The following is a 72,089-nucleotide window of genomic DNA, read 5'->3' on the forward strand; positions in this document are numbered from 1 at the left end:
TAGTCAGGTATGTCTAAACTTTTTCTTGTGCATTTCTTCAGTTGCTTTAAACATCCCATGAGTCTTCATGGGCATTTTTTTACTTTCATTTAGAGTAGTGGAGGAGAGGCTTTGCCAGCTAAACACACCCTCCTTCTTAGGTTAACATGGTTGTAATCCTTACATATACCTAGTGAAGGGACTATCCTCAAGTGATACACAAAGGTGAAACATATCCTACTACATAAGATGTATCTGTCTGTCTCTTCTCTACATCCATTCAAAGTCAATATTAGCTTGTTTGAGAGTTCAGAAAAAAGGGGGCGGAGAGCTGAAGTTACACTCTGCCCATCTCAGTGAGGAGGGTTCTGAAAGTTAATTGGAGGGAAGAGACACACCCGCTTCGCAAAGCACACAGGAACAGAACTGAGGCTGTCAATCTGCTGGAGATCTCTCCTCTGTCACCTTTTTTCTCTTGGTGTCAGGAAAACTTCTCATAAGTGACTCATTCTGATAGCACAGGAACAAAGCAGCAGACAGAAATTACACCTAGGCCCCTTTCACACTGGGTCAGGAGGTGTGGTGGCAGTAAAGCGGCACTTTACCGCAAATTTAGTTGCGCTATTCGGTCCCTAGCGCCCGAGAAAGGGTTAAAACCACCCACAATGTGCCTCTGCAGAGGCGCATTAACCGCGGTATAGCCGCGCTGTCCCATTGATTTCAATGGGCGGGAGCGGTGGAGGAGCGGTATACACACCGCTCCTTCACCGCTCCAAAGATGCGGCTAGCAGGACTTTTTTTCCCGTCCTGCTAGCGCACCGCACCAGTGTGAAAGCCCTGGGGCTTTCACACCGGAGAAACAGCAGCAGCTGTTTAGGGTCGGTTTGCAGGCGCTATTTTTAGCTTAATAGCGCCTGCAAACCGTTCCAGTGTGAAAGGGGTCTTAGTTCTTTTAATTGACACAAGTACACACTATAGAGCAGGGGTCTCAAACCGGTGGCCCTTCAGCTATTGCAAAACTATAAGTCCCATGGGGCATAGCAAAAGGCTGACAGTTACAAGCATGATTCCCACAGGCAGAGGCATGATGGGACTTGTAGTTTCCCAACAGCTGGAGGGCCGCCAGTTTGAGACCCTTGCTATAGAGGGATATGCTTTGTTCATGTTTCATGTCTAATGTTTACAACCACTTTAAGGGCAGATGGATTCCAGGAACTAAATACTATATGAATCATCTGCCCTTACTCAAGATGGCCGTGGCTAGAAATGCTAGGGGTGTTTTCAAAATAATTTCTCAACAAAATAAAGCAAAGAGACATGGATGGGTGAGTTTGCTTTTGAATACATAGAATTTTTAGTTGGTGCTCAGATACAATTCCGCTCCACTTTAAGGACTCTGTATAGTGCTAAGGGACCCACAAAACAGGAGCTTGGTGTGAGTGATCCAGATAATAATTGGTGTTTATTGGTGACAACATTGTCATTTTAATTGGCAGAGGGCTGAGGTACTTTGGGTAATTAATTAAACAATCATTTATACCAATCTATAGTTTGTATATTAACCCCTTGGCCATGACCACTGTATGTGGTCTGGTCATGTTAGTTTGCTTTTCATAAAGTCCAGAAACACTTACAACTGATGTGTTTAGTGCCGCCAGCCTACAGCTTGCTCTGTGCCGCTTTCCTGAACTTCCATTTGCTTGTACACTTCACATCTTCACCATTCAGTACTGTCCCTGCAGGCACTTGAGGAGGAGCTGGGGCGTGGCTTTTAATGCAGGGATTAGGAGCTGCTGGCGTATTAGAATGTAATGTGGCCAGAAGTGTGCATGTAAGGGTGGCTCCAGGGGACCCTACAGGGGCAGAGAACCACCCTATACACAGTAATGAAGGAGACAGATATTATAAAGGTGAATATAAAGAATTGACAGGCTGCAAAAGAAAAGCACACAGCAGGCAACAGAGAAACTGGGGTATGTTGCAATATATGTTTTTTCGTATGGCAGGTTTAATAAGTAATGAATCATCATTGTATGGATTGCGCTAACTCCTAAATAATAATGCTCATAGTATAAAATGAATGAATGAAAATGATGTCCCTTGTCTGTGATCAAGTGCTTCTACTTCCATCACTATAGTGTCTGTACCACTACCTAGTGAAATGGCCACTCACCAGATAAAAAAAGAGTATGCGCCTTTGGTTCAATAAAGTGGAGTTCCACCCATAAATATAACATTACATCAGTAGTTTTAAAAAAATGTCATTAGTCCTTTACAAATTTTTTTTTTTTTTTTAGATGCCTTCAAAGTGTTGTTGCTAGGCAGAATAGTTAATCTTCCCACTTCCTGCACCTAGGTGCTTAATGCTTCCTAACCTACACCGCACAGACTCCTGGGAATGTAGTGGGTGTAACTTTCCAGGAGTCTGTGCACTCCCAAGTCTCAAAGAATCATGTGACTTGGACAGCACAGGTGCTGAAACCTGATCTGACACTGCTTGTGCAGCACTGAGCATGTGCGAGATTTGCAAGGCTGAAATCCAGGAAGTCATACAGTCTGGCTTCATGATGCCCACACTTAAGATGGCCCCAGTCAGTTTCTATTTTATAAAGTGTCTAAATGCTGTAACAACCTAACAAAACGGACCTTAGTTTACAGACTAACTTTACTAGAATACATTAAGCTTGTGTATTACAGGGGTATTTATATTTAAAAAGTGAAATTGTGGCCGGAACTCTGCTTTAATTAAGAATAACCACTCCGTTTCAATGGATCTGTCAATAGTCCTTCCCAGTATCCCAGTAATAGGTTATTATCTCTTGCTCTATAGATTCTCATAGAACACATAAACGGCCATCATGGGGTAGTATATAACTGATGTTTTATTAAAAAGTTAAAAAGTATATCATTAAACTCACATATTATGGTGCCTCTGAGCCGGCACCAAGCTGATCCAGCTGTGTATGTGAAGTATAGGATGTCGGCGTGTCTGCCCCTGTATTTCCCCAAAGAGCGGCGTGCGTTCCAAGCCTCGCTTGCATGTGACAGGAAGTGGCGAAAAGATTTTTCACAGCAGCCACTTTTTTACATTTTATATATATTTATTTATTCGTTTTATACTATGAGTATTATTATTTAGAAGTTAGCGCAATCCATACATCAACCCACAATTTTGCATTCTACCTTAGGGTGGCATGTTTTTTCTGATTGCAGCAAACTAAAACTTACACAATTTGATTGGTTTTCTTGCGCCGGTAGCACATTTTTCACAGTGAATCATCATTAAATTGATTTTCAAATATAACCAGCATAGGGACCTAAACCTGTCTTGGTTCCAGCTTTCTGTCATACTGCTGAATCCGCCGAGATTTGAACCGTCTATGTCCATGAGGTCGGACACGACTAAACAGCAACAATGGCCGGCTCAAAGCGGAGTTCCACCCAAAAGTGCCATGACTAAGCACTAATTGTGTGCGAAACGCGTCGGCTGTCCCCTTATGTGACTGTATCTTTGGATGTACATGTCTTACTTTTACAAATAAAGACAACTTCCTCAAGTTTATCCGGAGTGCGGCTGTCCATCGATTTCCATGTTTTCCATGTTTGCCTAGTGCATTGCCAGCACCTTGGACTCCTGGGAGGTTCCTCCAAGTGTCTGCTAAAAATCCACCTGGAGCGGTGACTCCCTTCCCTTGTCTATTTTGGATTTTGCAAAAGTGGAATTTCCACTCATCAGATTCCTCCCCCCCCCTCTGGTGCCACAATTGGCACCTTTCAGGGGGGAGGGAGGACAGGATACCTGTCTTTGACAGATATCCTTTCCCACTTCCGGGAGTCCATGCCGCGGCCTGTGAGGTCAGCGCGGGGCTCCCTCCTCCTCCCTCCTCCCTCCCAAGGCCGCCAGGCCATTAAGAGAGAGGAGCGAGCCTCGCGCATGGGCAGTAGGGTTACCGAAAGGCTACACTGATGGGTACCCTTACCGCCAATGGTTGGCGGCAGCACCCGACAGCTGACATTGCTGGACTCCAGGACAGGTAAGTGTCCATTTATTAAAAGCCAGCAACTGCAGTATGTGTAGCTGCTGTTTTTTTTGGGGGAGGGGGGGGGGTGGAAGACCGCTTTAAGGTCAGTGTTGTATGTCAGCACAGAGTGGCCCTATGGATATAATTAGGTACACCGTGCCTCGTCCTATTAAGTCATGTATAGGGGGAGAATGGACTTTAATGGCACGACACTATGCAAACAATGATTAAACTACAAAAAGTTTTATTCGATATACAAAAACATGATTAAAAGTTATGATTTAATTTCAACAATACGTACAAAATCTCATTGCTGGTAACCATCATAATCCCTCAGCACTAAAATATGTTTTTTAAGATATTGCATACTGTAAACTAGGGATCAAGGAGAAGGTGTCCCCACTCTCTTAGTAGCAAAGAGTAAATGCTAAGTGGGGCGACGATATCCAGTTTGTTATCCAGCTCGACATGTTTTGTGCCCCTGCACTTCTTCAGGTAGCATCAAAGTTAAAAATGTGTTTTCTAGGCAAAATGAAAATAATACAATGAATGTCACATACCAATATTTTAACAAAATGTTATACACAAATGCCAGTGGAGATGGCTATACTCACAATATAGTATGTAGTACACTGATAAGGCAGGTAGAGGGGAGGAGGCCAGATGAACAGCCCTTCAATTCCCAAGAGTGGATGTGGGGGCATATCTAAGATTGATAGGATAAGTGGGTACTAAAGGTACTGTTAGATAAATATCCCACTCATAGACATATTCTTCTGGTAATCTGACCCACTTACATGGATTTGGAAAATATCTCAAACACAGACAAAAAGGCCAAACTATGCCTCCAATAATTCTATATGCTGCACGAAATCCTAGAGGGAATGGATGGGATACAATGTATTACTAATAACTTGTATATGTATAACTAATAAAATATGGTGAACTAAAAAGCCAACTACTGGGCAATAAAGAGTGAGTTTACGCCTTCCAAGACAACATATTGGACCCATTACTCTATTACCTTAAAAATATAAATAGAAGCATGTGTTCACTTGATGAAAAGGTAAGTTTGTATAAAGGGTATTCAGACGTACTGGAACCGCCTCAATTAATATTTAAACAGGGACACCAATCACAGTAAAAACATCTGTACTGCATCTCTTTCACCTGGAGGGGAGCCTTTCCCCTATAAGGCCCGATTCACACCTATGCAAGTTGCCGTTTGCATATTCCAGATGCATTTTGCATTTTTCAATACACGTTTTTGATCCATTAAAGCCTACGGAACCAAAAACCAGAAGAAAAGTCCCTGGTCCTTTCCATAAAATGCATAGCTGTGAACATGACCCATAGGAAACCATGATAAATGGACTGTAGTGTGTTTCTGCAAAACTGAAAACGCACTAAAAAATGCATAGGTGTGAACCAGTCCTTATGTCAAGCAGAGCATACAGGTAATTAGCAGCATGGCCAAACCAGCATATCAAAAAAGCTAGACACAATAACCATTTAGCAGATCAAATATATGTGTGCTTACCAAAATAAAAGAAAACGGGTGCTTCCACCTGCCACAAGCATTGGAGCCCCCTGGCAGGATGACCCAGTGACCCAGCTTAAGTAGATCTACACCTAACAATAAATTTAGTTGGCAAGTGTTAAATATACGATTTCACCTTTTGTTTATTTATTTGTTGCATCTCCACCTGCCTCTGCTCCATTGTTCTCAGAAACAACAAACCAAACTACACTTATCCTTTTTGCCTTGAGCTAACTAATTCCAACCTCCCCTCTCCCTCCATAGATCCATACTTACCAACATCTGCCAAAAGCGCCCATTTTGAAGGCTTAAATGCAAGTAATTGGGCATACAATGGTTATAGGGGTCCGGGTCCTGCCCTGGGGGACATGTATAATTTTTTTTGTGAAAAAAAATATTTTTAAATGAGCAGTGATTTTATGATTTTTAAAGTGAAAGCCTAACAATTAAAAATTATTTTTTAATATAGTGCATGGGGGTCTCCTTAGTCTAACTGTAAAGTGGCAGACCTGTACCATGTCTAGAATCTGCTGCAGCCAGAGGCGTTGCTAGGGGGGTGCGGGGGGTGCGGTCCGCACCCGGGTGACACCCGCTAGAGGGGTGACACCATCCCGATGATGAGAATTTTTTTTTTTTTTTCGTTTTTTTTTTTTTTTCAGCTGACCCGTTCGTTGGTTCACCGCTGGGCTGGAACAACATTCCACTCAGACACCTCCTTTTTCCTCCCCTACTGAGCCTCAGACACCTCCTTCTTCCTCCCCTACTGAGCCAGCGAGCGGCGAGCGGCGAGCCCCAGCTCAGCCTGCGCCTGTCACACTGCACTGTGTGATGATGTGACGTCAGGCACGTCACTACACAGTGCTTTCCGTTTCTCCGCCCGGGCGGCGCGGCTCAACGGCTGCACCATCCCCGGCTCTAATGTAATAGGCGGCTGCGGGAGTGCGGGCGGGTGCAGAGAACCTGGCCGGACAGGAGGGGAGGAAGGAGCGTGTCTTGAAGGTCATGAGGAGCCTGACAGGAGGGGCAGGTCTCGCAATGGATTAAGCCGCGCTGTATCTGAGGTCTGTGTGAGGGGTGATTTTTAAAGTGGGCTAATTATACAGGAAGGGGGATGGGTGTCTGTGCTGGGAGAGGGAAGACAGTCCTGCACCCATCTGCACTCTGTACTCACTTGCATCCTGAACCCACCACCCACCTGCACCCTGAACCCACCACCCACCTGCACCCTGAACCCACCACCCACCTGCACTCTGTACCCACCCACCACCCACCTGCATCTACCACCCATCTGCACTGTGCACCCATTGCTCTGTACCCACCTGCACCCTCCTGCACCCACCTGCATTCTTCACTCTGTACCCTGCACTCTGAACCTACCTGCACCCACCTACATTCTTCACCCTGCACTCTGTACCCTGCACCCACCTGCACTCTGTACCCACCTGCACCCTGAACCCACCTGCACCCTGAACCCACCTGCACTCACCACCTACCTGCACTCTGTACCCACCTGCACCCTGCACTCTGTACCCACCTGCACCCACCACCTACCTGCACCCTGCACTCTGTACCCACCTGCACCCTGCACTCTGTACCCACCTGCACCCTGAACCCACTTGCACCCTGCACCTACCACCTACCTGCACCCTGCACTCTGTACCCATCTGCACCCTGAACCCACCTGCACCCTGTATCCACCTGCACCCACTTGCACCCTACACCCACCACCTACCTGCACTCTGTACCCACCTGCACCATGCACCCACCTGCACCCTGAACCCACCTGCACCCTGAACCCACCTGCACCCTGTACCCACCTGCACTCTGCACCCTGCACTCACCCGAACCCTGCCCTCTGTACCACACCTGCACCAACCTGCACCCTGCCCTCTGTACCCCCCTGCACCTACCTGCACCCGGCACTCTGTACCCCCCTGCACCCACCTGCATCTACCACCCACCTGCACTGTGCACCCATTCCTCTGTACCCTCCTGCACCCCCCTGCATTCTTCACCCTGCACTCTGTACCCTGCACCCACCTGCACTCTGTACCCACCTGCACCCTGAACCCACCACCCACCTGCACCCTGAACCCACCACCCACCTGCATCTACCACCCACCTGCACTGTGCACCCATCCCTCTGAATCCCCCTGCACCTAACTGCATTCTTAACCCTGCACTCTGTACCCTGCACTCTGAACCCACCTGCACCCACCCGCATTCTTCACCCTGCATTCTGTACCCTGCACCCACCTGCACTCTGTACCCACCTGCACCCTGAACCCACCTGCACCCTGAACCCACCACCTACCTGCACCCTGCACTCTGTACCCACCTGCACCCTGCACTCTGTACCCACCTGCACCCTGAACCCACCTGCACTCTGTACCCACCTGCACACTGCACTCACCTGAACCCTGCACTCACCTGAACCCTGCACTCACCTGAACCCTGCACTCTTTACCACTCCTGAACCAACCTGCACCCTGCCCTCTGCACCTACCTGCACCCGGCACTCTACCCCCTGCACCTACCTGCACCCGGCACTCTGTACCCCCCTGCACCCACCTGCATCTACCACCCACCTGCATCTACCACCACCTGCATCTACCACCCCCTGCACTGTGCACCCATCCCTCTGTACCCTCCTGCACCCCCCTGCATTCTTTACCCTGCACTCTGTACCCACCTGCACCCTGAACCCACCTGCACCCACCACCTACCTGCACCCACCTGCACCAACCTGCACCCTGCCCTCTGCAACCCCCTGCACCTACCTGCACCCGGCACTCTGTACCCAGCACCTACCTGCACTCTGTAGCCTGCACCCACCTGAACTCTGCACTCTGTATGTAGCACCCTTATGGTATTTAATGACCCTTTTGGACCCTCCCACACCCAGTTGCTGTAGCACGCTCACCCCCCTACTTTGGGGGAAGGTGGGGTGCGAGGTTGAGTTCCTGCACCTTTTCCCCTGAGAAGAATGCCCTGGGTGACACTATCAATTAGCACTGCGGCAGGCTGGGGGACGACGACGTGAGAGGCGCGTGATGCCCCTATCCTGCTGGGGGGGGGGGGGGGGTGATGCCATGTTTCACCGCACCGGGTGACACCAACCCTAGTGACGCCACTGGCTGCAGCAATTATTGAATTGATAAAGCCAAAAAATATATATATATTTTCTGCAAGCTGCCTTTATTTGGCTCAGCAACAGCTGGGGAGCCAGTGTGTATGATGAGGCCACAATGTAGTACACTGGGAACAAGATTAGATATTTTGTGGATACATTCTGGAGTTACTATGACTTTGGATAGAAGTAACGGATGCGTTAAAATTGGTCTTTGGGTGTCGGTGGCATCTTCCCACCATAACCCTATAGTGCTTATAAGCAGGGCTGGACTGGGACAAAAATTCGGCCCTGGACTTCATCCAGACCGGCCCACTTTAATTCAATAAAATGCTGCCCCCACCCCCCCGAAAAATCACGCCCACCAAAAGGCCCCTACATCCATTATTGTATATCATGAGAGGGTGAGAGAGAGGGGAATGAGAGAGAGAGAGAGAGAGAGAGAGAGAGGGAGGGTTGAGGGAAAGGAGGTGAGTGTAAGAAAAAGAGAGTGAGTGTAAAAGAGAGGGGGTGAGTGTAGGACCCCTTTTTACACTGAGGCGTTTTTTAGGCGCTTTTGGGCGCCTGTAAAGCGACTGAAAAACGCTTCCGCTGCAGTCCCAGTGTGAAAGCCTGAGTGCTTTCACACTGGGGCACTGCCAGGGCGTTAAAAAAAATCTCCAAGCAGCATCTCTGTTTTAAAAAACGGCCCACTGAGCCATCGGCCCACCGGGAAACTCCCTGTAGTCCCTATGGCCAGTCCATCCCTGCTTATAAGCAAATGTAAAGAAGAAGTTGAAATATGTACGTAGATGCACTTTAATCAATGTAAATAGATGTTTGGTGCCCTTTAATTTGAGTACTCACACTACACAGACACACTCGATAGATGCACTATAATATATTTGAATATAATGTGCCAAACATACAGTGAGGCACAGAACTATATGGCGTTAAACTGGCAGTAATGCACACCAAATGATATGGCATTAAACTGGCAGTAACGCACGCAAAGCTAAATGGCGTTAAACTGGCAGTAACGCACACAGAAGTAAATGGCGTTTAACTGACAGTAACGCACAAAACTATATAGCGTTAAACTGTCAGTAATGCACACAGAACTATATGGCATTAAACTGCAAGTAACGCACACAAAATCATATAGCATTAAACTGGCAGTAACGCACACAGAAGTAGATGGCGTTAAGCTGGCAGTACGCACACAGAGGTTAAACTGGCAGTAATGCAATCAAATATACAGTGTTCAACCGTCACTACACTGACGCTATCTAAACTGTCCATACTCTAGCTATACACTAATGTCAAAATTACTGACACAGTCTCACTACACTACACTGAAACTATCTGAGCTGCCCCTACTCTACACTAATGTATGTAGGAATGACACGGTCTTACTACACTACACTACACTGAAACTGAATCTGAGCTGTCCCTACTCTAGCTGCACACTATGCAAAGCTGAATGATGGTCCTCCTCACCACATTCACACTATCCCTAGACTGACACTAAACTAATATTCTACACTGACAATTGACAATTGAAGCAAAATAGCACAGTATAGCACACTAACTAAGTAATAGCACTGAACAGAGCCCTGTTCTATCTCTCTCCACGCCAAAATCACACTGAAATGGCTGCCATTGAAAGAATACTTTTATACTGTGGGGCGGTAAATGATCAAACAACCTGTTTGTTCAGCAATAAAAAAGATTCTTTCCCTAGGGAAAAAAACACTGCGCTAACACGTGAATAAATATATATTAACCTAATTAAAGAAGCCGCCAGTACCTATTACTCAAGATACCCAAAGTAAAAAAGACATAAAATACAAAAAAGGTACAGCGCTAGAAATATTGAGTGATAATAACCAAATAAGTGAAAAATGGTGACAAATAAAAAAAAAAATGTGAATAAGATGATATAAAATAAATGTTTGAAACCAATATAATATCAATGTAAAAGTCCCAAGTAGTGTAGTGGTTAATAATTTGAAAAAAAGAAAGGAGGTGCAGTGAAAAAATCTTTTTCCACCAAAAAGGGACACCCAGGTAGTGAGATGTAGTCTCCTTACCGAATCCACTGACCGCTATATCAGCGGTCAGTAAGGCACAGGGATGATTATAGTCTTCCCAATCAGACTTTCTCCGGCAGGTGAATGGAAAGGGCAGATCCTCAGCAACAGTCCCCAACACATGGAATAATATGGCTCATATATGTTGGAAAAATGAACAAAAACACTCCATAGTGAAGTACTGCAAAGATCGCGGGTTTAATAAAGGTTGGGTTGCACTTACAGTTAAGATGAATTAAAACAGCATGAGATAGACAGAAAGTGGCGTTTTGATCCGATCCAGTCCTGTCAGCTGGTCTCTGTGTGTGTGTGTATCTCCTCGTGAGCATGATGACGTTCCACGCAAAATCCGGCCGTTCCTACGCATGTTTCATCGTAAATGACATCGTCACGGATAGGCCAAGTATGCGTCGAAGTGATTCCAGGGCCGCGCACGTCGCGTCATCGTCGCGGCGACGGCGCGGCCACGTCACCGTGTATCGTGTACGCGCGGATTTGTGTCTGATGGTGTGTACAACCATCAGACAGAAATCTCCGGGCGGACATGTCTGCTGAAAACGGTCCGGCGAACCGTTTTCAGCGGACAGTTCATCCGTCTGTACGAGGCCTAAGGCCACGTACACACGGTCGGTCCATCTGATGAGAACAGTCCGAAGGACTGTTCTCATCGGTTAACCGATGAAGCTGACTGATGGTCTGATGTGCCTACACACCATCAGTTAAAAAAACGATCGTGTCAGAACGCGGTGACGTAAAACACAACAACGTGCTGAAAAAAACTAAGTTCAATGCTTCCTAGCATGCGTCGACTTGATTCTGAGCATGCGTGGATTTGTAACCGATTCTTTTGCATACTAACCATCAGTTTTGACCGATCGGTTAGGCGTCCATTGGTTCAATTTTAAAGAAAGTTCTACATTTTTTGCCCGAAGGATAACTGACCGATGGGGCCCACACACGATCGGTTTGGCCCGATGAAAAGGTCCTTCAGTCCGTTTTCATCGGTTTTGACCGACCGTGTGTACACGGCCTCAGGGTCAGTTCACACCGCTGCGATGCGGGAACCCTGCAAATCCACTGCAGGTTCTTGCATCGCATGTCTCCCAGCGGCAGTTCACCCTGCCCTATGAAAACTGCTGGGAGTGTTAGTTAAAAGTTAATGACACCACCAAATCAGTTCAATTATCGCAGTGCAATCTGCAAACTCTGACAGCAATCGGATCGCATGAGTGTGAACACCCATGCGATCTGATTCTGCTGCAGACCAAAAAAAGGGTCCTGTGCGAGTTTCATGCAAATTCAGCCATACTATCTATATGGTTGAAATCAGATCACACAGAGATCGCATGTGATTTGCACAGCAGTGCGGGGTGAATCACATCCAATCTCAGACATCGCACCAGTGGGAACCGTCGCCCAAAAGCATAGGCTTCATGCACACAGGGCGTTATAAAAACTAGCTGCAAAGCCACTACCAACGCCAGAAGAGCGTCTGTAAAAATTTACTTTTAGTAGCTATTTGCATTGGTGTTAATGCACATTTAGCTGCATTCGATTTTAGCAGCATTTCTCTGCCTCTATTCAAAATGAATGGATCCCTATGAGAGTCGGCTTAACTGATCCAACTTTCAGCCCATTGATTTGAATAGAAGTCACATCCAAGTTGAATCATCATTTGTCCTCTGAAGGGAAACCCCACGACAAACTGTAAAAAAAAAAAAAAAAGGTTTGGGCCCCCCCAAGATCCATACCAAGCCCTTTGAGTGTGGTAGGGATCTTGAAAGCGAGTGCCCCCCCGAACCATATCAGGTCACATGCCCTCAACATGATGGGTGTGCGTGCTTTGGGCAGAGGGGAAGAGGAAGATTTTTTAATAGAGGACTTGTCAAAACCGTCTCTTGTTTTTATTTACACTACACTACCCCATACTTATTCACATAAGGGAGGGCTCCTTGTTAAAGGGGGCCTTCAGATTCTAATAAGCCCCCTGCCCGCAGACCCCCACAACTAACGCCCAGGGCTGTCGAGAAGAGGCCCTTGTCCCCATCAACATGGGGACAAGGTGCTTTTGGGGTGGGGGGCACAGAGCTCCCCCTGCCCCAAAGCACCGACACCCCCATGTTGAGGGCGTGTGGCCTGGTATGGTCCAGAAAGGTGGGGTGCTTGCTTGTCCCCCCCTTTCCTGACCTTCCGGGTTGCATCCTTGGATAAGGATCAACAGGCATCCACGTTGCGACCTAGACTTATTGATAGAGGCTATAATCCCAACAAGCTGAATAGTGTTATTTCTGAGATTGCTAGTATAGATAGAACACAGCTGTTAAACGACAAGCCAAGAATCGAGAAGGATTTGAATCAAACCGTTTTTTCTTTTGTTACTACTTACTCCAATCAACATCGAGACATTAAACAAATAATTGCCCGTCACTGGAAGGTCCTTAAAAATGATAACCTGTTGGGCCCTAGACTAGGAGATAAACCTCAGGTTTACGGCTATATGTGGCCCCTAATGTTGTTGATAATCCTAAAAAAGTAAATTGTTTTCAAAACTTAATATATTTTTTTTCCCCTGTAGGAAATGTGCTGTGTGCAGCATTAATTCTTTAGGAGAGAGAAGGGTATGCAATTTTTTCGCTCTGTGATAACATCCAGAACATATGATATTAAATCATTCATTACCTGCTCTTTAAAAAATATTGTCTATCTCTTACAGTGCCCTTGTGGCCTGCAATATGTGGGCCGGACAATTAGAACTATGCAAATTAGAGTCAAGGAACATTTAGGCAATATATGGCGTGGTTTCCCTAAATACAGTGTTTCCAAGCATTACGCGCTTTGTCATGCAAAGAACCCAAAGGGGGACACTGATTTTGGGAATTTACAAATTTTCTCCACATTGGAGGGGTAGCAATATCCGCCGGGAAATCTCCAGATTAGAGACCTGCTGGATATATGACCTTAAGAGTTATTCACCATTTGGAACGAATATAGAGTGGGATGTCAATTGCTTTATTAACAATGGTTGAATAACTCTTGCAACATAGGATATATATTTCTGCTGATAATTTACCAAACATAGTTAAATGTATTTTTTCCTGTTCATCCTTTATCTTTTAAATGAAATATAATGTCAGGTTCCTTTTATGAACTTAAACCGTACCTGTATGGGTTATTTGGTTGTTGTATACATTATGTCCACTAGATGGACCACTTCCATACTGCCACTTCCGGTTTCGCACTTCCGTTTTGTCACTTACGGTTTTGGTGCCACTGGGGCGTCACTTCCGGTTTGAGAGCGGACTGACTACTTCCTGTGGGTCTTCCGGGTATTTTATTATATTAGGACATGCTTGCGTTTGCCTGCTACGCCTGTGACGCAATACTATTGCAAAACATGTAAGGCAGTACCTGCACGATGTAAGCATGCCGCGATTTATGGACCTTTTGTGAGATTCTTTGCCTGTTATCTTTTTATGGAAATGTGAGTGTATACTTTTTAAAAACTAAAGTGATACCATTATATTCGGAATGTAAATTAACAGTATTTGAGGATCAGTGTATGAGAAAAGACTTAAGTACGCACACAATATCTAAAATGTATACGATATTGAATAATCAACCTGTGAACTTTCAGTTGCCCTTTATCCAGAAATGGGAAAAAGATTTGGGAAGAGTCTTTGCAGAAACTCAAAAAACTAAAATGATACAAGCTATATTTACGACAGCAACTTGTACTAAAATGAAAGAAAATAATTATAAAATAATTACACAATGGTACAAGACCCCAGAGAAGCTGCACAGATACTTCCCAAATATTAAAAGTGAGTGTTGGAGATGTCAGGTAGAACAAGGCTCGATGGTGCATATCTTTTGGACTTGCTAAAAAATCAAAAAGTATTGGGGTGAAATTCGGGGAATGGTTCAAAAATTTACCGAGACGGATATACCGAATGACCCAGCTTTCTTTCTTCTACACCTGTCAAATATACCGGGGGGAATAAATGGGAATCCATTAATACACCATTTGTTGAACGCTGCTAAAGCGTGTATACCGCTCAAATGGAAACAAATACAACCCCCCACTTTGAATATGTGGTTTAGGAAGGTCGAAGAAGTAAACAGAATGGAAGAGTTAATATGGACAAGTAGGAAAAAAAGAGAAAGATATATTAAAATATGGTCACCATGGAATGATTTGATTCAGTCGGAGGAGGGTAGGGGGCTGGCGGAGGGGGAGTAGAGAAGGAGGAGGAGGAGGAGGAGAGGGAGGAGGAACATTTGTTGGGGTTAGGTTTTGGTTGGGTTTTTTTTTTTTGGGGGGGGGGGGGGGTACAGGCATATGAAGACAGACGGGTAGGACTCAGAGGTATAGAGATGGGAGAGGGAATGGCTAGGACCAAGGATATAGAGGATAGAGGTCAGGTCAGGGGAAGCGTCTCCCCACGGCAGGACACTAGGAAGGCAGACATTGGTTAAGAGGCCCTTTCCATTTGTCCTTCTCTTTCCCTTTTTTCTTTTTTTGTTTCTACTTCCCTTCTGTATTGTCGTTAGGAGCCAGTTTTCCCTTTTTTTTTTCCTTCTTTGGAATCTTGCTTGAAGGGAAGCAGAAGGGGATGGGATGTATTGGTTCTCAGTAAATGGGAACTTATATTTTGTGTTGTATAGTATTGTGATACATTTGCCTATATGTCTCAGTTTACTGCCCCCTGCTAGCCATGGGTAGAGGTAGAAAGGAATTTCATGTGATTCATTCCTCTGACAGGTTATTGACGTGCTAATGTCCCCTCACTATTTCTAAAGGTTAATTGATCTATTGTGTTGTGTGAAGGAGAGCTGGGTTTAAGTGGCTTGTGTTAATTATTCTGATTGCTTCATTGTGGTAATTATCTCTCTATATGCGGGGTCGAGCGGTCTGGTTGATGTATTCAGTACAGCTAGTGCTCAGCGTCATTGATGTCATTGTCTAAAGAAAATGTGTTTTCAGCATCGGCCCCGTCGTGTCTACCTAGTCATCTGTATGGAAGCCCCAGTGTGAGGGGGGCGGAGATTTGTCATTGTAACAGTTTTGGAAATGACATATAAGCTGTGTGTGTTATAACATTAAAGTCTGTGTTGTTCAAGCAGTAAGCTGGTCTCATGTGTGGCTTTCTGGGCGACTCCAGGGATATCCCTCCTCGTGGAATATTGGGGTGATTTTCGTTATGGGAAGAAGGGAACGTTGACGGGGATATCATACCGATACCGTCACAAATTGGTTGGCAGCGGCGGGATCTTCCCTTCTACTCTCCTTTACACCCGGATTCCAAGCAGACACTGGGAACAGTGAATGGAAGGCTGCTACACCCTGCTTAAAAGAAATACACTGAAAGAACTACTGGAAGTTCGTGGAAGGATTGCTAGCAACAAAACCAAGCGGGTCATCATAGCAGAATCAATGGAGATAGACCAGGAGGACGTGATTGCAGCAACGCCAGCAGTACAAGAGATGGAGACACCAGTGATTCAGGAGGAGTCACCAACCAACAAGCTAATGAGAGAGAAGCTAGCGTGGTTCGGCCCGAACCCAACGCCGGATGTGGTGCTGAAAGTGATGGACATGTTAGTAAACGCAGAGCTACAGAAGGCTAAAGAAATAAGAGACGCAGAGCTACAGGAGGCTAAAGAAATAAGAGACGCAGAGCTACAGGAGGCTAAACAAATAAGGGACGCAGAACTACAGAAGGATAAACAAATAAGGGACGCAGAGCTACAGGAGGCTAAAGAAATAAGGGACGCAGAACTACAGAAGGATAAACAAATAAGGGACGCAGAGCTACAGTTAAAACTGGCAGCAGTCCAACAAGCAGCCGCACCTTCTACGAACAGTGAGTACAGCACAGCAGACGCAAGGAAGATTCCGTTTAGCGCTTTTAAAGCTTTTGATGAAAAGGACTGTGAGATTGATAACTACCTGGCAGACTTTGAGCGACAATGTAACCTGCACCGAATAGCTAGAAGAGACTGGGTCGCAATATTGTCAGGCAAACTATCAGGCAAAGCTTCTGATGCTTTCCGGACCGTGCCAGATCAGGATATCCATAGCTACGCCAGGGTTAAAGAAGCGCTCCTGGCTCGTTATGCAGTAACCCCAGAGTCCCACCGACAGAAGTTCAGGGACTCACGCAAAACCACGGAAGACTCTTACGCAGAATGGGCATGCCAGCTGTCCCTGTCGGCCTCTAACTGGGTTAACAGCAGCCAGGCCACCACCGCAGAGGACATTTTGCAACTAATGCTCCTGGAGCAATTTTACAATCACATCCAGACGGACGTCAAGGATTGGGTGAGAGATCGCAGGCCCATGACTCTACCAGAGGCCGCGAAGTTGGCGGATGAATATGCGGATACTCGCAAGACAAACCAGGTCACACCACGGGTACAACCCCCACAACCAACGGCGCCCTCACACCCACCAGCCGCTAGATACCAACCGCCTAACAGACCGATGACATATAGCCCTCGCTACCCACGCCAGGAGGACAACGAACAACGCTGCTTCCGGTGCAAACAGTTGGGTCACTTCAAGCATAATTGCCCCATGAATGACAACACCAGGTCAAATTGGTCTCAACCTGGGTACCGCCCACCAGCAGCAGCCCATTGTGTAGACTCAGCTTGGGATCCCCAGGAGCTGGGTCAGGAAGAACCATTGGGCACCCCTTACGAAGCCCTCATGGTACAATCTGTTATTACGGACAACAGGGAACACCATTGTCAGCTGGTCATGGGCGACAGCCATGAGCCGGAGGGGCCTTGGAGGGAGCTGGGCAGAAAGAGGCACCGCCAGCTACCCTCCAAGAAGAAGAGGTCCTGGAAGTCATATAACCAGCGGACCTGGGAGGAGAAGAAGCGACTGGAGGAGATGGAATCGCAGCGGGCGCCCCAGATGCGGGCCGAGATGTTCGCCAAGGGCCCACCGGTGGCCCCTTACACCACCACCCAGTTCCTGATGATGAAGGACCACGTGGAGAGCCTGCAGGACATGAGCAAGCAGGATCTGATCCGTGAGTACATAGAGCTGGAGGAGTGCATAAGCCGCATGGAGGAGGAGAACAACCACCTGAGGTCACAGCGGGCTGACCCCCCCAGGCTCCATGAACTGGAGATGGAGCTGGAAAAGCTCAAAGAGGAGAACCAGCGGCTGCGGAGGGAGCAGGGGGTGGCTGACCTTATGGGGCTCTGATTCCCCTCCCCCCCCCGACTCTGAGCACCAGTGCTACAGCATTTCAACAAATATAACTTTTTCTTTTTATGAATCTCCTGGGATTGTCACTTCAGAGCCATAACCTGCCCCCTCCCATAGCGGGACACCTAGACGGCGGTGCACAGACCCATTCGCTGTCTTCACACTGACTTCTGGTGACTTTGCAGATCGCACAAAGACTTGGGGACTGACCGGCGTGTGATCTGACGACCCGGTGACATACCTGAGTCTGAAGCAGTTGCCAAGGGAGGTCAGTCATGCCAAACGGAGTTAACCTCGGACTAAAAGCTCTGAACCCGTCAACCCTACTGGACCAGGGAAGGTCCAACCGGGTTTGCCGGAGCAGGGAGCAAAAGGGGGGCCATTGTGATACATTTGCCTATATGTCTCAGTTTACTGCCCCCTGCTAGCCATGGGTAGAGGTAGAAAGGAATTTCATGTGATTCATTCCTCTGACAGGTTATTGACGTGCTAATGTCCCCTCACTATTTCTAAAGGTTAATTGATCTATTGTGTTGTGTGAAGGAGAGCTGGGTTTAAGTGGCTTGTGTTAATTATTCTGATTGCTTCATTGTGGTAATTATCTCTCTATATGCGGGGTCGAGCGGTCTGGTTGATGTATTCAGTACAGCTAGTGCTCAGCGTCATTGATGTCATTGTCTAAAGAAAATGTGTTTTCAGCATCGGCCCCGTCGTGTCTACCTAGTCATCTGTATGGAAGCCCCAGTGTGAGGGGGGCGGAGATTTGTCATTGTAACAGTTTTGGAAATGACATATAAGCTGTGTGTGTTATAACATTAAAGTCTGTGTTGTTCAAGCAGTAAGCTGGTCTCATGTGTGGCTTTCTGGGCGACTCCAGGGATATCCCTCCTCGTGGAATATTGGGGTGATTTTCGTTATGGGAAGAAGGGAACGTTGACGGGGATATCATACCGATACCGTCACAAGTATCCTCTGGCCCTAATATTTATTTATTTTTCTGAGAGGTACGTAAAAGGTATAATGCTTAAATAACTTATTTGATTATGTACCGACCTTTTATGTTAAACTAATGTCAATTTATATGCTCTGTATAAGTGATGGAAAAAATTTTGAAAAGTGAAAAATAAAGAAATTGAAAAAAAAAAAGGCTATAGTATATTCATATATACATTCACTTACCTGGAGAAAGTGCTTCCTGGTCTGGGATTGCGTTTTCCATAACCGACAGGAGTTGGAGTAATGGAGTTAAGGATGTTCATCTTCATCACAAATGCGTTCCCTGACTCTTTATGATTTGAGAGTCAACTTCATCTGGTAAGCAGGATTGCCTCTACACACTGGCGGTGACGTGTGCAGTCAACCCCTTTTCACACTGCTGGTGCTGGGACATCTTTACCAACTTGTCATCCATCATTGTTGGCGGTTTTTGAATAGGACTGTTCATCAAGAGCTTATATTGCAACTTTTTCCTATTGGCGCTGCACCCTTATATATTTGTTTTTAGTGGTTCTATGATCAAAACCTTTAGTGCTGGCTGCCATGGTCATTGTTACTAGTTTTATTTTTTAGCCAAAGCACAGATTTTATTTGTTTTTATATCCTTGTATAAGGGACTGGTATCGATTTTTGGGGGACCCTTCGCTTTTTTTTGTGGTGTGGGGGGTTCCCCTCAAAATTCACACCAGTCTCCAACAGCCTGGTTTGGGTCTTGGGGGGGGACACAGTTTATTTTTTCATTGTGGCGTGGGTTTTGCCTTTAAGATCCTCAGCGCACAAGTCGCACCATAAGTCAGATCATGATGATTCAACTTGGATGTGACTTCTTCTCAAATCAAAGGGCTGAAAGTCAGATCAGTTAAGATGGCTTTTTCTGTATCTTAATGTTTAAACGCGTTTACGAGCAGTTGCAAGCATTTGGAATGAAGGTAAACTAGCGTCCTGAATGCGATTTATCTGCTTTCAAAAAAACTTCAGTAAACTCAACTGCCTCTAAACTACTATAAACTACTGAGTGTACTTATACACATGAGATAACACGGAGTAGAGTTTAGGGGCTGATGAAAAAAAAAACGCCTACCTGTTCCTAAACTTTTGAGAGTTCAGCAACTGCAGTGTACATAAAAGCTAAAAATAAAGTTAAAAAAATTCTCGCTGTAAGGCTCCACCTTCTTGCTGTCCCCAATTCTCTGATGCAGCACCAGTCCACTTCCAAGTAGGCCTACAGTACACATGAACAAAACTGTTCTTAAAGTGGTAGTAAACCGCAATGTGTGTTTTTTTTACAACACGGAAGGTAAAGCCATAAAGTGCTAGTGTACATTGCATACTGGCACATTATGTGAAACTTACCTGAAAAAAGAAGCCTTTCAGCATCACACTGTCACTGCTGAGGCTGACCAAACATCCACCCCAGAGAATTGTAATGGACTATCTTGGTACTAATACAAAACAATCTTTTTTCAGTATAAAAATTAGTTTAATACACATAAAAAAGTAACACACAGAAACAAAAAAAATAAAAATAAAATAACCACTGTTGAAGTGGAGATAGACAGGTCTTTCCTCAACTAGTTTCACGGAATGGAACCCTTTCTTCAGGAGGAGTTATCTATGAAACAAATATTAGAGTATGATACAGGGTAAATACAATCGATGTAAACATAACACAGCGCATAATGTAATCTAGAGATCTGCTCACACAAACGGTCAAAACCGGCTATGCGAACAGGCCACTCGAAAGAGTTCCCCCCGCAACGGACAAGAGGGATTATACGTGACACAATCTGATTAAAATAATACAGTTTATAATACATACCAAAAATGAATGATGATTGAGCCAGTATAATTCCCAGACTGTGGTAGCGTCTTTAGGTGGATCACCAGGGGGTGATAGGGTGACAGAGGGGTGGGGGAGGGGGATTGGGAAAGGGAGAAAATCATAATAGGGAGAGAAATGGGGGGGGGGAAAGAGGTCGGAGGGGGAAAAAAAGGTGTGGGGAGAGAGAAGGAAAATATAAATGAAGTGGGGGAGGGAAAAGGGGGGGAGGAGAGGGGAAGGAAAAAGGAAGAGTGAAGGGGGAAGGGGGAAGGGGAAGGGGAGGGAAAAAAGGGGGGAGAAGGGAAGGAAAAATTAAGAGGGAAGGATGATGGTACTATATTATGGTTTACTATATCGTTTTATGTGAGGCTATTCTCAAACTTTTGCACACTGTCATTGCTGATACGGTTCCATCTTCACTCGATCTTCCTTCCCAGTTTCGTGGACTCTGGCTGTGTGAGTGGCTGCTTACGGCACAGGATTTCAGAGCGTATGCGCCCTTGAGGTCATCCACTGCATGTACAGTAAGTATCGCTTAAACGGTCCATGTTTAGGAGATACTTACAATACCTATAGGTAAACCTTATTATAGGTTTACCTATAGGTAAAAGTCAGAGATGGGAGTTTACTCCCACTTTAAAGGTTATTTCATGGATGCGCTGTCCAGTTCAGGAGTAAGGACCACCTCCGAGGAGAAGAGAAGGACCTGTGACATCACCATACTGGGGGGGGGGAAGATGTTAAGGACATAGATTTGTGTTTTAAAATATGTCTTTACTAAACATGCACTTTCTTCACTTTATGTTACTCCAGCTAGTATAACCACAAATGTATAGCACGTATAAAGCGCACTATTATAGTCAAAATACGTCTACAGGGCGGTTTGCGTACATTGACGACCTCCCAGACGACCTCCCAGAATCGCGCTCCTGCACGCCTCCTGGGGCGCGCACACAGGAATGTCCGTGAGGACCCGATGCATCACGGATTGCGGTAAATTGCCGCTGATATCGTCCGTTTACCACGTGATCGCTCCGTCCAATGACGGAGCGATCACATGTAAACAAACCGGCACAATACCCCCGCACAATACTCTGCAATACCCCCGCACAAAACTCTGCACAATACTCTGCAATACCCCCGCACAATACTCTGCAATACCCCCGCACAATACTCTGCAATACCCCCGCCAATACTCTGGAAAAAAAAAGGAAAATTTATTATCATACTTACCGTAATTTTCCTTTCCTGATGGACTCCATGGCAGCCTACGTGTGGGTTAATCCCGCCTCCTCTCCAATGTGATAGGACCCCATACCCATAAAAGTTAACTCACCAATAGTCTCAGTGTTCCGTAACTATCCCGACTCCATAATTTCAGGGTGGGAACTCCGTCTGCCATGGAGTCCATCAGGAAAGGAAAATTACGGTAAGTATGATAATAAATTTTCCTTTTTCCTGACTGACTCCATGGCAGCCTACGTGTGGGAAATAACTAGCCAAACACACGGGTGGGTATGCTGAACAGAAATATATTTAATTTGTCCCATCAGCCGACAAGACTGATAAACCAAAATTCACAGAAGACAGTGCTGCAGGTTCAACACAGTAATGGGACATAAAGGTGTTTATAGAAGACCAAGAGGCCGATCTACAAATGACGTCTGGCGCCACATGACGGGCTGCTGCCCAGGAAGCTGCCATCCTCTCGTGGAGTGAGCTGTTACCGCCTGCGGAGGAGCCAAGCCCTTTGCACAATAAGCCTGTTGTATCGTCTGGACGATCCAGGATGCGATTGTTCTTGAAGATGCCTTTTTCCCTTTGTTCTTGCCTGAATGCAGGATGAACAGGTGATCAGAACGTCTGAATGTAGATGTAACTTGAAGATATTCAGTGAGTATCTTGCCCATATCCAGAGGGTGAGTCTCGTCAGAATATGGGTTTTTAAAGGTAGGGAGAACTACTTCCTGATTCTCATGGAAAACCGACGAGACCTTCGGTTTGGAGCCCAGCATAGGAATCAGAACCACTCTGTCTGGAAAAAAGGTGAGAAATGGCTCCTTGTGACCCAGAAAACCGATCTCGGACACTCTCTTGGCCGAGGTGATGGCGACCAGAAAGGCTACTTTGGCTGAAAAGTTCTTCAACGAGGATGGGGAGGGCCCTGACATACTAAGTCCATTCAAAAAGTCAAGTACTAACGGGAGATCCCATTTGGGGAATCTTGGCTTCCTCAGAGGTCTCAATCTTGAGGCTCCACGAAAAAACTGTTTGATTAGTGGATGGGTTGCCCAAGGAATTCCAGAAAAGGCTGAAAGTGCTGAGATTTGAACTCTTAGTGAGCTTACAGACAGGGAAAGGTCTAGCCCTGATTGAAGAAAGCTTAGGATGTTTTGGATTTCTGGGTTCTTGAAAGAACTGCCCGCGGTTAAAGAAAATTCCACAAACTTAGACCATATTCTACCGTACACTTTATTTGTGCTTACTTTCCTTAAGCTCATAAGGGTAGAGATCACCCGAGAGGCGCAGCCAAGGGATTCTAGCCTTTCCCTTTCAAGAACCAGACCGCTAGTTTCATTTGAGCCGGACAGGGATGGAGGAGCGTCCCCTGGGAGAGAAGGTCTGGTCTGCATGGTATTGGAATTGGGTCCTGAAGACTCAGTTGAACTAGAAGAGGGAACCATGGCCTGTTCGGCCAGTAGGGAGCCACCATTGTAATTTCTACTTCTTCCGCAAGAAGTCTCTTCAGGAATTTCAGAATTATTGGGATCGGGGGAAAGGCGTACGCCCTCTGAAACCACCACCGATCCGTTAGGGCATCTGTCCCGATTGCCTGGCTGTAGTAACCCCTCGTGTAGAATTTTTTCAATTTGGCATTGTTCGGGGAAGCAAAGAGATCCACTTGGGGATTGACTCCCAGGGACAAGATCCAACGGAAGGACTGATCGTGGAGAGACCATTCGTTGACGTCCACCTGAGTTCGTGACAGGAAATCCGCTTGGGAGTTCTGAATGCCTGGAATGAAAACAGCCGTCAGGTTGACCAGGTTCATTTGGGCCCATTTCATAATGGGCTCGACTTCCTGGAGAAGGGAGGAGCTCCGAGTCCCGCCTTGTCTCTTGACATATGATACTGCTGTGGTGTTGTCCATCCTTAGTATTACTGACCTTCCTTTCAGCAGTTGTGAAAAGGACTGTAGGGCACACCAGGCCGCTCGAAGCTCCAGGGTGTTCGAGCCTGGATTGTGGAGGCGAGCGTCCCACCTGCCTTGCGCCATGCTTGTGCCGCACAGGGCCCCCCAACCGGAGCCACTGGCATCTGTCGTCACTGTGACCCAAGAAACTGGAGCGATGGAGTGACAATTCAGCAGATTCTTCGGTTGAAGCCACCAGAAGAGGCTGCCCCTCATTGACGTTGAAATGTGGATCCGCTGACTCATGCTCCCTGATTTCCACTGCCTGAGAAAGCCGGATTGGAAGGGACGTAGCCTCCATAGCGCCCATTTCACCATTGGTGTTGTGGATACCATTGTCCCAATGATCTTCAAGCATTGATGAGCTCTTAGATGGCGAGTACTCAAGGCCCGGGAAATCCTCTCCTGAATTACCGGAATCTTCTCTACTGGTAGAGAGATGGTCTTCCTTACCGTGTCGAATTGAGCCCCTAGATAGGTTAGACACTGAGTTGGCTCTAGATGGCTTTTTGCCAGGTTCAGGAGCCACCCGAATTCGGACAAGGTCGAGATGACCTGATCCCTCTGTGCCAAGAGAAGGGTTTTGTCTTGGGACAGGACCAGGAGATCGTCCAGATAATGATACAAACGAATCTTCTTCAGCCTGATGAGAGCCACCAGTGCCAAAAGAACTTTGGTGAAGACCCGTGGGGATGTTGTTAGGCCGAAGGGTAGACATATGAACTGAAGATGTTCCTGGTTGACATAGAACCTGAGGAACTTGTGCAGCTCTGCTGCTACTGGGACGTGGAAATAGGCATCCTTTAGGTCCACAGAAATCATCCAGTCGCCCGGCTGTATTGCTTGTTGGATGGTTGATAAAGTTTCCATTTTGAACTTTTTGTGTGTTATAAATTTGTTCAAGTACGTTAAGTCTATGACTGGACGCCAGGTACCGTTCTTCTTCTGTACTAAGAAGAGAGGGGAGTACACCCCAAGAAACTGTTCGTCTTTTGGGACGTGTACCACTGCCCCTTGAATCTTCAGGAGGTGAATGTAGTCTAGAAGGACCTGTCTCTGCTCCAGTGACCCTGGAAGAAGGGTGGAGATGAACTTTGGACAGGGAGGACTGGAAAAGGACCATGTGTGTCCTGAGGTCACGGTCTTGATGACCCAAAAGTCCTTGATTGAGGCCGCCCAGACGTGCCGATAAAGGAGTAGACGAGCTCCAACACGATCCGCTTGGGCGGGCGTTGTCTCAAAAAGATTTCCCCTTGTCGCGTCCAGTTGACGCTTGAGTAGTTGGAGTAGGTTTGCGGTAGGAACCTCTGCCTCTGCTCCAATTCCTTCTGTAGTTTCCGTCAGGTCTGTAAGCGCGAGCTTCCCTAGCGCGATCCGGGCTGTATCGCCGAAATTGGGGTATTTTTCTTCCTGTTTGGCGCTTGTCCTGAGGAAGGAAACCAGACTTGCCACCCGTGGCTTTGGAGATGGCATCATCCAGCTTGTTACCAAACAGGGTTGACCCTTCGAAGGGAATCTTGCACCAGTTCTGCTTCGATGATGGGTCAGCAACCCAGGGGCGTAGCCAGAGGGCCCGTTTCGCGGTCACAGAAGAAAGCATAATCCTAGCTAACAGGCGGATTAAGTCAACGGAGGCTTCACCCAGGAATGCGACCGCCAGTTTTAGCTCTGCCGTGGCTGAGTTCTTGGCTAGTTCTTCAGAGACGCCTTTGAGGAAAGAATCAACGTTTTCCGTCCAGGCTTCCATGGCCTTTGATAATGCCGCTAAAGCTAGAGCCGGTTTGCACGCTGTGCCCGCTAGGCCATAAATTCTTCTGAGGTCCTGGTCTATTCTTCTGTCCAGGCCATCTTTGAAAGAGACGGAGTCAGCAATAGGTAAAGTGACGTGTTTAGCAAGTCTCGTTACTGCCGCATCTACTAGAGGAACATTCTCCAAATGTTTGACCTCCTCCTGTTTGAAGGGATAGAGCCTTGAGGCTTTGTTAGCCATGGAAGATTTCTTGTCCACCTTGCTCCATTCCTCTTCAAAGATACCCTTCAGTTCAGACAGAAACGGGAACGTAGGGCGTTCTTTTCCCAAGCGCTTAAAATATTTTTTCTGCTTGGCTGGAGAAGCAGGTTGTTCCTCCCATAAGAGAGCCTCCTTAATCGCTTTGACGAGTGGCGTCACCTGCGCGAAGTCAAATTCTAAGCCTTCTTCATCACTCTCTAGGTCACCCTCAGGAAAAGCCGGAGTGGAGGCTTGAGGCCGGGAAGGACCTGGATCCTCTAGGATCTCCAAGTTTGGAGAAACAGACCCGTCAGTGTTGGTCTGAATCTGCGTGTGGGGCATGTTCTCTCTTAGAGTTCGTTGAACCACACGTTCCACCAGAGACTCGATACGATGACCTTCAGTCTCTTTTTCCCTGACCGCATGGGCGTAGCATCGGTCGCACAATGACTTGCCCTCCGGGACACGAGTGTCACATCCCCAGCAGGCTCTGCGATCAGAGCGACTATCATGGCGGTGGGAGCGGTGTCTTGAGGAGGAATGTGAGCTTCTCCTCCGGTGGGAAGAAGTAGATGGAGATCTATGTTTGGATCTCGACTTGGAAGAAGAGTGTTGCGATCTGGCAAGGTCTGCGACATTCGGCTCTGGATTGGAAGGGCTAGAAAGACATTTAGGGAAAAATTTGTCAACACCCATGGATTGTGACTAGCAACCCCTAGCCCTGATCCCTTTCCTGCACATACCTTGTGCGTGAGGGCTGGCCGCCTGTAGACGGTGACTGGTCCATAATTTTTCTGGACCTGCGTACAGTGGATGACAATTCGGAACCAACAAGGAACCTATGGTGCCGAACAAAAAGTATAAGAAATAAAAGTGTGCTGTCCCCTTAAGAAGAAATTCTCTGCTCATTACTGCTCTTTTTTTTTTTTTTTTTTTTAAACATAAATAAATAAATATAACTATTTAAAAGAGAGTTCATTTAGACAAATCAATTGAATATAATTAAATAAATGCAGATTAAACATAAGTCAAATATCAGAGCATGGTAAAATCAATATTAGCCAGAAGCAAAGAAACCACTCACTGACCTGGCAACCAGAAGGGAGACACCCAGACACTCAGCTGCTCGCCTGAAGGGAAACCCAATGAACACAGGCGAGCAGCTGATTTTAAATCACCCGCCGGTGACGTCACGCGTCCTCCACGAACGCGCCTGCGCAGTGGATCGCGATCCCACGGCGCCTGCGCGGCCGCCGCGGGAACCAACGGACTGCGCATGCGCGACCAAGCCTCGCTCTGAGGGTGGATACAGCGCATGCGCGGGGCACTAGCGATGGGGAATCAGGAAGTCAGAGGCGTGCTGGAACGCAGAAGCTCTCCAGCCGCCATACACACACAGACAGACAACACAGAGGCACAAATAAACGACTGCCATGGAGAAATATGTAGAAAGGGACCTTGCCAGCCGATCCTAGATGTCTTCAGCACACGCCACAGCCACAACCAAGTGTGCTGGGAAGCTCTCCACCCGCCCATGGCTGGGATCCGAGCTGCACCGCTTAAAGTGTGCCCTTTTCCATTCTTTGAAGAAAAACGATTTTGATCCATGGAGGAGGAAAAAAAAGGAACACTGAGACTATTGGTGAGTTAACTTTTATGGGTATGGGGTCCTATCACATTGGAGAGGAGGCGGGATTAACCCAAACGTAGGCTGCCATGGAGTCAGTCAGGAAAATGCGTTTTAACCACTTCCTGCCCGCCGGCCATCATACGACGTCCTTGACTTTGTGCAGGGATATCTGAATGATGCCTGCAGCTACAGGCATCATTCAGATATCATCTTTTTCAGCCGGCGATTCTCTACACCATAAGAATGATCATGGCGGCTGTTCCGCCTCTTGATCGTTCTTATGGGAGGCGAAATGGGACGTCCTCCCGTCATCCTCTGGTGCTTTTTCCGACTCACATCTACGATCAAAGCCAGGATCGTTTTTTGTTTATTATTTCAGGCTTCCCAGCCTAGAGGTGAGATGTGGGGTCTTATTGACCCCATATCTCACTGTAAAGAGGACCTGTCATGCTATATTCCTATTACAAGGGATGTTTACATTCCTTGTAATAGGAATAAAAGTGATCAAAACATTTATTTTTGGGGAAAAACGTGTCAAACTAAAATAAATAAAGTAAAATGAACAATAAAAAAAAATTTAAAAAAATGTAAGCGTCCCTGTTCCCGTGTGCTCGTATACAGAAGCGAACACACACATAAGTCCCGCCCACATATGAAAACGGTGTTCAAACCACACATGTGAGGTATCGCTGTGAACGTTAGAGCGAGAGCAATAATTTTGGCCCTAGACCTTTTCTCCAACTAAAAATATGTAACCAGTAAAAATATTTAAAGTGTCACCTATGGGGATTTTTAAGTAGCGAAGTTTGGCGCCAGTCCACAAGCATGCTCAATTTTAAAGGGTGATATGTTGGGTATCTATCTACTAGGCGTAACTTCATCTTTCATATTATGCAAAAACATTGCGCTAACTTTAATGTTTTTTTTTTTTAAAAGCACAAAACAGTTTTATTTCCAAAATAAACATGTTCGAAAAATTGCTGTGCAAATACTGTGCACGATAAAAAGTTGCAACGACCACCATTGTATTCTCTAGGGTCTTTGCTAAAAAAAGCATATATAATGTTTTGGGGTTCTATGTAATTTTCTAGCAAATACATGATGATTTTTACATGTAGGAGAGAAATGTCAGAATTGGCCTGGGTGCTCCAGAACACCTAAAGGTGCTCCCTGCATGTTGGGCCTCTCTATGTGGCCACGCTGTGTAAAAGTCTCACACATGTGGTATCGCCATACTCGGGAGGAATAGCAGAATGTGTTTTGGGGTGTATTTTGTGGTATGCATATGCTGTGTGTGAGAAATAACCTGCATGAAAGCTGAAAATTGGTCTGGTTATTAAGGGTGTTTAAGTGCCCAGTTGTCAAGTGGTTAAGGAGTGCCTATTACATAATTACATTCCAGCAGGAGAGAGGATAAAATGTAATTGTTAATTGATGTGAATGCTCAGCAAAACCTGATATGTACTCTTTCTTACACCAAATAACAATTTAAGAACAAGTTTTTTTTTGTTTTTTTATGTATCCGGAAAATAACATACACAATTAAGAATTAGCGGAAGTTTTTTTCTATTACGTTTTATATCGCTTTTGTTGGCCTTTTCAACTGGTAATTAACAATTAGGTATGTTTATACAATCACTTGGGTATAATCTTTAATTTCAGGATGTGATTCACTGAAACATGACGGAAAATATCTTTGCCCTACATTAACAATCAGTACTTACAATATTTGTTTTGCTTCTCATCCTGTCTAACCTTTTACTGGTACAAAGATGAATAATTAAAATGACATTATGTGTGTTTAAAGCGGAACTTCAGTCATTTTTCCAACTTTTCATCTATTAAATCTTCTGTCCTTGTTGTTTTAACTTTGGATAGTATTTTTTTTTTTCTGCCAGTAAATATATATTTGTTATATTCATATACGTTATACAGCCCACTTCCTGTTTATTGTAAAAGATGTGAACCGCGCTAACCCAAATAATAATAATGAAATGCAGCTAAATACAGAGATCCAGTGCACACATCACAGGTGTGATGAATCAAACCCACAATCTAATGAGAAACCTGGAAATAGTGATAATAAAATGAGTAAATGGTGCTGCAATTAAATGATAGTTCGAATAGAGAACTAAATATAATGTGAAAGAAAAATGTGTATAATGCGCAACCAAAAGTCGCAAAACTATGCGACTATTAATAATTGGTGTAATATAATTAAACTGTGGACCACAGTGTTTACTATAAGTGAAATAATTAACCACAAACACCTTGCATGTGAAATAATCCTGAAGGATCACATAAATTTATAGGGCCAGATTCTCATACATTCGCGATGCTCCTGGGCAGCGTAATATATGAGATCTACGTTACACCGCCGCAGGTCTACAGGTTTACATCCTGATTCTCAGAACACTTACCTGTAAACTTGCGGCGGTGTAGCGTTAGATTGCTCGTCGCAAGCCCGCCCAATTCAAATGGGGCGGGCACCATTTAAATTAGGCGCGCTCCCGCGCCGAGCGTACTGCGCATGCTCCGTCGGGTAAATTACCCGACGTGCATTGCGCTAAATGACGTCGCCCCGACGTCATTTGCCTAGATGTATACGTAAATGGCGTCCAGCGCCATTCACGGACGTCTTACGCAAACAACGTAATTTTTATTGAATTCGGCGCGGGAACGACGGCCATCGTTAACATTGGTTGCGCCTGCTAATTAGCAGGGGCAACCTTACGCGTCGGGTACGCTACGCAAACGATGTTAATTCGCTGCGTCGACCTCGCGTATGTTCGGGAATCGCCGTACTTACCTCATTTGCATAGACGACGGGGAAAAGCGACGATGCGACACCTAGCGGCGGGAAAAAAAAATACTTTTAAGATCTGACAGCGTAACAGCCTTACGCTTGTCAGATCTAATGGGTACCTATGCGCAACTGATTCTGAGAATCAGTTGCATAGATACCCGGGGCCAGATGAGGTGTTACGACGGCGCTAATGGTGTTGCGCCGTCGTAACGCCTTTGAGAATCTGGCCCTCAGTAAACACTGTGGTTCACAGTTTCATTATATTACACCAATTATTAATAGTCGCATAGTTATGCGACTTTAGGTTGCGCATTATACACATTTTTCTTTCACACTTCCTGTTTATTGTCTGGTAAAAAGCATAGGCTCATGACATCATGCATGGGTACTGACAGCTCATCACCCACCCACAGAAGAAATCACCTCTTTGAGTTGGGACTATGTAGGCACGCATTGGAAAAGTGACATCAATTAAAAAGGTGTCATTTAGCCCTGGTTCAAATTGGTGCGTTTTGACATGTCAAATCGGTGGCAATTGCGCTGTTTTAAGTGGTGCAACTTTGGGGTGCGATTTGATATCCGTGCAGAGATGTCTCTGATATTCCCCCCTGCAGTTGGGAGCAGAACGCGCACGATTTCCTTCCGCTGTCAGTATGAACCAGAGCTCATTTATGCAAAAAGTTTTAAAAGACACACTTGTACACATAGTTATGTGGCAATTAATATACAAATATATCTGAAATATGGACAACAGATATGAAAAAAATCCAGGTATGGTATAAATGAAGACACTGATGCATACTGACGTGTCAGAAAGTAGCAGAAAAACTGCCCATCTATATAAAGTATATGGGAAACAGAAGCCGCTGTATTTAAAACCAGGAATTGCTACTGACGCCATAGCCATGAGATCTCTTTAAGTCAGGGGAGCCAGGACTATAGTGGCCCAGTTACTGAGATTTCCCATAGGGGTCACGGAAAAAAATCTACATTTTATGAAGGAATGAATTTAACCCCCCTCTTATGTTAGCTTTCTGTTACTATCCATGATGTTAATGGGTCAGTTTTGACCCGTGTCTTAAATCAGCCATAAAATACCCTCTGAACAATTATTTATCATCCAATTTGTTTCTTACCTCTTGGTTACCTTGTTATGCTTCTTTATCCTTGAAAAGATTGGTTTTAATATTTTTGGTGTGACCCTTTAGACCTTTCTTTTGATAGCATGCCTCTCATTTTCAAATTTAAAAAATGGTAAAATAAACCTCAATAGAATAGAAATGTATTGGTCCTATGTTTCTTTACTTTATTTAGAGAAGCAGACAAGCAGGCAAAGAGATAGGCCCCTCCCTAACTACAGCTCACAGGGTTGAGAGGTGATTGGCTGTCAGTGTTACTAAGCAGAGAGAGTGTTTATGATTTCAGTTTTGGCACTTATTAGTGTCCTATAATTCTATATTATAACTGGTCAGAATTGACCCTAACACCATGAACGTCTTAATTTTCACCACAGTATTTTATAATTGAGTGAAAAGGATTTCTATTACGTTGTTTAAATAGAGGTTCCTGACAAAGTAAAAAAATCTTGATGCAATAAACAAATTTATGTGATACTTATAGACATTCAAAACCTGAAAACGGGTCGGTTCTGACCCTAACACAAGAGGAGGGTTAAATACATATGGAATAAGTAGAGATACGGTGGTGTCGGAATGGTCAAAGTTACCCTCTGATGGTCAATCAGGATAGGCAGGAATTGAAATATAAAGCTGCCAGTACCTGCAAGGCTCTGAAAGGCCATTAGTTAGACAGAAATGGCGGTCTGGGCACAGCCCTACAGTACAGTAAACCCGGGAGGGGGGGAGGGAGTGGCGAGGGTATAGGGTGTTCACCTTGTCACTTTTTCTGGAAAAGAAAAGGGAACTGAAAAATATAAACATACATACTCACCTCTATGGCTGCAGCTGTGATCCGATGTGATCTATTGAAATGAGCAATCACATGACTGATGATTATCCAGTTCTTGGTCTCCTCTGAGCAGAGAGGCGATTGCCAATCAAAACTCTGCTCAATGGAGTGCTAGACTGGGAAGTAAGGTGGTAGAGGCTGGCTCAGGCTCTCAGCCGTGTGCCGGTCAGGCATCTGGATGGATCCCAACATTATTGTCAGGAACCTTCAAGAGCCTGGAGTGGCTCTGTGGCGGGATTTTGCTCGCAGTCAGCTAATTCTGGAACACAGGAGAGCAAAAGTAAGTGCACTCCTGTGACCCACAAGAGAAGTATGACCAAAAAAAGCTTTGCCCATCTTTCTCTTTAAATCTGTATGTTATTGCATACATAGTTCTTTTTATGCATTAGTGCATAATTTACTGATGTTTTCTCAGAAACTTCTAAAAAAAACTGTGCGTAAAGACCTTGAGTAATGTTGAGCATAGGTGTGTAAAGGTGCCTAAGCACATAGATGAGTAAAATTCTTCTTTATTACAGAACCTGGCTTATCGGGTGGCTAGGGCATACCAGACTATGCCGATCCTTACTCAAACGACACTTCTGGTCTGGGTGGCAGCCAGGCGGCGGTTCGCTCAGGAGACACGTTGGTCCCCAGTGCAACCTCTATGGGGGGAACCCTAAACTTGCCCACTTGTGAACGGTGCCAAGTTTGGGCTAGGTTCGGTATTAAAACTCTGCGGGACATAATTCCAGAAGTACGCTGTTAACATATGCTCAGCTCCGTCAAGCATTTCACCTACCAGGATGGATGTTTTTCAGGTATCTCCAGCTCCAACATGCTGTCAGGGCTCAGTTCCCCTCCAGGCCCCAACTCCAACTAGACCCTGTTGAGAAGGTCCTATCATAGGAGAAGCTTCAGAAACCACTCTTTGTATTATATGGGACCCTGCTTAGGACTGATTCCCCTAAGATTGAACAGCTGTGGGATCTCTGGAAGGCTGATATACCTTCCCTGGACAGGGAGGGTTGGGAGGACTCGCTAGAGCAATGCCCTAAGCTGGTTATCTCGTCACGAGACAAGTTGGTTCAAGTGAAACTACTACATAGGGTATATTACATGCCAGTCAGGCTCCACAAAATGTATCCAGCCAGGGACCCCCATTGTCCACGTAGCCTAGTCCAGTTGTCCCCATGTCACCAGAGCTGGCCCTTCTGGGGATCCCTGATGATGACCAAAAGGTTTCATCACATTAAACTGCTAATTTCGTATTTAATGTTTTACGCCAAAAAAAGATGATCTGCCAATGGTCCTCTCCTGCTCCACCTACTGTATCCTCCTGGCTATCTATGATTGATGCTGCATTGCCACGGTATAATTTAACCTATATTAGTTACGGGTGCCCCTGGAAGTTTGATAAGATGTGGCAGTTGTAGATGTCGCCATAAGTGGAGGAGTCTTGCCTGCTCCTTGGTCCGCTGCCTCCCAGGCCTGGTTCCTGCCCCCCCCCCTATATACACCTATTACCCCCCAATTATGCTTAGCCTGGCAGTTATGACTTTACTTTTCCCCTATTAATGTACCTGTTATGTCTTCCACTGCTTCTTCTGGTACCCTTAGTTGATTATTGGTGAAATGTATATATGTGCTTATTGTAATGTCATGTCATTTTCGGCTGGTTCAGCCCTGTTTCTTTGTTCTGTGATTTATCCTGTAATAAAGAACACCTGATTGTTAAAAAAATTTCTTCATTGCCAGTGCTGTAATATACTCATTTATACTTGTGGAAACATGCTTATAGACATGTAAACACACGCATTCACGTAAATTACTGCACTCAAATTAAGCTTTTTCTATCTTTGTTTTATGGCTCTGTACTCAACGCTGTATTACTGATCTTTACTCTGCTATGTGCAATGTCCCATAGACAACAATGGCCCAGATTCAGTAAGCAATTGCACCTGCGTAACCATAGGTTACGCAGCGCAATTGCTTACTTGCTCCGGCGTTACGAATGCTCCTGATTCAGGAACATTGTAACGCTGACTGCAGCCTAAAATCTGCGTGGCATAAGGCTCTTATGCCACGCTGATTTTAGGCTGCATTCTTGAGTTGACCGCTAGGGGGCGCTCCCATTGTGATCAGCGTATAGTATGCAAATTGCATACTAACACCGATTCACAAAGTTGCGCGGGCCCTGCGTACGCAAGGTACGGAGTTTCCGTACGGCGTCTTTAGCGTAAGGCTGCCCCTTCTAATAGTAGGGGCAGCCAATGCTAAAGTATACCCGCCCTTCCCGCATCGCGACGTTCAAATTTTACGTCGTTTGCGTAAGTAATTCGTGAATGGCGCTGGATGCCATTCACGTTCACTTTGAAGCAAATGACGTCCTTGCGACGTCATTTGCCTCAATGCACGTCGGGAAAGTTTCCCGACGGAGCATGCGCTCCACGCTCGGCGTGGGAGCGCGCCTAATTTAAATGATTCCCGCCCCCGGCGGGATCATTTACATTGCGCGCGCTTACGCCTGGCAATTTTGCTGGCGTGCCCTCGCAATTTACGGAGCTACTGCTCCGTGAATCGAAGGCAGCGCAAAATATTTGCAGGGGCGCAGGGAAAAATCGTTGCCCTGTGCCTCCGCAAATAAAGCGCAAATGTACCTGAATCTGGGCCAATGCATTTAATTTCAAATCAGTAAAACATTTTTTTTTTTAACGCACATGAGGCCTTAAAGCTTCTGAAGACGCCCAGTGGGAGTGGCGAAACACGTTAAGAAGGGACTACACACACACCAGGTTCATTGATGGCTGGCAGCACGCCAAGGCGGCAATTTTTTACCTGTATGCCTTTCTTTGATGTAATTGAATGTCGTTGTGATTTTAAACAATACATTGTTACGCTATGTGCATCTCTCTCTTCATTGGCACATAATATATCCATACAATGAAAGATCTTGGAATCATTTAAAGTTTGCTGTTGGAGGGAGACACCTCAACCATTGATGTAGGCAGGGCTGGTGCAAGGATTTTTGACACCCTAGGCAAAACCTCATTTTGCTACCCCCCCCACCTTGGCTCCACCCTTGACTCCACACCCTTTTCCCTGCCCATATAAACCCCACCTTTTCAATGAAGTGCCCATCAATGCAGCCTCACCAGCGCCCATCAAATACAGCCTACCAGCGCCCATCAAATACAGCCTACCAGCACCCATCAATGCAGCCTTACCAGCGCCCATCAATACAGCCTACCAGCGCCCATCAAATGCAGCCTACCAGCGCCCATCAAATGCAGCCTACCAGCACCCATCAAATGCAGCCTACCAGCACCCATCAAATGCAGCCTACCAGCACCCATCAAATGCAGCCTACCAGTCAGGGCCGATCCTAGGGTCACAGGCGCCTGGGTGCAGAAATATTTCTGGCGCTCCCACATAGGTGTGGTCATTTACTAACTCCTCCCCTTTACACATGTTTCTATGGCAACGACTTAACCACAGAAATGCTCCCCCACAAAGTCTTTATTACCCTGGGATCCTTACATGATCTCTTAACAATAAACAAAATACAGGAAGAGAATCAGAGTACTTCATTGGGACCTGGAGGGGGGCCTCTCTGATGGACACAGAGAGGGCTTCTGTTAGAGAGTCTGTTAGAAAGACCTCCAGACATACTACAGACATGGTACAGGAGATGGTCAGAGACTGCAGACATGATACAGGAGATGGTCAGAGACTGCAGACATGATACAGGAGATGGTCAGAGACTGCAGACATGATACAGAAGATGGTCAGAGACTGCAGACATGACACAGGAGATGGTCAGAGACTGCAGACATAATACAGGAAATGGTCAGAGACTGCAGACATGATACAGGAGATGATCAGAGACTGCAGACATAGTACAGGAGATGGTCAGAGACTGCAGACAATAGTACATAAGATGGTCCATTAGACCCCTTTCACACTGGAGGGTTTTTTCAGACGCTTTAGTGTTAAAAATAGCGCCTGAAAAAAGCCTTGTCTGCAATCCCAGTGTGAGAGCCCGGGTGCTTTCACACTGGAGCAATGCGCTTGCGGGACGTCCAAAAATGTACTTGCAAGTAGCTTCTTTGAGGCACTTTCGTGTGTGTATACACATCGGCGCCCCCACCTCTGCAGGCGCCTGGGTGCAAAGCACCCTGCGCACCCTGCCTAGGATCGGCCCTGCTACCAGTACCCATCAGTGCAGCCTACCAGCGCCCATCAATACAGCCTCACCAGCACCCATCAAATGCAGCCTTACCAGCGCCTATTAATGCAGCTTCACCAGCGACCATCAAATGTAGCCTCACCAGCCCTCATCAATGCAGCCTCACCAGCGCCCATCAAATGTAGCCTCACCAGCACCCATAAAATGCAGCTTAATGGTGCCATTAAATGCAGCCTACCAGTGCCCATCAAATGCTGCCTCACCAGTGCCCATCAAATGCAGCCTCACCAGCGCCCATCAAATGCAGCTTACCAGTGCCCATCAATGCAGCCTACCAGTGGCTGTTTGCTTGCTTCCATTTATTTGGGAGTCAAGACAAAGACAAAGTCCTCCTACGCCACTGCGCCACTGACACTAAGTGCGAACGGAGCGGTGGCTGCCTGCTGATGCTGAGACTTAGTTGCTTGCTGCAGAGAGAAGAGAGTAGAAACATCAGTGGCAGGACAGATCGGTGGTCATTAGGAAGAATTTATTTTTTATAAATATCATTACCAGGGGCGGACTGACAACTCATGGGGCCCCTGGGCAATAGAAGATTATGGGGCCCCTCTGGCTTACAGATGACCACCACGCCAGGAGGTAGTGCAGAGGCGGGCAGCTAAAATCTTGGGATATTCACATTAAAAGCATGTCATTTTCGGACATATCAGGGACAGATCTAAAAAAAACACAGATTTTTACATACTGTCCCTGGTTTTACTGAGCCTGGCAACCCGGATGGGGCCCCCTAGTGGCATGGGGCCCTCGGGCAGTGCCCGAGTGACTCAATGGTCAGTCCGCCCCTGATCATTACTAAGCTTTTATTCTCAACTGTAATGACATCTGGACAGTTACTAGGAAAGCAATGGCGGTGCAGTCAGTGACAATTGAACGGAAGAATAAGTCCACGTCACTCAGTGAACTGTGCAAAGCTCCTGTTTCCTGTATCAATTACCTCTTGTTCAGCAAATGAATCAGTTCATGTATAACATGCCGGCTCTGAACACCAGGAATTATTCTCAAGAAGGTTTATGCCTGCAGAAACAAATGAGGAGAAAGATTTTTCACTATCATTATATAGATTTTTGCCTTTCATAAAACTATTGGCTTTTGGGATGTTTTTGGGATAATCTTTGGAGATGTCTGCAGATCAATAACTGGAAATGTAGATTAGCATCTGCCCAGAAATGGGATGTTGAACAATGATATCATTATCCTACTGCTCCAGTCCTACCATCATGCCACAGTCATGTCTTAAAACGTTAATTCTAAAGTGGCTTATGTATAATATTTGGACAAATAGGTTTAATGAGGGCTTCTATGATTTTATGACAAGTTGTTGTTAAAGAAAAGTGGAATATACACTTCAAGCAGAGCTCAAATGCACAATATAGTTCATGTCAGACTTTCCTTTACAAGAAATGGTAGTGCTAACATGTTTTTTATCCTCCTACTATCCTCCTACCTTGCAAATGGAATGCCATGGCATGACCTATGTTCTCACAATGATGCTGACCTAAGCAGGTGTCTGTGCTGCATGCTGCAGTGGTGTATTTAGGTTTTGTGCTGCCCTAGGCCTGACTAAACTCGTGCACCCCCTAATTTAAATATGACCCACCCCTTCCTGTCAAGGCCACACCCCTTGCGGTTTAAGACCCACCCTGAAATTTTCAAGTGGGGACACTAGTTCTGATGGCCTGGGGGGGGGGGGGGCAATGGATTCCCTTAATTTGCATAGATTTCCTCTCACTTCTTGTTTGGCTATGGGACAGGAAGTGAAGGGAAATCTCTGCAATGGGGCAGGTATGGTAAAAAATTAGAAGCGACGCCCCCCCCCCCCCCCCACACACACACAGTTGCAGAATGCCAACCGCCCACATACTGGAAGCAGTGCAGCCGATTTATGGGGGCGCTAAACTAATTTGCCTAACAGTGTAGTGCAAGCCGGCGGGGACACTGTCTGTGCTGCCCCCCTGCAAAGTGCTGCCCTAGGCCTGGGCCTTGTTGGCCTAGGCCAGGATACAGCATTGGCATGCTGGGAAATGTAATCCTGCTCATGGTTACCAGAAGCACAATGAGAACTGTGTTTAGCAGTAGGTGGACTGTTCTTATGAATGCTAACTGAACCGTGACCTGCTACAGTTTTATAGAGATAGTCCACTGGGAGTTTGCTACCAGGTCTCTGTTACTGTTGGACTCTCCATGATCTGTTCTTGTTCTTTATAATAAAAATAATTAGTGAATAATCTTAAAGTAATATTAAAGGCAAGTTTTCTTTAAAAAAAAAAAAAATAACAACAATGTTATACTTACCTGCTCGGTGTAATGGTTTTGCACAGAGCAACCCCGATCTTCCTGTTCTCAGCTCTCCCGCCGTTGCTCCTGACCCCTCCCCTTCTGCCAATTGCCCCCAGAGCAAACAGCTTGCTGTGGGGGTACCCGGGCAGAGCCGCTGCTCTGCCTGTCCATTCAGACACAGAGCCGCGGTTCAGCCCCACACCCTCTCTCTTTTTATTGGCTCACTGACTATGACTGACAGAAGCGGGAGCCAATGGTTCCCGCTGCTGTCCCAGCCAATGAGGAGGTAGAGTCTCTGGAGAGCTGAGGCTGACATGCACATTGCTGCCTCTCTATGTGGCTCAGGTAAGTATTGAAGGTAAAAAACCTTTAGCCTTTACAACAACTATATTGCACATCTATGTCTCTTGTGACCTACTGGCTCTAATATTCCTGCCACTGACACCAACGATGGCACACTATTCCTTCCACTGACACCAACAATGGCGCACCATTCCTTCCACTGACACCAACGATGGCGCACTATTCCTTCCACTGACACCAACAATGGCGCACTATTCCTTCCACTGACACCAACGATGGCGCACTATTCCTTCCACTGACACCAACGATTGCACACTATTCCTTCCACTGACACCAACAATGGTGCACTATTCCTTCCACTGACACCAACAATGGCGCACTATTCCTTACACTGACACCAATGATGGGGCACTATTCCTCCCACTGACACCAACAATAGCGCACAATTCCTTCCACTGACAACAATGATGGCACACTATTTCTTTGACTGACACCCACAACGCGTAAAAATCCTCAAACTGCAATAAATGATGTTACAAAAATTCTTTCCTGTGACACCAAAGATGGGGCACTATTCTTCCCACTGATACCAATAATGGGATGTTATTCCTCCCACTGATACCAATGATGGGGTACTATTTTGCCCATTGATACCAATGATGGGGCACCATTACTCCAATGATGAGGCTGTGTTCCTTCCACTGACACCAATAAGGTACCAATATTCCTCATAGTTAGTAGTTACCACATGTCATTTTTATACTCCTACTCACCGCCAAACCTGAGTCATTGGTGACTACCACTGACAGTGGGACTTTTTCTACTCCCGTTGGCCACAGTCCAGTCCCCCCAGAGTCTGAAGGACAGTAAACTGGGTCTTTGTTTAGAAAGTTTGGAGACCCCTGCCCAAGAACAAAAATGTCATACATTTGAAGTGTTTAGATGTGGAGGGCGCATTCGTTTTCTTTTTTCTGGCTAAGAACATTTTCAACAAGTAGAGAAAATACAGATTCATCTTGCCCAAAATACAATGTCCTTATCACAGGTATGCACAGCCTATTGCATTAGTGTGTGCACTTCAAAGCTCAAACATATATGGGTGTGTGCATGTGTATATATACCAACGGTGTCAGGAGAGCAGTGGACAGCGTCAGTAGGGCAGAGATTGGTGTTAGTAGGGCAGTGGACGTTGTCAGTAGTTTTTATTTTTAATATTTTTTACAATTTTATTTTATTTATTTTTTTACAGTTTTTAGGAGCCCTGTTATGGGGCTTAGGTGAAATATCAGGGGTCCAACCAGGGGGAATCTGCGCCACACGTGGTAATTAAGATGAGCCCAGGCATACCTAGCACCCAACAAAAACACTGGGGTAGATTCAGGTAGCAATTGCGTCTGCGTAACCATAGTTACGCAGCGCAATTGCTTACTTGCCCCGGCGTAACGAGTTCTCCTGATTCAGAGAGCTCGTTACGCCGACTACAGCCTAAGATATGCGTGGCATAAGGCTCTTATGCCCTCATATCTTAGGCTGCATTCTTATGTTGGCCGCTAGGTGGCGTTCCTGTTGTGGTCAGCGTATAGTATGCAAATTGCATACTAACGCCGATTCACAACGTTATGCGAGCCCTGCGTACGCAGTTTACGTCGTTTGCGTACGTCGGGTTTCGCGTAAGGCTGCACATGCTAAAAGCAGGGGCAGCCAATGCTAAGGATACCCGTCGTTCCCGCGTCGCGAGGTTTGAAATTTACGTAGTTTGCGTAAGTGAATCGTGAATGGCGCTGGACGCCATTCACGTTCACTTTGAAGCAAATGACGTCCTTGCGACGTCATTTACCGCAATGCACGTCGGGAAAGTTTCCCGACGGAGCATGCGCTCTACGCTCGGCGCGGGAACGCGCCTAATTTAAATGATTCCCGCCCCCTACGGGATCATTTACATTAGGCACCCTTACGCAGGGCATTTTTGAAGAGCGCCCACGCAAATTACGTGGCTACTGCTTCATGAATGAAGCGTAGCGCAAATAATTTGCGTAGGCGCAGGGTAAAAAGGGTACACTGCGCCTCCGTAAGGAGCGCGCAGCTGTACCTGAATCTACCCCAATGTTATCTTTCTTGTGTTAGCTACTAAACCAAACACCCCCTATATAATAAAGATTAAAAAAAGGCAGATATGTTTGAAGTCCAGCCTGGGTGACAGCCAGTCCTCCTGCCATAGATACTAGGGTTGTCCCGATACCGATACTAGTATCGGTATCGGGACCGATTCCGAGTATTTGCGGGAGTACTCGTACTCCCGCAAATACCCCCGATACCAGAATAGAATACTAAACCCCGCCGCCGCCGCAACCCCGCTACCGCCGACTGACTGTGTAATACGCGCGCCGGGAACATTACAGCTTTGAATAGCTGTAATGATTGGCGCCGCGTATAGACACTCCCCCTTGCTCGGGTGAACTGTCCAATCCCGAGCGAGGGGGAGTGTCTATACGCAGCGCCAATCATTACAGCTATGTTCCCGGCGCGCGTATTACACACTCAGTCGGCGGTAGCGGGGATGCAGGACAGGTAAGCGGGACATGGCTGGCTACATGGGGGGAGACATGCTACATGGGGGGAGACATGCTACATGGGGGGGAGACATGCTACATGGGGGGGAGATATGCTGCATGGGGGGGGAGACATGCTACATGTTGGGGAGACATGCTGCATGGGGGGGAGACATGCTACATGGGGGGGGAGACATTCTACATGGGGGGGAGACATGCTACATGGGGGGAGACATGCTGCATGGGGGGAGACATGCTGCATGGGGGGGAGACATGCTGCATGGGGGGGAGACATGGCTGCATGGGGGGGAGACATGGCTGCATGGGGGGAGACATGCTGCATGGGGGGGAGACATGCTACATGGGGGGGGGACATGCTACATGGGGGGGAGACATGCTACATGGGGGGAGACATGCTACATGGGGGGAGACATGCTGCATGGGGGGGAGACATGCTGCATGGGGGGGAGACATGGCTGCATGGGGGGAAGACATGCTGCATGGGGGGGAGACATGGCTACATGGGGGGAGACATGCTGCATGGGGGGGAGACATGCTGCATGGGGGGGAGACATGGCTACATGGGGGGAGACATGGCTACATGGGGGGAGACATGCTGCATGGGGGGGAGACAGGCTACATGGGGGGAGACATGCTGCATGGGGGGGAGACATGCTGCATGGGGGGAGACATGCTGCATGGGGGGAGACATGCTGCATGGGGGAGACATGGCTGGATATGGGGGGAGACATGGCTGGATATGGGGGGGGGGGGGACATGGCTGCATATGGGGGGGGACATGGCTGGATATGGGGGGACATGGCTGGATATGGGGGGACATGGCTGCATATGGGGGGGACATGGCTGCATATGGAGGGACATGGCTGGATATGGGGGGGGACATGGCTGCATTTGTGGGGGGACATGGCTGCATTTGGGGACACATTTAAAAAAAAGTATCGGTATTCAGTATCGGCGACTACTTGAAAAAAAGTATCGGTACTTGTACTCGGTCCTAAAAAAGTGGTATCGGGACAACCCTAATAGATACATTAAAGTTGATCATAGCCACACAGGGAAAGGAAGTGTTCAATTTACAGGTAAAAATACAGAAACAAAGACTGATTAAAAAAGAAATGAATCCAGCCATAACATCTAAAGACTGGAAAATTACAATCAATCAAATTTTTTGTTTTGGATTTAGATACATTTTATTGTAATCGTGAAAGACATAATAGAATGGCAAATAATACAGATGAAAAAATGCAAGATAAAAAGAGTCAACACTGGTACCTGTACTTGACATCCGGAGTTTGGGGCAGTTTGCATGTATAGTCAAATGATCTCATTCATATAAGTCAATGTTTTTCATTGCTGGGTAGATTACTTTTGCATACTAGTACAATATGCCAGCCTGTCTGGACAGGGCTCTTTTCTCCTACAGTTTTCTCTCTGCAGTTTCTGAAGTTGGAGTCTGTAATTCACATACCTTTACTCTTGTGCAATGTTTCATCACATGCCGGTGCTTTATATATATGGGATAATAACAATATGTTATGAATGCTTTATTGCTATATAGTTTTGCCTGTACACAATGACATTGAAATGCAAATGTAGCTATTATATATACCACTTTGCTTGTTCAGATTGCTGTTTTGAGCAATAGGTTGGGTACAGCACTCTAAAGCCTCGTACACACGATCGGATTTTCCGACGGGAAAAGTGTGATGACAGGCTGTTGTTGGAAAATCTAACCATTTGTATGCTCCATCGGACAATTGTTGTTGGATTTTCCGCGGTAGTGGTGTCTTTTACTCTATCCGCTCCGCTCAAAAATGGTGAAGACGAATATATCAGCGCGACGTGCGCCCCCCTCCAAGAGTAATTTCACCTCATGTACTGTGACCACTACAGCCAAGTAGGGTCACAAACAGCTTGTTAGCCTCTCCAGGCTACAAAATAGCGCATTCCAAGCCTCCTCTCCACTATCTCCTCTCAGATGGCCCGTAAAATCCACAGTATATAGAAAGGAAAATCGAATAGTGCTTATATTGTTTAAAAAAGAGATTTATTGAATACACAAAAGCACAAGGCACTCACATTACACTGGTACTTCCAGCGCATCAGTCTATAATAAGCATAAAAACTCTGGGCCAGATTCTCGTACATCCTGCGGCGGCATCGCGTAAGCTATTTACACTACGCCGCCACTACTTACAGGAGCAAGTGCCGTATTCTCCAAGCACTTGCTCCGTAATTTGCGGCGGCGTAGTGTAAATAGCCCGGCGTATGGCCGCGTAATTCAAAGGGGGCGGCTTGTATTCAAATTAAGCGCGCCCCCGCGCCGATCGAACTGCGCATGCGCCGGGCGGAAAAATAACCCAGTGCGCATGCTCCAGCTCACGACGGAAAACGTCAATGACGCCGACGTGAGCGTCATTGACGTAAAGTCGTATTCGTGGACGACTTAGTAAAACGACGTAACCGACGGAAAAAGACGACGCTGACCCGACGCCATACTTAACATGGCATACGACGGACCTTCCTAAACGTACCCCTCATATAGCAGGGGTAAGTTTACGATTACGGAAACGTCGTAAATTCACTGCGTCGACCGCGCGTACGTTCGGGAATCTCGCGTAAATAGCTAATTTGCATAGACGACGGGGAAAACGACGAGGCGACACCTAGCGGCGGGAAAAAAAATTGCATTTAAGATCTGACAGCGTAAGAGCCTTACGCCTGTCAGATCTAATGGATATCTATGCGTAACTGATTATAAGAATCAGTCGCATAGATACGACGGCCCAGATTAGGACTTACGACGGCGCAAATGGCGTTGCGCCGTCGTAAGCCCTTTGAGAATCTGGGCCTCTGTTGTTAGAGGTCTCTCCCTCACTCCACACAAGCCTCGCAGACAACTTTGCCGGTAGCCAGCTCCATGCTAGTTCCTGGTGTCGTCACTGTCCGTTCCCTTCCCCCATATGAATGTTGCAGCAAAGTCCAATTGTACAGGCCTCTGAGTATGATCATATTGCGGTAGACATGTGAATTTATTATCGTCCGAATGCATTTAAGTTGAATTTCTGGGATTTCCGTGTTCGTTAACAAACGCGCAAAATCTTAAATCTGAAAGATCCAAAATAAAAAATTGCTTTATTTTTGTATCCAGTATATTTTCGCATTGATGCGACAACAGTTCGATATAGATAGATAGAGGATTCGAGATACCGTTGACAATAGCGATCTGTGTCTATCGAATCTGCGGTAATACCGTTCGACATGAAGGTTCGACGAATGAGCTAAAAACATATGATCACCGCAAGCGACCTTTTAAGGTCAAATGTTTCGCCCATAGGCTATAGAAGAATTATATTGTTGTTTGACTAGTAATATAATTTAATAATTTTAATTATTACATTATTACAACATAAAAGAGGAAGAAATGGAAGGTAAGTCACTGAATTAAAGCGGAGTTCCGCCAAATTTTTTTTTTTTAAGTCAGCGGCTACAAATACTGCAGCTCCTTGGACATAGGTTGGGCGTCACTATTGGCCGCATTGTGATTTATAGACCTTTTTTGAGAGATGGTTCTCTGTTTAAATATATATTTTTAAATATATTATTGATGTAATTTTAGAGCATTATACTCCTGATGATTGACGTGAGCCATGAAACGTGCGTTGAGTATACATCGAACTGATGCCCAGACAAGTTTTGCTCACTCAGGCCCCGTACACACGAGAGGATCTATCCGCTGGAATTGATCTGCGGATCAGTTCCAGCGGATAGATCCGCTGGTGTGTACATCCCAGCGGATCTTTTTCCACGGATTTTTTTCGGGCCGACCGATTTCCAGCAGATAAAAATTTCTTAGCATGCTAAGAAATCTATCCGCTGGAATCGGCTTCAGCGGATCGATCCGGTGGTCTGTACAGACTCACCGGATCGATCTGTCCGATTTCCTCCCTCGCATGCGTCGTAATGATTCGACGCATGCGTGGGTATCCTTATATGACAGCGTCGCGCACGTCGCCGCGTCATCATCGCGATGGGATTTCGGTGCGGATTTCGATCCGATGGTGAGTACACTCCATCGGATCCAAATCCGCGGAAATCCTCGAGACTGTACCGGGCATAGGAGCAATTGCTTATGTTTATTTAATTATTATCAATTGATGAGTGTTTTATGGAATTGTACTGCTAATCATGTTGTTTTACTTTGTATAATAAATGTATATTCATACAAGTGAACTGTTATTTACAGTATATTGTGTCCTTGACTAAAGATTGACACTTTTTAACTTGATTTGTAATCAATAAACAATAAACAATTCAATGATCAATATAAACAAGATATTAATTCAGTGATATGCCTCATACAAAGTCCCAATCCTTCCTCTCTTCTTTTGTCTAACATATATTAGGGATGGAGGTTTGCCACTGCTATGATCAGGTTGTGTCAGGTCACATTACTATATAATTATTGCTAGTCAAACAACATTAGATTTCCACAATAGCTTGTGGGCGGAGCATTCGACAGCAAATGTACAATTGTGGCGTCATACAGTTTAACTGCTTTGTCAAATCTTCTTAGAACATCCGACAGACACCATAAGCATTCAATTGACAGATTCGACCTTAATTAATTTGGATTTTCGTACGAATGCGAAATAAATAAAAATGTATTTCGGGAGTAACTTAGGGCCTGATCCACAAAGCAGATGCGCCGACTTAACTCGAGATACGCGGCGTAATTGAGGAGGGAACGGAGGAGGAGGGCACAGGAGAGGGTATACCGCAGACGCCTAGATGTGTTTGGCATGACTGCTTCTGAGGTGTATGGCACCTTCAGATTCAACCGTGAAGCCATCCTGAAATTAACCACAATCCTGCAGGATGATCTCACCAGCCCAACACAACGCTCACATGCAGTGCAGCCACTGATCAAGGTAATGGCAACACTGCATTTCCTTGCCACTGGCTCTTTTCAGCGCACAAGTGGAGGTGTGGCTGGGATGGCACAATCCTCCATGAGCAGATGTGTGCACCAGGTTGTCCCTGCAATCCTGAGACGCATGGCCAATCAATTCATCAAACCCTCCCAGGAGGTCCAGCGAATGGACACAATGACCAATTTTTTCCAAATTGCTGGATTCCCACGCACCATCGGGGCAATTGATTGCACACATGTGGCACTACAGCCCCCCCCATGAGACAGAGCACATGTACCGGAATAGGAAGCACTGGCATTCAATCAATGTCCAGGTGATAGTGGATGCCAAATACCTCATATGGCATGTCTGTGCCAAATTCCCAGGATCCAGCCATGACAGCTACATATTCCGTCGCAGCAACATCTCCAGAGAATTGGAACAGAACGTGTATGGGGACAGCTGGCTGGTTGGTGAGTGACATGGGTGTCAGGTATGACTGTCCCCCCCCATGATGCAGACATCACGAGGGGCACATGCATGACTAACATCCTCCTGTCTTTTCCCTTCCAGGTGACTCTGCATATGCACTGGGACCCCATCTTATGACTCCATACCAGAACCCTCAAACCCCAGGAGAGGAAAGATACAATGCTGCACACATAAGTACCCGTGGAGTGGTGGAACACACATTTGGCCTCCTGAAGTCACGTTTCCGATGCCTGGATAAGACTGGGGGTACCCTGTTGTATTCCCCAGACTTTGTGTGCCAGATCATCGGGGCATGTTGTATTCTACACAACTTCGCCATGAGAAGGGGCCTGGAGATTGACATATGTGATGACCTGACCCCCGAACCAGACAATCCCCCCCCAACCAACTCTACCCGGTCTGCTGAGGGCACAGCAGCCAGGAGACGCCTCGTAGAAGGCATCTTTGCACAGTAAACGCACATTAAACATGTCACAATGAGAATGTATCTTTGCACAGTAAACGCACATTAAACATGTCACAATGAGAATGCATGAATGCACACCACTGTGGTCCCTAGCACAGACACATCACATGCACATCGAATTGGATTAGATCCAAGTACCCCCCCCCAATGGTACTTGGGAGCAGTAACGCCCCGCCACGGCTCCAATTATGTCACTGTGCATTCATACACCATTCAGGGACCTGGGATCACTTCTCCCTGGTCCTGGGGATCCCTTCTCCACCAAAACTGAGGGTGACACCCTTATTTAATCAGGAATGCCACCCCCCCCCCCCACATTCACACATCATTCACACACATAAAACAAATCATAAGTACAGTATACAAAAAAAAATTATAAAAATAAAAAACAAAAGTACCCCTGCAAAATTAATAGCGGCGGCGTTTGCTACGCCTGGGCCGCCCACGGGCACGGCCACGGCCAACCGGAGGATCTTCATGGGGGGGTGTTAGCAGGGGAGGGAGTATCTTCATAGGGGGGTGGGTGAGCAGGGGAGGGAGTATCTTCATGGGGGGGTGGGTGAGCACAGGAAGGAGGAGCCTCCCCTGGTGACTGTCCTCCTGCTGGCCTTCCCTCCAAGGCCACTGCTATCCTTGTGAGACAGAGAGTGAGGGCAGCCGTATTGGCCTGGCCAGCCCTGGTATTGTCCTGCACAGCCTGGGTCAGGGCAGTCACCTCCTGGGCCACGCCTGTTGTGGCGGTCTGCAGCTCACACAAGCATGTGATGACCGCCAATGAGTTTGTGGCCCCATCACTAATTGACTCCTTCATTGCACCCAGGCTGTGCTCCATCTGGGTCAGAGTCTCTTTTATCTGACCCAGATGGCGGGTCTGCCGGGCATTGTCCTTCTGCAGATTGGCCGGTAGACGCTCGGCCACCCCCCTGGTCTCCAGAGTCGCCATCCTGCCTGCCGCTGAGGCTTGTGGCCCTGGAGGAGGGGAGAGAATGACCCTTGTGGGTTGAGGCCTGTTGAGGGAGGAGTAGGAGGGGCTACCCCTGATGGTGGCCTGACTGCTGCCAGCCTCAGGGGTAGCCTCAGGGGTAGCCTCAAGGGTAGCCTCAAGGGTCAACAAATCCGAGGCCAAAAGGACTTCCCTGCCAATCTGCATATCTTCTTCCTCCACCCCCTCATCCTCCTCCCCCTCAACCTCCTCATGAGGGGAGGTTTGGCCACTCCCCTCCCCTGGGGACTCCTGCCCTTCTTGGGATTCCTCAGCAGCCTCTTGTCCTGGGGATGGTGCAGCAGCCTGGCCTGATGGCCCAGCAACCTCCTGGTCATCTGTGGAGAACACAAAACAATCACAGGTTTGAGGATCCACACACTTGGCACATCTTCCCTTCCCCCACCCACACATGCTAATCACCAGATAGAAAAAACAAAAACTTACCTGTCCTCACAGCAACATCGGATTGATATCCACGCAGGCCCACCACCTGCTCTGGCTGGAAACACCGGGACACTGCCCATTGCTCCTCACTCAGCCTGATGGGGCAGGCTGGGCCTCCTCCAGTGCCCGTGGTATGGGCATTTATTTGGGCCATCTTGTTACGGACCAGGCTCTTAAGATCGTTAATCTTCTTTTGGATGCCAGCGGTGGTCCTCGTCTCCCCCCCCCCCCCCGCCGCATTTATCTGATCCGTTATTTTTTTGATTATCGCCTTCCTTTGGGCCGGGGAGGTGTTCCGGCTATCAGGGCCATGTAAATAGCGCCCATATAGGACGATGGCCCGAGCAAGAGTTTGCTTCTCTACCAGAGAAAAATTGAGCTTCCTGCGCTTGGGTGCCATCACAGACACCACTCAGCAACAAGAATAAACTCACAGGACAAACAAACAAAAATACACACACAACAAACAATCAAAAATACACACACAACAAACAAACAAAAATACACACACAACAAACAAACAAAAACACTCACAGAAGAAACACACACAAAAATCAAAACACACAAGCAGACAGCTACTACAAATTCAAAAACAAACACGCAAAAAACAAACAGAAAATACAATCAGAAAAAAACAAACAGAAAATACACTTAGCAGAAACAAACACCAACTACAATCTACTACTCCTCCAAAACTTTACAATCACACACAACTCACCAACACACACCAACAAACGATCAGAGCAGAAGCAACTTGCTCTAGGAAGGGTAACACAGGGATATACTTTTGCAAGGGAAGTGTGTTTGTCTGGGGCTATTTATACACAGGGCGATCCTCAAACTAAGTACGCTTGGCCTTTTACCTATCTCACTGATTGCGCCAAGCCAAGTTCTGCACATGCCCAGTGAGCTGCAGATTTGTGCGCGCATGCGCAGTACGGCCGGCCCTTCATTTGCATGGGGTCACGGTTCATTTTAATAAAACACGCCCACTGCCAACCTACTTTGAATTACGTGGGCTTACGCCGGCCCATATACGCTACGCCGCCGTAACTAAGGACGCAAATTGTTTCTGAATATGGTACTCGCCTGACTTAGTTACGGCGGCGTAGCGCATATGAGATGCGCTACGCCCGCAGAAAGATACGCAATTCTTTCTGAATCCAGGCCATTATTTTTGTTTCCATTGACTTCAATGGGGAAACTCGCTTTGATATGCAAGTTCTTTGGATTATGAGCATTCTCCTGGAACGGATTATGCTCATAATCCGAGGTTCCACTGTATACTGTATACAGGGCTATGATGGACAGGAATGTAAATACTGTATTTATACTATATAAATATAATATATATATATATATATATATATATATATATATATATATATATATATATATATATATATATATATATATATATATATATATATATATATATATAATAGTTGATGTTCAGCTTTAACAATTTAGTTGCTTTAGATTAAGGTAATACATTGACCAATGACTGTTTATTTAGCACTGGCTGCATATTAATGAAGGGGTGGCTGTGTAGCAAAGGTGAGAACAAAGCTTGCCATTAAAACTTTGCCAGAGGGAAGAGATTTAAATAGAAGGAGTCTGTATAATTGTGTAGACATAATGGAATAACAGAAGGTATTGCTCAGCAAGCCAGATGTTTCTAATTCGATTGTAATGAATGTAAGCATTTGTTTCTTTCTTCTGAAAATCAATACACAGCTAAAGTTTTGGTCTTTTAAAACAACAAACTGCAAAAACATCCATTTTCTTGGTATTTAAGTCTTTCCATTATGTGTTACTTTCCCAAACTGTATTCACATCTGCATTCATTTCTGAAGTTATTGCTTTAGAATATGTCTAAAACCTAGCTGTAGTACAGTCTGCCATAATGGAGATAGAGCCAATTTATTATCAAAGTAATCAGTAATATTGAAACAATATGAAAAATGTCTCCAACCCCCCAAATCTCTCTTTTCAGAGGGCGTTTGACAGGCAGTTAGGAGGTGTTAACCCACACACACACACAGTGTATGGCCAGCTTTAGACAGCTGTTATCAGAACATGTGTCCCCATTGTAAGATTTATTCACACCTCTTGATTTTATGAGAACTTTAAGGGCCATTTCACACCACATGCAGTCCAATGCATCTTTTCTTGATTTTTTTTTATTGCCGATACTTCTTTTTTTTACATACAGCTGTCAGCGGGGAATCCCACTGACAGCTGCTGACTCATCGGTTGTTAAGGATGCAGCGGCCACTAGCTCCTTAACAACTGGCAAGTAACAGTTTGTTATAGAGAAAAAAAAACACAAAATGCACCTGAAAACGCACCAAAAACACAACACTAGCATCCTTGGTTCATTGAAATCTAATACATGTAAAACACAACCTGCTGTGGGAAACACAGTCCCTGAGCCTTTCCAAAAAACGCAGCGGCTAAAAAATGCATAGATGTAAACGTGTATCATAGGAAACCATGTTAACCAATTGACATCCCGGCAATTGTCAAAAGACGGCCACAAGGTGGCTCTCAATTGCCGGGAGGACGTCTATAGACGTCCTCCGCTCCTCCGGCCACTGGGGGGCCGCATCACTGAAGTGCCGATGCGCGTGCGCGGGGGCCGCGATGTCCGCCAGGTGCCCGCGATCGGCGGATACCCAGACAAGGATGGATGTGTAAACACAGAGATCCACGTCCTGTCAGGAAGAGGAGACCAATGCTGTGTCCCTTGTACATAGGGACACAGATTGGTCACCTCCCCCGGTCAGTCCCCTTCCCCCACAGTTAGAAACACTATGCAGGGCACACATTTAACCCCTTCCTCGCCCCCTAGTGTTAACCCCTTCCCTGCCAGTCACATTTATACAGTAACCAGCGCATACAGGGAGTGCAGAATTATTAGGCAAGTTGTATTTTTGAGGATTAATTTTATTATTGAACAACCACCATGTTCTCAATGAACCCAAAAAACTCATTAATATCAAAGCTGAATATTTTTGGAAGTAGTTTTTAGTTTGTTTTTAGTTTTAGCTATTTTAGGGGGATATCTGTGTGTGCAGGTGACTATTACTGTGCATAATTATTAGGCAACTTAACAAAAAAATATATATACCCATTTCAATTATTTATTTTTACCAGTGAAACCAATATAACATCTCAACATTCACAAATATACATTTCTGACATTCAAAAACAAAACAAAAACAAATCAGTGACCAATATAGCCACCTTTCTTTGCAAGGACACTCAAAAGCCTGCCATCCATGGATTCTGTCAGTGTTTTGATCTGTTCACCATCAACATTGCGTGCAGCAGCAACCACAGCCTCCCAGACACTGTTCAGAGAGGTGTACTGTTTTCCCTCCTTGTAAATCTCACATTTGATGATGGACCACAGGTTCTCAATGGGGTTCAGATCAGGTTAACAAGGAGGCCATGTCATTAGTTTTTCTTCTTTTATACCCTTGCTTGCCAGCCACGCTGTGGAGTACTTGGACGCGTGTGATGGAGCATTGTCCTGCATGAAAATCATGTTTTTCTTGAAGGATGCAGACTTCTTCCTGTACCACTGCTTGAAGAAGGTGTCTTCCAGAAACTGGCAGTAGGACTGGGAGTTGAGCTTGACTCCATCCTCAACCCGAAAAGGCCCCACAAGCTCATCTTTGATGATACCAGCCCAAACCAGTAGTCCACCTCCACCTTGCTGGCATCTGAGTCGGACTGGAGCTCTCTGCCCTTTACCAATCCAGCCACGGGCACATCCATCTGGCCCATCAAGACTCACTCTCATTTCATCAGTCCATAAAACCTTAGAAAAATCATTCTTGAGATATTTCTTGGCCCAGTCTTGACGTTTCAGCTTGTGTGTCTTGTTCAGTGGTGGTCGTCTTTCAGTCTTTCTTACCTTGGCCATGTCTCTGAGTATTGCACACCTTGTGCTTTTGGGCACTCCAGTGATGTTGCAGCTCTGAAATATGGCCAAACTGGTGGCAAGTGGCATCTTGGCAGCTGCACGCTTGACTTTTCTCAGTTCATGGGCAGTTATTTTGCGCCTTGGTTTTTCCACACGCTTCTTGCGACCCTGTTGACTATTTTGAATGAAACACTTGATTGTTCGATGATCACGCTTCAGAAGCTTTGCAATTTTAAGAGTGCTGCATCCCTCTGCAAGATATCTCACTATTTTTGACTTTTCTGAGCCTGTCAAGTCCTTCTTTTGACCCATTTTGCCAAAGGAAAGGAAGTTGACTAATAATTATGCACACCTGATATAGGGTGTTGATGTCATTAGACCACACACCTTCTCATTACAGAGATGCACATCACCTAATATGCTTAATTGGTAGTAGGCTTTCGAGCCTATACAGCTTGGAGTAAGACAACATGCATAAAGAGGATGATGTGGTCAAAATACTAATTTGCCTAATAATTCTGCACTCCCTGTATTTATAGCACTGTTCGCTGTATAAATGCGAATGATCCCAAAAATGTGTCAAAAGTGTCCGATGTGGCCGCCATAATGTCGCAGTCCCAATAAAAATCGCAGATCGCTGCCATTACTAGTAAAAAAAATGAATTAAAAAAATCATAATTCTGTCCCCTATTTTGTAGGCGCTATAACTTTTGCGCAAACCAGTCGCTTATTGCGATTTTTTTTTTTTACCAAAAATACGTAGAAGAATACGTATCGGCCTAAACTGAGAAAATGTTTTATTTTTTTTTTAAAAATGGCATATTTATTATAGCAAAAAGTAAAAAATATTGTGTTTTTTTCAAAATTGACATTCTTTTTTTGTTTATAGCGCAAAAAATAAAAACCGCAGAGGTGATCAAATACCACCAAAAGAAAGCTCTATTTGTGGAATAGAAAGGACGTCAATTTTGTTTGAGAGCCACGTCACACGACCGCGCAAATGTCAGTTAAAGCGACGCAGTGCGGAAGCTGAAATTTTGCCTGGGCAGGAAGTATACTTCTGCAAACTGAAAAATCGCACTAAAAAGACATAGGAGGGAACCTAGCCTTAATCTATGCACACTGGGCGTTTAGATCCATATTTTAAAAGCAGGGTTTAGAGACATAAAAAATGCCCAAAGGGCCGAACACCTGTGCATCCATGTGTGAGTAAACATGGCCCTTACACGGGTCATGGATTCAGGCCTAACACTCCTTAGAGAAAGATAAAAGTTTTTTGCTCAAATTGTCTCCGTGAACTCCACAGCAGTGTTGACTTGAACAGATTGTAACTTGTGTCTACAACCTAACAAGCTGTTACAACATTAGTAGATTTTCAATCAAATGTTTTGTTTTTAGAAAGTCCATTTTCTTTTCTAATCATTAGTGGATTCAAATTGGCGTTCATTTTTGACTGCAATGATAAGAATGTGGCCATATTTAGGCAATGATATAAGGCTCCATCCCCCACTCATTTGTTTACCTGGCTGGGGATTTCCGGCCATGTCAGTGAATGAGCCGGGTAAAATCAGTGGTTGGTAAGGACTCAGTGGGTGCAAGCAGCCAAGCTTCCTTAACAACCATTGACATCCAGGAAATTGTGGCATTACTGCTCAAATATGGCCATTAGACAATGATGTAAAATGTCCCACTCATTACCCATTACGTGGTCTGGGTTTCCCAGCCATGTAAGTCAATGTGCTGGATGGTGTCATTGGTTGGTAAGGATGCTGCTGCTTCCTTGGCAACCATTGACAGTTAGAAGCTGTCAGGTTCGTTATCCAAACAGCCAGTGCTCAGTAAAATCTAGCATTCGGACTGAACACTAAGCTCATCCCTAGGTAACTAAGAAAAGCAGAACTTTGGGTTAACACATTCTACTCTTTCATCCATCCAGTGCATTATTTATTTCTTTTTTGTATTGTTTTTCAATTTCTATGTACCAATTTTAAAAGGCTTTGGCCTGTCTGGTGAGGTTACAGGTCCTTCTTTTGTGCCAGTGGTGGTCAGTCCTAACTGCACTGAACAATGCTTACTTAATGACGACATGATGACATCTCCCTAGGGGTGGGTCCATATAAATATCCTTGGGTCAGAAGAAATAAATTGAATTATGTTGGTTACCATTCAACTTCGAAGCTCAAGAGCATCTAGTTGTAGAAATAAGTTCCTGCAGCACAGCTCCAGACTAAAGGTGGGCCATCAGTTATTTTTGTAATTGGAGTTCTGCTTTAAATCCTTACTATTTTTTCTATGATAGGCTTCTTTTCAAACTGTGTTAGATTGAAAGGTTGGTCAACCATATCATCTCCTATTCTTTCCTCCAAACACAAAACACATTGGGCCAGATCCACGAAGCAGTTACGCTGGCGTATCTATTGATACGCCGCGTAACTGCTAGGTTGCTCCAGCGTATCTTTGTTTTCCTGACTGACTCCATGGCAGCCTACGTGTGGGTTAATCCCGCCTCCTCTCCAATGTGATAGGACCGCATACCCATAAAAGTTAACTCACCGACAGTACCAGTGTTCCTTTTTTTTCCTCCTCCATGGATCCAAGGAAAGCAGACATTCAAAGCAGAAATTAGGAAAATGGATGGCACACCTCAAGTGGTGCAGCTCGGATCCCAGCCATGGGCGGGTGGAGAGCTTTTGCAGCAACTTCGTGTTGCTGTGTGTGCTGAAGATTCCGGACATCCTCGGCTGGCAAGGTCTTGTAATACCTCCATGGCAGTCGCCTTTGTGTATATATGTGTCGTTTCCCCCCTGTAATGTTCTATGGCGGCTGGAGCGCTTCTGCGTTCCAACACGCCGTGTTACTTCCGGGTCGCGAGCGCCAGTGCCCCTCACGCATGCGCAACACCCACTCTCAGAGTGAGGCTTGGTTCGCGCATGCGCAGCCAGACGGGACCCGCGGCAGCCGCGCAGGCGCCGTCGGGTCGTTTCCCACTGCGCAGGCGCGTACGTGGATGACGTCTGACGTCACCGGCGGGTGATTCAAAAACAGCTGCTCGCCTGTTTACTTTGGGATTTCCCTGACAGGCGAGCAGTGTGTTTGATACTCTTGGCTATCCAGGTCAGTGAGCTAGGATCTGCACATATCATGGGCTAGATCCTCTCATATATACATATGGTGCATTTATATATTCTCAATGGTGTGTTATTATTTATTTAAATTATTATCTCATTTAAGCTAATTATTTTCACTTGCACTATTATGGTATAGTTTTTTTCTTAAAGGGGCAGTATATTCATTTTTTGTTTTCTTTGTGGCACCATAGGATCCTCACCTTTCTTTCCTGACCTAAATGTCATCGAGTTACGCAGGTCCAGAAGTTATGGACCAGTCACCGTCTACAGGTGGCCAGCCCTCACGCACAAGGTATGTGCGGGAGAGGGATGGGGCAAGGGATTGGAAGTCACAATCATTATGTCTTTGTCTGACAAAATTTCCTCCCTAAATGTCTTCCCTTAGCCCTTCCAGTCCAGATCCTAATGCCGCAATCCAATCCAGAGACCTTGCCAGACCGCAACAGCATTCTTCTTCTAAGTCAAAATACAAGCGGAGATCTCCATCTACATCTTCCCACCAGAGGAGAAGTTCACATTCCTCCTCTAGACACCACTCCCACCGCCATGATAGCCGATCTAATCGCAGAGCCTGCTGGGGATGTGACACTCATGTTCCGGAGGGCAAGTCATTATGTGACCGATGCTACGCCCATGCGGTTGGGGAAAAAGAGACTGAAGGTCAGCGCATCGAGTCTCTTGTGGAACGTGTGGTTCAACGAACTCTGAGAGAGAATATTTCCCACACTCAAACCCAGACCAATACCGTCAGGTCTGATTCTCCGACCGTTGAGGTCCATGAGGATCCAGGTCCTTCCCAGCCTCAAGTTGCTTCACCGGCTTTCCTAGAGGGTGATCTAGAAAGTGACAAGGAAAGCTTGGAGTTTGATTTTGCTCAAGTGACACCGCTCATCAAAGCAGTCAAAGAGGCTCTCTTATGGGAAGAGCAATCCACTTCCCCGGCCAAGCAGAGAAAATACTTCAAACGCTTGGCGAAAGAACGCCCTAGTTTCCCTTTTCTGACTGAACTAAAGGACATCTTTGAAGAGGAATGGAGCAAAGTAGACAAGAAGTCATCCATGACCAACAAGGCTTCTAGATTATATCCCTTCAAGGCGGATGATGTTAAGCATCTGGAGAATATTCCATTGGTAGATGCAGCAGTAACGAGACTGGCTAAGCACGTTACATTACCACTTGCTGATTCAGTGTCTTTCAAAGACGGTCTTGATAGGAGAATGGACCAAGACCTTAAAATAATCTATGGCCTGGCAGGTACAGCTTGCAAACCGGCACTAGCCCTAGCGGCCTTATCAAAAGCTATGGAGGCCTGGACGGAAAATGTAGACTCCTTCCTCAAGGGTGTCTCCGAAGACCTGGCCAAGAACTCGGCAACAGCAGAGCTGAAGCTGGCAGTCGCATTCCTGGGGGAGGCATCCGTTGATTTAATCTGCCTATTGGCAAGGATTATGCTATCATCTGTTACGGCAAAACGGGCCCTCTGGCTACGCCCCTGGGTTGCTGACCCATCGTCCAAACAGAACTGGTGTAAAATTCCCTTTGAGGGATCTTCCCTGTTCGGAAACAAGCTGGACGACGCCATTTCTAAAGCTACTGGCGGTAAATCAGGTTTTCTCCCCCAGGACAGGCGCCAGACCGGGAAAAAGAAACCACAATTTCGCAGACACAGCCCGGAACGCGCTAGGGAAGCTCGCGCCTACAGGCCTGGCGGGAACTTCAGGAGGAACTGGAGTAGAGGTAGAGTTTCTTATCGCAAACCCGCATCAACTACCCAAGCGTCAAGCGGACGTGATCAGGCAAAGTATTTTTGAAATTATGCTCGCCCAAGCGGATCGTGTGGGAGCTCGACTGCTCCTCTTTCGGCACGTCTGGGCGGCCTCAATCACGGACTTTTGGGTCATCAAGACTGTGACATCAGGACACGCATGGTCCTTTTCCAGCATTCCTCTTCCCAAGTTCATTTCCACCCTTCTTCCAGGGTCAGCGGAACAGAGACAAGTTCTCCTAAACTATGTGGATCTTCTAAAGACCCAAGGAGCAGTAGTACACGTCCCAAAGGACGAACAGTTTCTTGGGGTATACTCCCCTCTCTTCTTGGTACAGAAGAAAAACGGTGCCTGGCGTCCAGTCATAGATCTGACATACTTGAACAAATTCATAAAACGCAGAAAATTCAAAATGGAAACTCTGTCGACAATCCAGCAAGCCATACAGCCAGGCGACTGGATGATTTCTGTGGACCTAAAAGACGCTTATTTCCACGTCCCAGTAGCAGCAGAGTTGCACAAATATCTCAGGTTCCACATCAATCAGGAACACCTTCAATTTGTTTGCCTACCCTTCGGACTAACAACTTCCCCACGAGTCTTCACCAAAACCCTTATGGCAGTAGTAGCTCTCATCAGATTGAAAAAGATTCGCCTTTATCATTATCTGGACGACCTCCTTGTCTTGTCCCAAGACAGAACTCATCTCCTAGCACAGAGAGATCAGGTTATCTCGATCTTGTCCGAGTTCGGATGGCTCCTGAACCTAGCAAAAAGCCACCTGGAACCAACTCAATGTCTAGTTTATCTAGGGGCTCAATTCAACACAGTAAAGAAGACCATCTCTCTTCCACTAGAGAAGATCCCTGTGATTCAGGAGAGGATCTCTTGGGCTCTAGGTACTCGCCATCTGAAAGTGCACCAATGTCTAAAGATCATTGGAACAATGGTCTCCACAACCCCAATGGTGAAATGGGCATTATGGAGGCTACGTCCCTTCCAGTCCAGCTTTCTCAGGCAGTGGAAGTCAGGGAGCAAGAATCAACGGATTCACATATCAACATCTATGAGGGACAGCCTCTTTTGGTGGCTTCAACCGAAAAATCTACTGAATTGCCATTCTATTGCTCCAGTCTCCTGGGTCACGGTGACGACCAATGCCAGTGGCTCCGGCTGGGGGGCCCTGTGCGGCTCAAGCATGGCGCAAGGCAGGTGGGATTCTCGCCTCCACAATCCAGGCTCGAACATCCTGGATCTTCGAGCGGCTTGGTGCGCCCTACAGTCCTTCTCCCAACTCCTGAAGGGAGAATCAGTACTGCTAAGGATGGACAACACCACGGCAGTATCCTATGTCAAGAGGCAAGGGGGGATACTGAGTTCATCTCTTCTACAGGAAGTCGAACCAATTATGAAGTGGGCCCAGGAAAATCTGGTCAACCTGACAGCAGTCTTTATCCCCGAAATACAGAACTCCCAGGCGGATTTTCTGTCACGCACCCAAGTGGATATCAACGAGTGGTCTCTCCACGATCAATCATTTAGATGGATCTTGTCTCTGGGAATCAATCCCCAAGTGGATCTTTTTGCTTCCCCGAACAATGCCAAGATGGAGAAGTTTTACACGAGAGGTCATTGCAGTCAGGCAATTGGGACGGATGCCTTGACGGATCGGTGGAGGTTTCAGAGGGCATATGCCTTTCCCCCGATCCCAGTAATCCTGAAATTTCTGCAGAGGCTTCAAGCAGAAGAAGTAGAAGTTACGCTAGTAGCTCCATACTGGCCGAACAGGCCATGGTTCCCTCTCCTGGTCCAATTGAGTTATCGGGACCCAGTACCTCTACCGGTCAGACCGGACCTTCTCTCCCAGGGGTCACTCCTACACCCCTGTCCGGCTCTGATGAAACTAATGGTCTGGTTCTTGAGAGGGAAAGGCTGGAATCCCTTGGCTGCGCCTCTAGGGTGATCTCCACACTAATGAGTTCAAGGAGAGCAAGCACAAACAGAGTGTATGGAAGAGTTTGGGCTAAATTTGTGGAATTCTCTTCGGCTTCAGGCAGATCCTTCAGGAATCCGGAAATCCAAGACATCTTAAGCTTTCTTCAATCAGTGTTAGATCTTCCCCTGTCCGTAAGCTCGTTAAGAGTTCAGATTTCGGCACTATCGGCCTTCTCTGGGATTTCTTGGGCAGCTCACCCGCTAGTCAAGCAATTTTTTCGAGGAGCATCAAGGTTGAGACCTCAGAGGAAGCCAAGATTCCCCAAATGGGATCTCCCATTAGTCCTTGATTTCTTGAGTGGACTCAGTATGTCGGGGCCCTCCCCGTCCTCCTTAAAGGACTTTTCAGCCAAAGTTGCATTTTTGGTCGCCATCACCTCTGCCAAAAGAGTGTCAGAGATCGGATCTCTTGGTCACAAAGAGCTGTTCCTTACGTTCTTTCCAGATCGAGTGGTTCTGATACCCATGCTGGGCTCAACTCCGAAGGTTTCGTCGGTTTTTCATGAAAATCAAGAAGTAGTCCTCCCTACTTTCAGGTCCCCGGATTCTGACGAGACTCACCCTCTGGACATGGGCAAGATACTTACTGAATATCTCCATATGACGTCCTCATTTAGACGCTCTGATCATTTGTTCATCCTGCACTCAGGCAGTAACAGAGGGAAAAAGGCTTCTACAAGAACAATCGCAACTTGGATCGTTCAGACAATACAGCAGGCTTATAGGGCAAAGGGCTTGGCTCCTCCGCAGGCGGTGACAGCTCACTCCACCAGAGGGATGGCAGCTTCCTGGGCGGCAGCTCGTCACGTGGCTCCAGACGTCATTTGCAGAGCAGCCTCTTGGTCTTCCATAAATACCTTCATGTCCCATTATTGTGTTGAACCTGCATCACTTTCCTCTGTGAATTTTGGTTTAACAGTTCTGTCAGTTGACGGGACAAATTAAAATATTTTTTTGTTCAGCATACCCACCCGTGTGGTTTGGCTAGTTATTTCCCACACGTAGGCTGCCATGGAGTCAGTCAGGAAAAGGGAAAATGTATTATCATACTTACCGTAATTTTCCTTTCCTGATGGACTCCATGGCAGACGGAGTTCCCACCCTGAAATTATGGAGTCGGGATAGTTACGGAACACTGGTACTGTCGTGAGTTAACTTTTATGGGTATGGGGTCCTATCACATTGGAGAGGAGGCGGGATTAACCCACACGTAGGCTGCCATGGAGTCCATCAGGAAAGGAAAATTACGGTAAGTATGATAATAAATTTTCCCTTTTGTATCCACAAAACAAGATACGCCTGAAGCTGGGCTAGATCCGACTGGAGTACGTCTTAGTACGCCGTCGGATCTAAGGTGCATATTTACGCTGGCCGCTAGGTGTCGCTTCCGTCGATTTCCGCGTCGAGTATGCAAATTAGCTAGATACTCGAATCCACAAACGTACGTCCGGCCGACGCATTTTCTTTTACGTCGTTTCCGTAAGGCTTTTTTTGGCGTAACGTTACCCATGCTATATGAGGCGTAGCCAATGTTAAGTATGGACGTCGGGCCAGCGTCGAATTTTCCGTTGTGTACGTCGTTTGCGTAAAACGTTCGCGAATAGGGCTTTGCGTAGAATGACGTTCACGTCGAAAGCATTGGCTTGTTGCGGGTTAATTTGGAGCATGCGCACTGGGATACCCCCACGGACGGCGCATGCGCCGTTCAGAAAAAACGTCATTTACGTTGGGTCAAGACGTATTAACATAAAACACGCTCCCATCTCATCCATTTGAATTGCGCGCCCTTACACCGACACAGTTACACTACGCCGCCGTAAGTTATGGCGCAAATTCTTTCAGGATACAGAAAATATGCTGAAAGTTACGGCGGCGTAGTGTATCTGAGATACGCTACGCCGGACGGAACAATGCGCCGAGGTACGTGGATCTGGCCCTGTGTTTTCATATAAACATACTATTTAAACTGATTCCTTCTACGTTAGGCTGACTCCAGACAAACCACTAAATTCGCAGCTTACACTGATCCACTGCACTTTGGCTGCAGCGTGGGTGCAGTGCAGGGTCCCCGCGGTTTTCATGCAGGTTAGCTGCACTTTCACATAGACTTCTTTTATGTCCCACGGTCTTGGTGCACTTTATGAAAATACATTTTTGAAAATTGGTACTTAAAAGTATTCCAATATTTCTCTTCTCCCTCAGTTTTTCTCCATCACTCAGCTAATGTGAGCCCAAGGTTGATGGAGAAGGGCAGTATAGGGGGATACAAGGATTCTGTGTAGGCGACTGATATCTTCCATATTAACCAATGATGCCATTGGTCATTAGGATGCCGGCAGCTAGAAGGTTAAATGGTAACCTTTAATGGGGACCACAATAAAAACCTGTGGCGTTGTGTAGTTAAAAGGCAGGCTTCATCCTCTAGCTGGCTTGTATACAAATTTTGGGCAATTTTTGGGCATTTTGCCAAGGCATTCCTGAAGAAACCTCAAGACACCCTGGTTGAAAAAGGCTGATTTATGTAATGGGACCCACCAGTTGGACTTTGAGAGGCTTCATTCAAATGGGCTAATGACACACGTAGTCTGTGAATGAGCGCCTTGTCTTTGAAGCTCTGGCTGTCAGATGCTGTATGTAGGCAGCAGATCCGAACTGTATACATTTAGAGATGCTCATCTGCTGTGTCTGTACAGCTGATGCGTTCCAAAAGACATGAATGGGTTCCCTGCATGTTGCACCAAGCATTGCCATCTTACTGAGCGGGCACTGCCCAAGGGTCCCAGCTGCACATGGAACCCATTAGGGTTGGCTTAATCGCTCCAATGATCAAGGGGGATGCGGCAGGCCGGCAGTGCTGACGTCAGGTAGAAGGAAGGTTGGTAACTGTAGTCTGCCCACTACACATGTACAACTTAGCACTAGCAGCGGGGCTTGGACTGAGTGGGCGCTGTCCGGCGGTATCTTCTGTTTCACTTGCCAACTCCAAACTCAGCTGTGCTGTCATCTGAGACTCTCTGAGTGATCACTTCTGAATGCCAGCCACTCCGCCTCCACCCGCCATTTAGCTGGGACTCTGTGGCTGGGAGTGGGTACACAGTAAACTGTGCTGTCTGTTTCTACTACTTCTGCAAACTGGATCCTGAAGCAGCCCATTTCCTGTTTTTGGGCAAACCATGATCCATAAATTCTCCGTTATGCATTGTTTGCACAGAATGGTTGTATATTGATCATGTTGATGTAATGTGTATTTATGATATCATACATGTTTTTAAATTTTGTACAAATGAAATTTGTGAATGTACTTTGAACTGTGCATGCGCAGCTCAGTTTACATGAATACTAACAGGTGGGGGAACCATATATGAAAGAAGAGACTTTTAGGCCCCTTTCAAATGGGCGGATAGACTGCGTCCAGGACCGATTTATTGCAGCTATCTGCACATAACTGCAGGTAATCGCAGTGTACTATTTCACCTGCAGATAGCAGCGGCAACAAGGAAAGAAAAACAACAGGAAGCACATCAGAAATGACAAGAATGTTCCAACGCAGCTAAATGCAGCCGCATGTAAACGCAAGTAAGCGCAGCTAATCACAATGTACAAATGCAAGCGATCGTTGTGCCTGGAGTCTTGGAATTTCAAAATAATTAAACATGCTTTTTTGTGTTTAAAACTGCTTTAAGCTACTTCAAGTTTCTTTTACATTCCTAATGACTTGTATGGAGAAAATAGCTTTTCTAAAGCAAACAAAAACCTGTGTATATAGTCCCAAAATATGTGAAGCGTACATTCTTAGCACGCCTTGCTGCTAGGATAAGTGAACTCCTGTGCATAGGAGGGAGTTACATAATTCTGCAGCTGCCAATCAAGATGGCCGAAGACCTTCAGACGTGGAAAACGCTTGAGAGACAATGCTGGCGCCTGCAAGGGAAATTCTATTTTACAGAAGAAAGGAAGTGTGAAAATGTTATACCTATTTCTGTGTCTAAACCACCATTGGACTTTTGATCGCTGTTCTTTTTTTTATATATATATATAATTTCTCTTTTTAATTTTAGAATGGGGAACTTGCTACAATTTTCAAACTCATTTTGAAACTTCATCTAACTACAGAAGATAAATGTCAGAACACAATAGAACAGCAGGGGAGATTGCTGTACTTGCATAGTTGCATAGTTAGTACAGCGGCTTCAGCCCGCTGGGTTCAAGGAAAAAAAACTAGTAATGTGTACGAGGCTTTACCTTCAAGTGCTGTGAAATTTCCTTGTGTCTTTTGTTCTATCACAAGAACTAGTCTCACTAGTGCCAACTGACCAGGCTCATACTCACCTTCTTTTGCTAGTTCCATTCAGCCTGCTCTTTGTAAAAAATCACGTCATGGCTCTATACATGTATAAAGAGGACCTGTCATGGCTCTATTCATGTGATAAAGACAAAATTGCTTAAGGAAAGCAACCAATGGTCGGACTTTATAGGCAACACAGACAGGAATAGCAAAAAAATATATAATTTTATTACAAAGTAGTTACATAAAACAACATTAAAAAGAAAACCATACAAGATGTCAGGTATGTATGTTGCCTATAAATGTACCCTGTGCGTCTACGCATTTTGCCATGAGGCTTCTTCAGGACAGGCAAGAGAGGAAAATAGTCAGTCATCCGAACCACATAGGCATAGGCATAGATATATCCTGTACACAGGCTGTCTCCCGGGGGCAAACGCTGCTATCCAATCTGCCATAATGAGTAATTACATTGTACCGGGGACACGCACGGGGACGGGGCGGTATTAGGATCATAAGAATTTGTGGGTAGAGTAGGAGGGAGGGCTGGAGAGGAGGAGTTACGATCGGAGCCGAGAGCTAGGGGGAACAGATTCCGACGGGCAACCATTCTCGGCACAACAGGTTCCTCAGAGGGAGCGGCGCCTGCCTTTCTCACTCGCAGACTGCTCCCCTCCGGCTGTGAGTGTCCTCACAGGCAGCGGAGTGGGCTGTCTGGCGGGCGGCAGAATGCTGCCCCCCTAAAAGTGCTGCCTGGTACCCATGGTACCACCCGGTCCCATCATAGGGCCGGCCCTGTGTGCTCCCAGCAGTCCTATGCCCACACAGCCACACCATATTGCTTAAAGTAACAGCAATGGTTGTCAATACCCAGTTTGCCAGGGAGAAAACACTACAAATAGATTTTTTCAGTTATTATTACTATTTTATAGCACATCACTGAAGAAAGACACTACAGTTACAATACAATTTAATACAAGTGGTCTCATACAGTAGGCCCAGTTCATTAGAGCTTAAATCTCTTTGATCATTATTTCCACCCAGTGAGCTTAAGGCTATTTTGACACTGGGGCATCGCGGGCATTGGCGGTAAAGAGCCGCTATTTTTAGTGTCGCTTTACTGTCGTTTTTGCGGCGCTTTTAATCCCCGTTAGCGACTGAAAAAGGGTTAAAACCGCCCTCAAAGCGGGCAGTGGCGATTTGCCGGTGGTTCTGGGGGCGCTGCCCATTAATTTCAATAGGCAGGGGCGTTTTAGGAGCGGTATATTTACCACTCCTACAGCGCCTCAAAGACTCGGCTGGCAGGACTTTGTTGAGCGTCCTGCCAGTGCACCACTCCAGTGTGAAAGCCCTCAGGCTTTCACACTGGAGTGAAAGGAGCGGCTCTTTCAGGGTGCTTTGCAGGCGCTATTTTTAGTGCTATAGCGCCTGTAAAGCACCCCAGTGTGAAAGCGGCCTAAAGCTTAGTACGCACGTACCAAAATTTGACTGTTTTAGCAGGAACCGGCTGACTTTTGGTATTGGTATGTGTATAACCCTCTCTGTTCAACAGAAGCTGGTCTAGCAGCCGGATTCTGTTGAGCGGTCATGTTGAAAAAACAGCTTTAAATCAGCACTTGTAGTCAATGGTTGCAAGCGTTGGTCAGTGTAAAATGATGGGAGGTGTCCCCATGTCAGAATACAATAGCACACAGGGGAGATCCCTGCATCCACATTGCTTCTGCAGATGGGGGATCTGTAAGGCTCATTCAGCGTTTTTTCTGGGTGTTTGATGGATATTAGATCATTACTGTATCAGTAAGGTGCCAGTGGGTGCCCTCAATGTAAAGCTGCCCATAGATGGACTGAAATCTATCCGGTTCAACAGAGACTGGCCAAATTTGAATCCATGTGTTGATGATCGACTTCTGCCGATTGGGAATATTAGAAAACTTTTGTCGATCTGTGTATTCTGACAGTGGGGATTCTCTACAGTCAGAATATAGTGTTGCAGTGAGGAGGATTTATCCATTCAACTCACTTGTGTAGATGAGGGAATCTGTTCATTTTTTTTTTTTATCAATCGGTCCAGTGGCTGATTGAACATAAAATGGGTAATCTATGGTCAGCCTTAGCTGCATATTTCAGGGATCTCCAAATTACGGCCCTCCAGCTGTTGTGGAACTACACATCCCATGAGGCATTGTAAAACTCTGAGATTCACAGACATGACTAGGCATGATGGGAATTGTAGTTCCTGAACAACTGGAGGGCCAAAGTTTGGAGACCCTTGCATAGGTGTTCTCCTGCTGCCCATCACTGCCATTTAACAAAAGTTTACCAATGACTATTGTTTACTATGTAGTCATATAATATTTTTTCCTGTTTCCAGCATCACTTCTTTGTATGCTGACAGTAATAAGTGTCAAACTCTTCTATTTATGCCCCGGGCCAGATGTTTTGTGCTCTGTGTTACATGAAGACAAGAGGCCTTTCCTGCGTATAGACATTCCACGCATACTTCATAGGACTCAAGAGAGCTTATCTGGAGATTTTTTTTTCTTTACCTAGGATATATTTAACAGTGTTTGAGCCAATGCATACAATACTGGCAAAAAATTTAACAAAAATAAATTAGATAAGTGACAGTAGCAGATGTAGCACAGTGTATTGTCAAAAATAGACACAGATTTCGCCTCCTTTTAAACAATATTGCTGGGATGTCAAAGTCACTTACATGCCTTGTGTAAACAATAATGCAAAACTTTTTCTGCAGCAGAGAATCTTCAAGTTAAAGCGGAGGTTCACCCAAATAACATTTATATAAGACCAAATTCTTTATACTACCAGCATGTACAGTCGGCACTTTTTTTTTTAGGCTGTACATACCTTCTAATCTATATTTGCAATCCGGCTTCCGGGTACTTCTCCCGCGGGAGTAGGCGTTTCCAAGCTGAGCCGCAATGTAATCTGGGCCAGATGATTGATGTCTATCAGAAAATGTTCCCCCCCCGGCGGATAGGGCTGTCACAAAGTTTCCGAAAAGAGCCGAACATGTAAAGGGGCGAGTCGGCTCTACACGGCGCCTGCGCACCGACTAGGAGCCGTGTAGAGCTGACTGCGCAGGCGCCGTATAGCGCCGACTCGCAGCTTTACCTGTTCGGCTCCTTTCGGAAACTCCGTGACGCGCCTACGCAATATGGGGGGCGGGGCCTTATCCGCCCGGGGGAACATTTTCTGATAGACATCAATCATCTGGGCGAATGCCCTGATTACAATGCGGCTCAGCTTGGAAACGCCTACTCCGCGGGAGAAGTCCCCGGAAGCCGGATTGCAAATATAGATTATAAGGTATGTACAGCCTAAAAATAAAAGTGCCGACTGTACATGCTGGTAGTATAAAGAATTTGGTCTTATATAAATGTTATTTGGGTAAACCTCCGCTTTAAAGGCAACACAAAACTATCACTGCTAGATTGTAAACTCTCACGAGCATAGCCATCCTGACCCTCTTGTATTATAAAATACTGTCTCCCTGTATAATGTAAAGCATTGTGCAAACTGTTGACACTATATAAATCCTAAATAATAATAAACATAATTATGCAAATTTCAGTTTTAGGTGTGCACCAGCTAGATTACCCAATTACGTATTCATTGAGGAAGAAGGACACCAATGGCTTAAAAGGGTTGTAAAGGTTTAAATATTATTTAAAAAAACAAAAAACAAACATGTCATACTTACCTCCACTGTGCAGTTTGTTTTGCACAGAGTGGCCCCGATTGTCCTCTTCAAGAGCTAACCCCCTCTAGGAAGCCCTCTTCAGAGGGAGTTAGCTTGCGGGCATGCTACCGTACCATACAATCGCCATCTATTAGGGGTGTTGAATATAATCGTTGCATCGATGCATCGAGATTCGGGGGCCCCCGATTCTGCATCGATGCATGTGACCCCAATAATCGATGTCGGTGACGTCATCCCGACTTGCCCCGCCCCTCCCGGGAGAGCGCTCCGAGCGTGTGTTTTAAAATGCTCGTTTTGCAATACATGCTGCTATAATCCATTCAGGGGACACTGCTGCGTGTGCTTTTTAAAATATACTGTGTTTCATTCCTATATTTCTGTCTGTATATTCCCCTTATGTGACTGCACGCTCTGGCCCGCCTCTCACCTCCCACGTGCAGGGGCGGACTGACAACTCATGGGGCCCCTGGGCAATAGAAGATTATGGGGCCCCTCTGGCTTACAGATGACCACCACGCCAGGAGGTAGTGCAGAGGCAGGCAGCTAAAATCTTGGGATATTCACATTAAAAGCATGTCATTTTCGGACATATCAGGGACAGATCTAAAAAAAACACAGATTTTTACATACTGTCCCTGGTTTTACTGAGCCTGGCAACCCGGATGGGGCCCCCTAGTGGCATGGGGCCCTCGGGCAGTGCCCGAGTGACTCAATGGTCAGTCCGCCCCTGCCCACGTGTCTCCTGAAGTCAGCCCCGCCAGCCTCTCTTCTCATCTGATGGCTACAGTACAGATGGTGGGCGGGGCTGAGAACTCCCACTGATGTCGGGAAAGAGGAGAACGAGAGGCAAGAGGCGGGCTGTACAGGACAGAGTCACGTGCGGAATATAGAGCATACACAGACAGAAATGCAGGTATGAGAAGCTTTATATATTTTAAAAAACACATGCAGCAGTGGACATTTAATGGTTTAGAACGGCATGTATTTCAAAACGGGTACTCTTAGTTACAGCTGTATTCTTTTTCCTACATGTGCTCTGTGTTGACATTACCCTGATCTCCTAAATTTGCACATTCCATTGTGTTAACTCCTAGTGTGCTGGAATGTGTGAACTTGGGAATCCAGGGTCATTTCAATACAGACACAATACAGGGAACTTCACAGGGCTGTTTGCTGTGGATTATAATCTCTCCTGACCTCCCAGCACCACATGTGTATATGTCTGTACCCTGTAGTGCACCGGATTAGTGCACTACTTATAGCGGAGTTCCACCGTTTTTTAGTTTAGTAAAAGTCACCAGCTACAAAAAGTGTAGCTGGTGACTTCAATTAAACTGACACTTACCTGTCCCTCAGTCCAGCGATGCGGCCGCACAGAGTCCCATACCTTTCCCCGCTCCTCTCCTCAACCCCGCCATATCTACTGTGGGCACCCGGCCATGATAGCTTACGGCTTCATGGCCAGGCGCGCACCGTTATCTGCCATTGGCCAGACAACCTTCTGGGACCTGTGTCCCAGAAGATTGCTGGCAAGGAGGAGCCACCTAGGGCGACAGGAGGAGTCACCTAGGCAGCTGTGACAAAAAGTCCCATTAAAAATGGCAGGGGGCGAGGAGTGCTTAAAGCAGAAGTTCCACTTTTGGGTGGAACTCCACTTTAAGGGAATGAGTTTATTTTTAATTAAAAGCAGAGTTCAGTAAAAAAATAAGTTATTAAAAGTCAGCAGCTTCAAAAAACAGTGTATCTTCTGACTTTTAATAAAAAGACACTCAGCTGTCCCACAATCCAGCGACGTGGCCACCCGAACCCTCCATTATGTCCATGGCGCTGGCAATACTACTGTGGGCATCCGGCTGTGACAGCTTGCAGCTTCACAGCCAGGTGCACATGTCTCACTGCGCTGTCCTGCATAGCTGGACAATCTTCTGGGACCTGTGATGTGTCTCAGAAGATTACGGGGATGAAGGGCCACCTAGGCGGCCCAAGCGGAAGTGAGAGCTCGTTGGTAATCTTGATGCATCGTGATGCATCGCGGAATCGAATCGAATCGAATCGTTGACCAGATAATCGTAATCGAATCGAATCGTGAGACCGGTGAAGATGCGCACCCCTACCATCTATAGCCACCAATTGTATGACTCGGCTTCACTGGATGTGATTGACAGCACCAGGAGCCAATGGCTGTGCTGCTATCAAGCAGCAGGAGCCAATGGCCAGAGCTGATCAGTGTGTTCTAGCAGGGGGGACAATCCCCTTATCAGAACACAAAGGCGCAGCAGGGGAGATCGCAGCGCTAGCATTGCTTGTGTTAGTAGGGTGATCTCTCAGTTTTTTTTTTCATTCAGCCAAATGGGTTGAATGCAAATAAGGTTCTAGTGTGTACCAGGCTTTACCATTGACTAGTGTGATGTTCTAGGGAGCTTCTCTCAAGTGCAGTCCATTCCAATGAGTCCATTCCAGACAGGAAATCCTGTTTTAGGGCTTGTTGGCCCACTTTTATTTAAAAAGAAAGTAAAAGTTCCACCATCAATTAAGAAGACAAAATGAAAATGTCTCTAAGCCTCCTGATCTCTTGTTGCAGCACCATTTCCTCAGGCCTAAGGCTGAATTCACACCTGAGCGTTTTCAGCTCCTAAAACGCCTGAAAAAAAACGTCTGAAAAACACCCAACAAGCACAATCCTATTAATTTCAATGGCACCTGTTCACATCTGAGCGTTTTGTCACCTGAAGCAGAATGCCTGAAAAACGCCTTAAGCTCAAAAAAGAACATGAGCTTCTTTGGGGCAGATTACAGGCGTTTTTCTGATTTTACGTTGGTGACCTGTACAAAATCGTGGCAAAAACGCAGTAAAAATCGTAGCAGACTCTCTGTAAAAGCTTTGAAATGCTCAGGTGTGAATGCAGCCTTAAAGGGGTTGTAAAAGTTCATGTTTTTTTCACCTTAATGCATCCTATGTCCCTGGATTGGATTGGGGCAGTTTCAAAGACAGTCAGTGCAGAATAAAAAAAAAATCGGAATTACACCCCCCCCCCCCGCTCCCCTGCACCTACTAGCTTAGGGGGTGTATTTTTTCCATGATACCCATGATTAAGTCACGTGACGAGTGACGATACGCGTGGGGGAGGAGCCTACAGTGACGGACCATCAGATGTCTATCCCGAGTGAGGAGTCCTTTTAAACTGAGCAGCAACATACCCTGTCTATAATACAAGCAAAGATACGTGAGTGCACTAAGTGCAGCCTTTATCCACATCTATATGGTACAATATTGTGCTATGTTTCCTTTCCTCCTCTTTTGCATGTGACTGAATGAAACTGGAAACATCTGATCGCTTGCTGGAGGTTGTTGTAAACCTGATCACATTGAAGTGAGAGCTTGGCAATTAGGGAAGGAGCACTGCAGACTGACTGATTAAATTATCAGGACTTTTTCATGATCTACTCACATATATTAAGAGTTGTTTTTCACCAATTTTTATTGTTTGATTATATGTACGATTCACATTGCACATGAGTTAATACAAGCGCATCAGTATTTCATTCATTTTTTCCATTATCTCTGCCCCTTTCTGATGATCATGTGCTGGTCGGAGCGGAGGGAATATTTCTTCAGTTTCGGGTGCATGCCTATTCAGCTCCGCTCACATGTTCTTCTGCCTTGGCTCAATTCCCGGTCAGCCGCCTACCTGGTTATCACCTTGCCTTCCCTGGGGGAGTGATCTTCCTCCATTCCCCACCCAGTAGTAGCCGGGGCCCAGAGAGTGAGACTTGACATGCTGTGAGGTGGGGGGTAGAAAGTCGCTGATTGCCGCCATTACTAGTAAAGAAATTAATAAATATGTCCCCGGATTTCATTTAAAAAATCTGGTCACCTTACTTTATCCCTTCCAAGACTCTTTGAAGTCTTTTAATTCCAGAACCTAATCTGGGAGTTACAAAACCCAGAAAAAAATGAAAAAAAAAAAAAAATTCTGCTCAGAATGGATACTCTGGAGCCCCTCCGTCTGTATCCATGAGAACCCTGTGTAGTCTTTAACCACTTAAGGACCGCCTCCTGCACATTTACGTCGGCAGAATGGCACGGCTGGGCACATGTACGTACAGGTACGTCCTCTTTAAGTGCCCAGCCGCGCGCCCGCGACCCGGTCCGAAGCTCCGGGACCGCGGGACCCGCGGACAAGATTTCCGCTGGAGTCCCGCGAT

At 46.1% G+C, this 72,089-nt stretch overlaps 1 long non-coding RNA gene across 1 annotated transcript; it reads right to left on the reverse strand.

The window, feature by feature from the left end:
- Positions 1 to 20,465: 20,465 nt before the first annotated feature.
- On the reverse strand, positions 20,466 to 43,234 carry LOC120927793. The gene is made up of 4 exons (XR_005747129.1): positions 43,024 to 43,234; positions 37,536 to 37,615; positions 33,936 to 34,063; positions 20,466 to 20,576 (listed from the first exon to the last, which is right to left on the reverse strand). It is a non-coding gene; the product is annotated as an uncharacterized LOC120927793 (long non-coding RNA).
- Positions 43,235 to 72,089: the final 28,855 nt, after the last annotated feature.

The sequence above is a fragment of the Rana temporaria genome, chromosome 2 (assembly GCF_905171775.1).
Source record: "Rana temporaria chromosome 2, aRanTem1.1, whole genome shotgun sequence".
NCBI classification, from domain to species: domain Eukaryota; kingdom Metazoa; phylum Chordata; class Amphibia; order Anura; family Ranidae; genus Rana; species Rana temporaria.